This window comes from Zingiber officinale, chromosome 3B (assembly GCF_018446385.1).
Source record: "Zingiber officinale cultivar Zhangliang chromosome 3B, Zo_v1.1, whole genome shotgun sequence".
In the NCBI taxonomy this organism is placed as follows: domain Eukaryota; kingdom Viridiplantae; phylum Streptophyta; class Magnoliopsida; order Zingiberales; family Zingiberaceae; genus Zingiber; species Zingiber officinale.
The window spans coordinates 84,508,468-84,580,556 of NC_055991.1; the positions used below are offsets into that span (position 1 = coordinate 84,508,468).

The 72,089-nt window shown below is 39.2% G+C and overlaps 1 protein-coding gene and 1 long non-coding RNA gene across 2 annotated transcripts; both read right to left on the reverse strand.

Annotated features, from left to right (window-relative positions):
* Positions 1 to 16,018: 16,018 nt before the first annotated feature.
* On the reverse strand, positions 16,019 to 23,726 carry LOC121968410. The gene is made up of 3 exons (XR_006108129.1): positions 23,535 to 23,726; positions 23,333 to 23,462; positions 16,019 to 16,081 (listed from the first exon to the last, which is right to left on the reverse strand). It is a non-coding gene; the product is annotated as an uncharacterized LOC121968410 (long non-coding RNA).
* A 1,388-nt stretch (positions 23,727 to 25,114) lies between these two features.
* Positions 25,115 to 29,166, reverse strand: LOC122054983 (floral homeotic protein AGAMOUS-like). The gene is made up of 8 exons (XM_042616388.1): positions 28,940 to 29,166; positions 27,498 to 27,579; positions 26,996 to 27,057; positions 26,818 to 26,917; positions 26,681 to 26,722; positions 26,547 to 26,588; positions 25,222 to 25,353; positions 25,115 to 25,156 (listed from the first exon to the last, which is right to left on the reverse strand). Exons 1-8 carry the CDS (start codon positions 29,119 to 29,121, stop codon positions 25,115 to 25,117), a joined length of 684 nt encoding a protein of 227 aa, XP_042472322.1. The 5' UTR covers positions 29,122 to 29,166.
* Between the last annotated feature and the right edge of the window lie 42,923 nt (positions 29,167 to 72,089).

The following is a 72,089-nucleotide window of genomic DNA, read 5'->3' on the forward strand; positions in this document are numbered from 1 at the left end:
GAGAAAGTATCATGGATCGTTATATGAGTGTCATATACTTTCTCATGTGGCTATTAGTATGACTATTAGTCCTTAGACTTGAAGTCACCATGGATCCCTACATAAGGAGTTATGTACTTTGGTTTCGTCAAACGTCACCCGTAATTGGGTGGACTATAAAGGCGATTATTGGGTATGTAACGAATTATACAGAGGGATGTGAGTGATGTAGATGGGATCTATCCCTCCTATATGACGGGAGCGACATCGATATTCTTGATAGAGTGAGACCACGAAGTGCATGGTCATACCCAAATGAGTCAATATGAGATATTGAGCTCATTTGATTTAGTGAGTCTACTTGGAAATCAAGATTTAGATTGGTCAGAGGATGACACGGTCTATGCCTCATATTGATCAATCTAGATGTCTAGGATAGAATGACACTTGTCATATATTGTGAGAAGTCACAATTAGTAGTCACAAGGTGATGTTGGATCTCAACATTCTTGTAACTTGGGTAGTAATGATGTGTTGCTAGATACCGCTCATTACTTATGCTCCTAAATGGGTTTAGGGGCATTGCCAACGTTACAAGAACCTATAGGGTCACACACTAAAGGACAATTAGATGGAGATTAGGTTCATATGATGAACCAAGAGGATTAGATTCATTTGATGAATCAAATTGGATTAAGAGTAATCCTAATTGGGATAATTGAGTTGGACTCAAGTTAATTCATGTGTTCAATGAGTCTAATTTAGATTATGACTCATTGAATCAATTTAATTAAATGAATTAGATTCATTATATTAAATTGGCTTGAATTAAATGGTTGGATTAGATCAACCATGAGAGAGATTAAGTCAAGTTTGACTTGACTTGAGAGGAAGATGAAGAGTCAAGTTTGACTTGACTTTATGTCACCTCATTGGTGAGTTGACAAGATGTGGACCAATGATGATGCTCCACATCATCATGGTTACTTAAGTGTGTGCCACATCATGGAGGTTACAAGCATCCTTTCCTTTTAATGTGGCCGGCCACATTAATTGTAAAGGAGTTACAATTGTGGCCGACCACACATAATGAAGGGAATTCATTTTTCTCATTCAAGGCTATTCACTTCTTCTTCCTCCTTGAGCTCTCTCTTCTTGCTCTCCCTCTCCTATCTTGGCCGAACACCCTAGGTGCTAGCACACCTTGTTTGGTCCTTCTCCATCTAGTGTGTTCGTGTGGATACGTATAGAGGATTCTCTACGTTGACAATCTTGAGATCCGGCAAGCCGTTGGACTAGCGGGATAGCGAAGGACATCGCATCGAGGGTAATACTCTTATCTACTGTAGATCTAGAGTTTGTAAACTCATACTCGTATTTTATTTTATTTTTCTTTGCACGGATCCGGTGGCTGGGGCTTTCGGGGTTTCCGCGACACGAAAACGCGGTGTTCGCGGCCTGAAAATCCCAACAGTGGTATCAGAGCCACGTGCAAAGACTTGTGCGAGTTTATTTTTGATTTTTATGTAAAATATAGCTTCTGTGATTTTTTGTAAATTTAGGTTTTATATGGTTTTTATGAGTAATTTTCTCGTAGAAGCGAAGCACAAGTGTTTCGGCGGCTACCGGGAAGATTTTTCCAAAACGGCTTGGTTTCGTCCCAAAACTTTTTGGGACAGCGGGCTAAGGCGCTGTAGGATCGCTAAGGAACCCTCGCGATGGTTAGATCGCGGGTAGGGGCGCTCCCCCTGGCCCCGCAAGGGGATTCGTTCCGCGATTGCGCCCGAAAATCGCTAAACGGGACCGCCGGGAATTTTTACTCGTAAAAATTATAAAAATTGGTATTAAAATTACAGAAAATTATAGAAAATACATAATTTAGAATTATGTATAATTTGTGATAGTCATGGCCCAAAAGACCCAATTGGATTGGAATAAATGTGTTGTAATTCATAATACGGCCTGCGTGTCGTGATGTGATGTGCGTGTTGTATTTTTATTCGCGACCTGCGCGTCGTGCTTTTCTCTATTTTATATTCTTGTTGTAAATTAGTTTAAACTTGAATGTAACTCGAGTTTCAAAATTGTCATGTACAAAAATTGGAGCGATGGAAAGTCCACTCGAGATGGAGTTACGAGGAGGGCGCGAGCAACACAAGGTGGTCAAAGGGAGGAGCTTGAGAAGCTGTTGACCCTAGGTTGACCATCCGATCTTCTCATTGGCTTGAGAAGATCGTAGTAGGGCCATACTAATCACGAATATATGTGATGCATGATTAAGTAATTAATTAGTGTCTAACGATTAGATTAGATCTAAGTCGTGCACATGATGCACCCTTCGATTAGATTAGATCTATCGAGTATATGATATGCATCATCGTTTAGATTAGATCTAAATCACGTCAACTCTAATGCCTACCGTACCGTGATACCTATCACTACCTCGATCACATGTGTTGTTGAATCTGCCAAAGCAGAGCAACACATATTATCTTGGTAGGGTACGGAGGGACAATTTTGGTCTCGCTTATCAACGCATGAGCGAATACAAACTCAATTAGATTGAGTATTCCTAGTTAACTCGGTTGGATCGAGTATAACTATAGGCATTCTTCCAATGGTTGGAAAGATAGGACATAAATCACATTTATATTAATTCTTGGGCGTATTAGCCAAAGCTAACTCAAGTTTTAATATAACTGCGGATAATGATCCTATAAACAAGAGTTGCATAGAGATGTAATTGGTAAATCATTACCTACCGATCATATTAAGTCTTGGGCGTATTAGCCAAAGCTAACTCAAGGGTTAGTATGATGTGGATCTTGTCCCACATGAATTATAGAATTCAGTAGGAGCATCATTTAGTTAAAGGCCTAATTAAATGATTTAAAAGAATATAATATTTATTTTTTGCATTTTCTGTTGTAGATAACCATGACGTCGAATACGAACACTTTCTCCCTGCGATCTGTTCTTGAGAAGGACAAGCTCAACGGAGCAAATTTCCTGGACTGGTACAGGAACTTGAGAATAGTTCTCACCCAGGAACGTAAACTGTACGTTCTGGAGCAGCCCATTCCGGAGGCTCCTCCTGCCAATGCCCCGTGAGCTGACAAAGATGCTTACAAGAAGCATCAAGATGATGCATTATGTTGGTGCAATATCCCTTAGGTCAAGGTTGACTGGTTTGACCAAGCTTGAGTCTTGGTCATAGTTTCGATGTTTGACAATACATATAGACACATGGACAATGCAGGTGCAGTTGTTCATATGGGGAGATTCTGATCAGGGACTGATCAGTGTGAATGAAGAAGAGTCAAGTAGGTATACCTGACTGAATGGAAATCCTGGTGAGTGAAGCCAGGTGAAAGTCCTAGTGAGTGAAGCTAGGCAGTATGAAAATCCTGGTGAGTGAGGCCAGGTGAAAGACCTAGTGAGTGAAGCTAGGCAGATTGAAAACTCTAGTGAGTGAAGCTAGGTGAAAGTCTAAGTAGGTCAAGAGAGTGACCGGATACTTGGCATGAAAGAAAAGTCCAAGTGGGTCAAAGGGATTGACCGGACACTTGGTGAGGGAGTCCTAGCAGGTCAAGGGAGTGACTAGATGCTAGGCATGACGTACCAACAGGTTAAGTTTGACCGGATGTTGGTTTGGGAGGTTTGGGACTTGGTTTTGGGCAAAAACCAAGCTCTGGATCGATCAGTGGATCGATCCAGACCTTTCCCAGCGAACAGAAAGCCTCTGGATCGATCAGTGGATCGATCCAGAGGTCCCAATCGATCAGTGAATCGATTGGGACGCTGCTGCTTCGCGCGATAAGCGCTGGATCGATCCGTGGATCGATCCAGGCGTTTTTCCAGAGCACAGAAGTGCTCTGGATCGATCCGTGGATCGATCCAAAGCCTCCCCGATCGATTGGGAAAAATCGAATCGATCGGGATCCGACCGTTGAGTCGTATTTGAGCCGCAGGCGAGCGTTGTCTTCGGCACTTCTTCACCGATTCATTTCAGATCTTCACCAGCTCCTCCACAGTTCTTCTCAAGCTCGAGATCGCCAGTTCTTGAAGGTTCTTGGAGGCTCTTCCAAGTCAAGAGGCGGATCAAAGCAAGAAGAAGAAACTAGGGTTAGGGTTTGTGCACTCATTGTAAGCTTGTAAGCTTGTATTTCTTTACTACCATTTCTTCTTCTTGTATTGAGTCTTGTAGGGCTTCTCCGCCCTTGGTAGTTACCATAAAGGAGAGTTTCATAAGTGGAGGGTGCGTGCATTGTGTGGATCCTTGGATTAGTCACCTCCCTTGGAGGTGGATACCAAGTAAAACAAACCAAGTGTTAGCGTGTTTGTATTTGTTTCTTTGTATTTCCGTTGCGTATCCTTGAAGAAACAAGCAACGCCAAGCAACGAGCACGCGAAGAGCTATTCACCCCCCCTCTAGCTACTTTTCGGTCCTAACACATTAGATGTGTCCTGTCTAATGCTCGCGACCATGAACTCTGAGCTTCAGAAGCAACACGAGTTGATGGGCGCTTACGATATGATTAAACATCTTCGTCAACTGTATCAAGGACAAGCGAGACATGAGAGATTTGAGATCTCAAGGGCACTGTTTCAGTGTAAGATGTCAGATGGGGCTCCCGTAGGCCCATATGTACTCAAAATGATTGGGTACATAGAAAACCTACAGAGATTGGGATTCCCGCTTGGCCAAGAGCTGGCCACTGACCTGATCTTGCAATCCTTGCCGGATAGCTATAGTCAGTTCGTTCTAAACTACAATATGAACGAAATTGACAAGCCACTGTCCGAGTTGCTTAGCATGTTAAGAACTGCTGAGTTGAACCTTAAGAAGGCAAAGCCCCACTCTGTTCTGATGATTCAGAAACACAAGGGCAAGGGCAAGCCCAAAGGCAAAGGAAAGTCCCAAGCCAAGGGCAAAGGCAAGGCACTGAAGCCTAAAGGAGAGGTCGCCAAGGATGCTACCTGCTTCCACTACGGTCAGACCGGGCACTGGAAGAGGAACTGCAAGGTGTACCTGGAAGATCTTAAGAAGAAGCGAAGTGAGACTTCCACTTCATGTATATATGTTATAGAAGTCAATCTATCTATTTCTTCATCATGGGTATTAGATACCGGATGTGCATCTCACATTTGTACTAATGTGCAGGCGCTGAGAAATAGCAGGGCATTGGCGAAGGGCGAGGTGGACCTACGCGTAGGCAATGGAGCTGCTGTTGCTGTAGGGACTTATTTTCTATCTCTGCCCTCTGGGCTTGTATTAAAGTTGGATGATTGTTGTTATGTGCCTGCATTAACTAAGAACATAATTTCAGTTTCTTGTTTGGACAAGAAAGGCTTCTCTTTTATTATAAAGGACAAATGTTGTTCTGTTTATTTAAAAGATATGTTCTATTGTAGTGCACCTCTGATGAACGGACTCTACATTCTAGATCTTGAAAGCCCCATCTATAACATAAATACCAAGAGGTTCAAGTCAAATGACCTGAACCAAACCTATCTCTGGCACTGTCGCTTAGGTCATATAAATGACAAGCGCTTATCCCAGCTCCATAAGGATGGTTTGCTGAACTCATTTGATTTTGAATCTTATGAGACGTGCGAGTCATGCCTACTAGGCAAGATGACCAAGACTCCCTTTAGTGGGCACAGAGAAAGAGCGACTGATTTGTTAGGACTCATACATAGTGATGTATGTGTCCCTTTCAATGTCGCTGCTAGAGGCGGTTATAGGTACTTCATCACATTTACTGATGACTTCAGTAGATATGGTTATGTGTACTTGATGACACATAAGTCAGAATCATTTGAAAAGTTCAAAGAATTCAAGAATGAAGTACAGAACCAGCTTGGCAAGAATATTAAGATACTTCAATCAGATCAAGGTGGAGAATACCTTAGCCATGAGTTTCGTGACTACCTAGCTAAGTGTGGGATTCTATCCCAACTCACTCCTCCTGGAACACCACAGTGGAATGGTGTATCCGAAAGGAGGAATCGTACCCTATTAAATATGGTATGATCTATGATGAGTCACACAGATCTTCCGACATACCTTTGGGGCTATGCTCTAGACACGGCAGCTTTTATACTCAACCGAGTTCCATCCAAGGCTGTGATAAAGACACCATATAGAATATGGACTGGGAGAGATGCCCAGGTGTCTTTCATGAGGATTTGGGGTTGTGAGGCTTACGTTCGACGTCAAGTCTTAGACAAGTTAGGACTCAAATCTGACAAGTGCTACTTTATTGGATATCCCAAGGAAATTAAGGGATATTACTTCTAAATTCCCAGTCAACACAAGGTAGTTGTTGCAAAGACTGGGGTCTTTCTAGAAAGGGACTTTGTTTCTAGAAAGACTAGTGGGAGCACGTTCGATCTTGAAGAAGTTCAAGATGTGAACAATAGCACTGAAGCCTCGATGGAAGTTGAACTGGAACCACAAAGTGTTGTGGATGATGTTGTTCCACAAAGAGTTGAGGAACAACAACCAGTTCAAGTAGACATACCTCTTCGCATGTCTGATAGGGTACGTCGTCAGCCTGAGAGATACTCATTTCTCTTGTCTGACCATGATGACGTTGTGCTCATAGAGGATGAGCCTACCACCTATCAGGAAGCTGTGATGAAACCAGATTCCGAGAAATGGCTAGAGGCCATGAGATCCGAGATGAAATCCATGTACACCAACCAAATATGGACTTTGGTTGATCCACCTGAAGGGGTTAAACCCATTGGGTGTAAGTGGATCTTTAAGAGAAAGACTGACATGGATGGACTTATCTATAAGGGTCGCTTGGTAGCTAAAGGTTTCAAGCAGATTCATAGTATTGACTATGATGAAACCTTTTCTCCAGTAGCGATGTTTAAGTCCATTCGGATCATGCTTGCTATTGCAGCTTACCATGACTATGAGATATGGCAGATGGATGTCAAAACCGCGTTTCTGAATGGAAACCTACTCGAGGATGTGTACATGATACAACCTGAGGGTTTTGTAGATCCACAACATACTAGCAGAGTATGCAAGCTGCATAGGTCCATTTATGGACTAAAGCAAGCTTCTCGGAGCTGGAATCTTCGATTCAATGATGCAATCAAACAGTTTGGTTTCATCAAGAACGAAGATGAGCCTTGTGTTTACAAGAAGGTTGTAGGGGATATAGTTGTCTTTCTCATATTGTATATGGATGACATACTACTCATTGGGAAGGACATCCCTATACTTCAATCTGTCAAGACCTGGCTAGGGAGTTACTTCTCAATGAAGGACTTAGTTGAGGCATCCCGCATTCTAGGGATACAGATCTATAGAGATAGATCTAAGAAATTGCTCGGCCTAAGTCAGAGTACATATATTGACAAGGTACTCCTTCGGTTTGCCATGCAAAACTCCAAGAAGGGATTTCGCCCATGTCACATGGGGTGAGTCTTTCGAAAACTCAAGGTCCCTCTTCTAGAGAAGAGAGAGATCGCATGGATCAGATCCCTTATGCCTCAGCCATAGGATCTATCATGTACGCCATGCTATGTACTCGACCTGATGTCTCGTATGCTTTGAGCATGACGAGCAGATACCAGTCAGATCCAGGTGAAAGTCACTGGATAGCGGTCAAGAATATTCTTAAATACTTAAGGACTAAAAAATATTTCTTGATATATGGAGGCAATGATGAGCTAGCTGTAAAGGGTTACAGTGATGCTAGCTTCCAGACTGACTAGGATGATTATCGATCGCAGTCAAGGTTCGTATTTTGCATTAATGGTGGTGCTGTGAGCTGGAAGAGTTCGAAACAGGACACAGTAGCTGATTCTACGATAGAGGCCGAGTACATTGCTACATCAGAGGCAGCAAAGGAGGCAGTTTGGATCCGCAAGTTCATCACTGAACTTGGGGTGGTTCCCAGTATCGCTGACCCTATTGAGCTCTATTGTGACAATAATTGAGTTATAGCACAGGCGAAGGAACCTTGCTCACACCAGCGGACCAAACACATACTACGGCGCTTCCATCTCATTCGAGAGATTATCGAGAGAGGAGATGTGAAGATATGTAGAGTACCTACAGAGGCTAACATCGCAGATCCCTTGACCAAGGCTTTGGCACAGAGGAAGCATGATGGTTACACTAGGTCATTAGGGCTTAGAGCCTACACTGATTGGCACTAGTGCTAGTGGGAGATTGTTAGTTAGAGCCCTAGAGCCAATCATTTGATGATTGTATTATGGACTTGTTGTATCATATTCTTATATAAATAAAGGCATTTGTTTTGGTTATTATACTTACTTGTATTGATGCCAAATAAACTCAGTATAATAACATCCTTGAGTAGAAGGTTCTCACCTATATCAATCGGTTAGTTGAACCGATAGTAAGATGATATAGGGAACACTACTCTTAATCATTCCTAGTCGAGTATTAACATTCAGGGACAATGTTAATGCAATAAGACTAACATGTAGGTCAACTCGATGACTTGATCTCACAAGTCATGGATATAGAGATATCAAGTTGACACATGAGTATGCATTGGAGAATGTATACTGAATGACCCGCCATGAGAAAGTATCACGGATCGTTATATGAGTGTCATATACTTTCTCATGTGGCTATTAGTATGACTATTAGTCCTTAGACCTGAAGTCACTATGGATCCCTACATAAGGAGTTATGTACTTTGGTTTCGTCAAACGTCACCCGTAACTGGGTGGACTATAAAGGCGATTACTAGGTATGTAACGAATTATGCAGAGGGATGTGAGTGATGTAGATGGGATCTATCCCTCCTATATGACGGGAGCGACATCGATATTCTTGATAGAGTGAGACCACGAAGTGCATGATCATGCCCAAATGAGTCAATATGAGATATTGAGCTCATTTGATTTAGTGAGTCTACTTGGATATCAAGATTTAGATTGGTCAAAGGATGATATGGTCTATGCCTCATATTGATCAATCTAAATGTTTAGGATAGAAGGACACTTGTCATATATTATGAGAAGTCACAATTAGTAGTCACAAGGTGATGTTGGATCTCAACATTCTTGTAACTTGGATAGTAATGATGTGTTGCTAGACACCGCTCATTACTTATGCTCCTAAATGGGTTTAGGGGCATTGTCAACGTTACAAGAACCTATAGGGGTCACACACTAAGGACAATTAGATGGAGATTAGGTTCATATGATGAACCAAGAGGATTAGATTCATTTGATGAATCAAATTGGATTAAGAGTAATCCTAATTGGGATAATTGAGTTGGACTCAAGTTAATTCATGTGTTCAATGAGTCTAATTTAGATTATGACTCATTGAATCAATTTAATTAAATGAATTAGATTCATTATATTAAATTGGCTTGAATTAAATGGTTGGATTAGATCAACCATGAGAGAGATTAAGTCAAGTTTGACTTGACTTGAGAGGAAGATGAAGAGTCAAGTTTGACTTGACTTTATGCCACCTCATTGGTGTAGTTGGCAAGATGTGGACCAATGATGATGCTCCACATCATCATGGTTACTTAAGTGTGTGCCACATCATGGAGGTTACAAGCCTCCTTTCCTTTTAATGTGGTCGGCCACATTAATTGTAAAGGAGTTACAATTGTGGCCGACCACACATAGTGAAGGGACTTCATTTTTCTCATTCAAGGCTATTCACTTCTTCTTCCTCCTTGAGCTCTCTCTTCTTACTCTCCCTCTCCTATCTTGGCCGAACACCCTAGGTGCTAGCACACCTTGTTTGGTCCTTCTCCATCTAGTGTGTTCGTGTGGATACGTATAGAGGATTGTCTACGTTGACAATCTTGAGATCCGGCAAGCCGTTGGATTAGCGGGATAGCGAAGGGCATCGCATCGAGGGTATTACTCTTATCTACTATAGATCTAGAGTTTGTAAACTCGTACTCGTATTTTATTTTATTTTTCTTTGCACGGATCTGGTGGCTTGTGCTTTCGGGGCTTCCGCGACGCGAAAACGCGGTTTTCGCGGCCCGAAAATCCCAATAGGAGGAGGTCCAAATCCACTCCAGCTGAGCAGAGGCAACAACCTTCATCGCCGCCGACCTGGAGGAGGAGAAGAAGGCAGAGCTGGTCGTTTGCCTCAAACAAAATTATGACATATTCGTCTGGTCGACCCATGAGCTTCCCGACATCTCCCTAAGCATGTCTCAGCACAAGCTTCATGTCCGACCGGACGCTCAACCGGTGAAGCAAAGGAAAAGGGATTTCGACGCGGAGCAGAAAGTGATTATCCAGGCGGAGATAGAGAAGCTACTGGAGGTTGACCACATTAGGGAAGTCCAATTCCCGACCTAGCTAGCCAATGTTGTGCTAGTCTCCAAGCCGGACAACAAATGACCGGTCTGCATCACTTCCGCGATTTAAACAAGGCGTGCCTAAAGGACTTCTTTTCGCTACCCAGGATAGATCAAATGGTGGACTCGATGGTGGGCTACGAGCTGATCTGCATGCTCGACGCATATCAAGGGTACCACCAAGTGTCGCTCGCCCGTGAGGACCAGGAAAAGGTCAGCTTCATTACGGCCGATGGAACATATTGCTATAACGGCATATTGTTCGAACTGAAGAATGCCGGAGCCACTTACCAGAGGCTAATGAACAAGGTGTTCCAACGGCAGATCGATCGTAATATGGAGGTATACGTCAATGACATACTGATTAAATCCCTCCGAGATGCTGACCTATGCGCAGATATAAACGAGACTTGTCGGACGCTAAGGACGTACGGAATAAAGCTGAATTTGAACAAGTGTCTCTTCGGCGTGAAGAGTGGCCGCTTCCTGGGCTACATCGTCACCAAGCGGGGCATTGAAGCCAACCCAAGCAAGGTCAAACCTTTGCAAGATATGTCGTCGCCTCGGAACTTGAAGGAAGCTCAAAGGCTGACCGGTCGGATCATGGTGCTATCCAGATTCATATCCAAGTCGTCTGATCGGAGCCTACCGTTCTTCAAGGTGCTTCGCTGAGCCACGAAATTCCAATGGGACGCCGAGTGTGACCGGGCACTGGAGGAGCTAAAGGAGTATCTGAACTCACTGCCTGTATTGGCCAAGCCGGTTGTGGGTGAGCCACTGTGGATTTACTTGTCATCCAACGAACATGTTGTTGGATCGGCTTTGGTTAGGCAAAACGGCCAAGATCAGCAACATGTATATTTTCTGAGTTATATATTGAAAGATGTTGAATCTCGTTACACCGATCTCGAAAAACTCGCGTATGCTTTGATTCTGGCCACTCGAAGGCTTCGTCCATACTTCCTAGCACACATCATAATCGTGCTGACTAACAGTGCCCTGGGACGAGTCATTCTCAACCCAGAGGCATCGGGAAGGCTAATCAAATGGATGACCGAGCTGAGCGAGTTTGACATTCAGTATCAACCCCGAGCAACAATCAAGGCTCAAGCCTTGGCAGATTTCATCATAAAAGTCCAGAGTGATGAGCCGACAGCAATATGGAAGATATATGTGGAGGGTCCATCCACTCGGCAGGGCAGCGAAATCGGCGTATTGCTTATCTCACTACGGGAGGACCGGATGCAACTGTCTGTTTGGCTGGATTACCGAGCCACTAATAACGAAGAAGAGTATGAGGCGTTGATAGCTGGTCTATAAGCAGCTCGACACGTGGGAGCAATTAAAGTCCTCATCCACTCGGACTCCTAACTCGTCGCCCATAAGCTATCCGGGACATTCGAGATAAGCAACGCTCGGCTAAGGCTCTATGCAGAAGCTTTCGAGAAACTGAAGGCCAACTTCCAGGAGGGCATTGTACAGAAGATCCCCCGATCGGAGAACCAAGTGGAGAATAAGTTAGTGAAACTAGCCAGTTCCTTGACGTCGATCGTCATAGGTCAGCCGATCAAACAAGCATCGCTTATGGCACACATCGACCGAATGGAGGGAATAACCTTCCCGAGCGACTGGAGAACAACTCTGATGGAGTTTCTGCGTTCGGGAGCTACATCCGCCGATCCGGAGGAAGCCCGCTTATTGAAAAAGAGAGTCGGATAGTTCACCTAGGGATGACAATTTCACCCGAATCCGATGGAGGATTCGACATCCGACCCGAATGGAGGAGGGTATGGAGGGACTATCAATACCCGATACCCGACCTGAATACCCGATTAAATAATATATATACATATATTAAAGAAAATATTCTTTTTCTAAAATCAACTTACTATTTTTTATTGATATTAATAGGAGACTATATAGATGTTTAATTTATTTTTTTAATTATATATTGATCATGTCTGAGAAGCTGGACACGACGAAGATCCGGAAAAAAGAAACCCACCGTGCTGATGAAGAATAATGTCGTGCTGATGAAGAATAATGTTTGCCGAATACCAATCCGAGAAACTCAAAGCGGATCGGAAAAAAGTAGAATTACCGGAGGATTTCCTCGTATGAAGACCCGATGATGAAGAAGAAAACCAAATCTGAAGAGAGGAAACCCAGATCCGAAGCTTCCAAGACCTTCTGCGCACAAGAAACCAACCAACACTATCGTCAGTGACCTAAGACCGGGGTGGGAATCCCTGGCTAGGCCCTCCGACGCTCAAGTCAGTGATCTCTCTCAATATGGATGAAGGAAGAAGAAGATGAACAGTAGCTGAGAAAATTAGGGTTATGAGTGTGCACAATGATGTGAACTTCTCCACCTACCTTGCCAACGGAGAGGATTCCCCTTTTTATACCACTTCATATAACCTCCGTAGTCATGAAGTGGACCCCGGTTTGTTAGAGTTTGTTATGAGATGACGTCAGCTGTGTACTTGTGGTAGATGATTTTTAAGGAATCTTTTTCGTATCCCAGATGTACCTTCTTTGTCGTTTAGTACCTGCAACATAATATGAAAAAGCATTTTCCATCAAGACAATATATATTTTCTGTCATATAGTTACACACTGTAGGTATCTTACCCCTCTTGCTGTAATTAATTCCATACACCAACATTCCTTATATCGATTGGAGTCATTATATTCTATCAAATGTATTTCCCCATCATAAGTTAATCGACTGGTTTTGTCTCTTCTTGGAAGGCATGTCCCAGCAGATATTAGCTTGACTCTGCCTGAGCGATATGCGCAGGTCGACATAGACCTAACTTTACCCGGGAGGTATGTCCCGATCGATATTATGTCTAACTTTGCCCGGGAGGTATGTCCCGGTCGATATTAGACTAGCTTTACCCGGGAGGTATGTCCCGATCGATATTATACCTAACTTTACGCAGGAGGTATGTCTCGGGCGATATTAGTCTGACTCTGTATGTGAGGTATGTATCGGTTGATATTAGACTAGCTTTGCCTGGGTGGTATGTCCGGGTAGATATTAGACCTAATTTTACCCGGGAGGTATGTCCCGATCGATATTATGCCTGACTTTGCCCGGGAGGTATGTCCCGGTCGATATTAGACTAGCTTTATCCGGGAGGTATGTCCCGATCGATATTAAAACTAACTTTACGCAGGAGGTATGCCTCGGCCGATATTAGCCTGACTCTATATGTGAGGTATGTATCGGTTGATATTAGACTAGCTTTGCCTGGGTGGTATGTCCGGGTAGATATTAGACCTAATTTTACCCGGGAGGTATGTCCCGATCGATATTATGCCTAACTTTGCCCGGGAGGTATGTCCCGGTCGATATTAGACTAGCTTTACCCGGGAGGTATGTCCCGATCGATATTATACCTAACTTTACCCGGGAGGTATGTCCCGATCGATATTATATCTAACTTTGCTCATGAGGTATGTCTCGATCGATATTATGCCTAACTTTGCCCGGGAGGTATGTCTAGGCCGATATTATATCTAACTTTGCTCAGGAGGTATGTCTCGGCCGATATTACCCTACCTTCATCATGGAGGCACGTCCCGACCGATATTAACCTATCTTTTTACTTTTCTTTCTTCCTTTTCTTTCCTCATCGGGGGACCCATAAAACCTAACCCATATCACTAGCCTTCCCTTCAAGTCTAGTCGAAGGAGGTGTAGACGACTGACTAGACATAAGTATGGTCCTGTCTTTTCCTACCCGTGACTCTGCTCCAGATTTTGAAATGACCTCACAGATTTTGTGTACCACTGTCTTAATAAATTAAGTATAGCAATCCTGTGAGCCTTTTTCTCCTTTAAATAGGACTACAACCTTCTTTTCACCCACAACCCCTTTCAGTTCTTTCCCTTCCTTGCCACCTTTTATTGCTAAGGCCATGGTCGTGGATCCTCCTCTTTGGGGGCAACTTTTGTTGGACAATGTGAGATCTATATATGAGTTTATTGGGATTTTTTTCTTCGGCTACCTCAGGGGTTCAAGGGATCGTCTTAAGAGAGGAAGCTTCACAGTTCAGATCTTTTATCCAAAGATGCAGGTGCTCTGAAGGACCCAAGAAACTTCAGAGAAATTTTTACTACTTATAGAGGGGTAGCCAAATGACCCATGGGTGTTGTGTGAAGGGCACAGCACATGTTACCCTTGGGCTAAAATTGGTTGCTCCACTTGCTGAGCTCATACGGCTTGAGAGGGGAAGTGATTTTTACATTTATTTTTCCGTTATGGAATGAATCAATGTTTCCCTGTCTCGTCGCCCTTGAGCTTTTGTTTTTTGTTGCTTTCTTCGTCCCGGGCAAAATATTGCCTCTTATGAGCCTTGACAAGCTCGGACGAAGTGGGCTATTTCCCTCTCTGCTCCATGGTAAGTTTGAATCTAGTGGGACTGAAATTTTCTAAGTGTTGGGAGAACTTATGTTTGTGAACTTGGTTATTTGTCTGAGGCTTACTGTTCTAAGGGAAAATGTATCATTATGTATTTGATCAGATTCTAAATGTAACAATGGACTCTTGTATTGAATTAAATGATTCTATGGAACCCTTCTGTAATTTACAAGAGTAAATGTAATGCTGAAATCATGACCGAGGCTGTCTTAACTATGGGCATATTTTTATATCACGACTAATTTTAAAATCATATCGGCTAATACAATATTATTTCGATCAAATATTAGTTTGTATTTCATAAGGGCGTTAATTTGAAATCTATCATTCGCCTAAATCTTCATCCTTAAATACTTTTGTTTTTAGCCTGGGCTTAGTCAAAAGTTCAATCCCTTTTATTTTATTATACCCAGTTATGTACGTCTTCTTTCGAAGCTTCTTGGCTAGTGATTGGTTCTCCTTCGGGTGAGAGAGTGTTAGAAACGTGCTCCAAGACGCTACCAACCCCAGCGTGATCCGACCTATCACGTCCGATGTGAATGTTTTTATGATGGTATGGCACATACTTTTTCTGATCACCACGTCACGTAGGTCTTTTGCCTTTCTATTGCGATCCTCAGCGTCTGCTGAGATACCAATGTCCTGATCTGACGATAGTTGTGCGTTTTTCAAACTCTAAACCCTTCGTCTCCTTTTTAAACCTTGTCCTTTCTTTTTTCTTCTCTAGAGTTCTTTTCCTGTTGCTGCCTTCAACCAGACCTTGTGCTCACCATTTCTCGACAATCCTCTTTCTTGGCTCCAGTAAGTAATCTATTGTTTCCCTAGCCCATACCTTTGTCCATGGCTGAGGAAGTAATTGCTCCTTGGTATGTCCATATGTCTTCTATCTTTGATAAGAATGCTAGATTATCCATCCGTCGTCAATATGAAATTCCTAAGGAATATAGAATCATACTCCCAACACCGAATGATCGACCTCATCATCCCCCTGATAACTGTAACGCCCGCCCTCCCTGCTAACCCTAAGGGACGGGGCTACGATACTCTATGTACATATTACAGCGGAAGATTTGAAATAATTTTCTTAGTTTAATAAAACTTTTCTTTTGTTTTCAAATCCGAACTACACTAATATGATTTCCATAACACGATAACAAGATAAATAGAAACATAACATCAAGTTACCCATATAGTACTACAATTTACGAAACCAAAGCGGAATTCTTAAAAGTTCTTAAAGCAGGTTCTTATTTGGTTGCCTAGCCACCGCCACACACATCTCCTTGCCTCTCCTGCTGCTCCTTTAGCTCATCCAGCTTTTTCCTTTATCTGTGGTACAAGGAAAGTAAGCTATGAGCACTCATGGCTCAGTAAGTTCCTTTCCTACTCACTAAAACCGAAAATCATCACATGATCAAAGAATATCTCAACATAACATGATCTCAACTAGTCATGACATAACATATCATACTCTTTAAGCATATCATGCAACATAACAAAATCATAACTAGTCATGGCATATCATCTTTTAAAGCATAGCATGATACATAACATAATCATATCTAATCATGGCATATCATAGCATCATCATAAGGTAGCATGACATATCAAGCATAGCATGAAACACAACATAATCATATCTAATCATGGCATATCATAAATCATAGCATCATCACAACATGATCATAAGGTATATGCAATATGATTTTGAAAACATGTATCCGAAAAACATGTGTATGTCTCATGATCTTTAAAATCATTTCTTCTTACATATATACTTGAACATATTATCAACTTAAAGGGGATCCCGGCTATGTACCACTTACATATTGCGCGCAACCTATGTAGGTCCAAGGTAACAAGTCTTGAACCCTACAAGGAAAACATACTAGGCCCGAGTCTTACTCCATCGACCTAGGGGCACTTAGGAGCACATCTCTAACGAGGCCCGAGTCTTAGTCCATCGACCCCGGGGCGCTTATGGAGCTCACCCTTGGTACAAGTCATATAAAGTAAAGTACATGTCATACTTATACATATCACACATCATAAGAGCATGCATCACTTAGGCACACATCATATCATAAAAGTATGCATCACTTAGGCATACATCATATCATAAAGGTATGCGTCACTTAGGCATACATCATGTCATAAAAGTATGCATCACTTAGGCATACATCATATCATAAAGGTATGCATCACTTAGGCATACATCATGTCATAAAAGCATGCATATTTTCACCACATAGCATATCATAAAAGCATGCATATTTTCACCACATAGCATATCATAAAAGCATGCATATTTCTATCCACATAGCATATCATAAAAAGTATGAATCACAAGCATACATATTTAAGCATAAGGGTGTATCATGTGATTATACTATCATAAGGAACATGGTAACATAGTTAACTTGGATTCTAAGCTTCCTAATCCCTTGGGTTCTTATCATGGTCGAACCCCCCTTAGATCTCAATTTAGGTAAAAATAACCTCCAAGCATGTGGAACCTAAATTATCATCACATCAATTTCATAGGAAACATTATAAGCATGATTAACTTGGTTTCTAAGTTCTCCAAGTCCCTAAACTTCATGTGGCCGAACCTTATAAGGTGTGAAATAAGGTCCCAATTGTCATAAAAGCATGGAAACCTTAAACCATATTTATAGTATTTTTCTTCCAAGTAACATAGTAATCATATTTGAGCTAATTCCTAAGTTCCTCAAACCCTTAACATATGTCATGGCCAAAATTTCACAAGTATTCATTAGGGCTAAAAACAAGCATACAAGCATGTGAACTTGAACTAACATCATGTATAAATTCATAATAAGGTATCATACAAAGGGTATGGCCGAAACTTACCCTAGCCTCATTTTAGGTCATTAAGCAACATATAGCATGAGAACTTTGGCTTTCTACTTATCATATTTCATGTAGAGTGACATGAGCATATTTAAATTTTGTTCTAGGGTTTCTAGGGCATCTATCCCTTCATGGCCGAGACCTACAATGGTCCATTTAGGTCATGGAAAAATTATACAAGCATGTGACACAATCAACACATTATCATATTTCCATAAGAAGCATTTTTAACACAATTAGTTTCAATTCTAAGGTCTCTAGGTCATTTAAACCCTACTTGGCCGAGACCCATCAGTGGTTAACTTTGCTTCAAATAGCCTAAAAGCATAAGAAGTCATACAAGTTTCATAGCATGTATAAAGACAAGCATAATAAACATACATGTGCATTGTGTCTTAGGCTTCCTAGGTTTCTTTCCTTTTTCTTTTATTTTTCCTCATGGCCGAAACCTACCATTCTCTAAACTAGGTTTTAAGTGGCCTAAAGCATGGAAAACCTAAGTAAGTTTCATGGCAAAAATTACTAAGAACATCATATACAAATTTGGTTCATAAACAAGCTAGGACCCTTGTGACCTTACAAGTCATATATCATGTAACTAAATTCTCTATACCCTAATTAAGCATGAGAGCATTAAACCACTTTCATATCTTAATATCACAGAGGTCTTGAGCATGTTAAAATTTTGTTTAAGCTTTCCTAAGCTATCCATCTTAACATGGCCGAAAATCTTAATGAAGAGTTCATGAATTTCTAGCAATATTCAACATGCAATTCTTTAAGAGAACTCTATATTCTATCATATAAACATGGTTACTTAAATTTAAAGGTCTTCCTAACCCTAAGCTCTTTTCTTGGCCGAAACATATGAGGGGATTTCCTTTGGTTCCAAGTAACTTTCAAGCAAGAAAACCAATAAAAGATCTTTAGTAATTCATGGAGGGAATCTTGTACTAGTTTGGTTAAACAATGATTTCCCTAACCTCTTTAAAACATTTTTGGCCAAAATTCTAGGGTTAGGTACTCCTCTGACCAAGCATCATATAGGTATAAAAACATGAAGGAAAACCTTCCTACATAGCATAGAAAAATATCATGAAATGATGACTTGTTTAAACCTTCCTAGATTTGAAACTCTTCTTTGGCCGAATTTTCTTAAATTCTATTCTAGGTTTTCTAATCCTCATAAAATCCGAAAATCACATAAAAAGCCTTGTACCACAGGTGAGGGGAAGCTTACATCCTTTTCGCTTGTGGATCTAAGGTATGGTGATGGAAGAAGTAGCCTCTTCTTCTAGTTCCCTTCCCTTGTTCCTCTTGCTAAGTCCTCCTTGTATCTTAGGCTTTCTTAGGAGAAAACCTTGGCTTGGGGCCGAAGATGGAGGAGAGGGGCTGGGGTTCTCGGTGATGGAGAGGGGAGAATGAGAAAAATGAGAGAAAAATTAGAATTCTTCTCTTTACTTGCTCCCTTTTATGTTAAGGAGGAAGAAGTAGCAAAATTAGTTTTTACTTTCCTTCTCCCTTAGCTTTTTTTTTTTTCTATTTTCTTTTTATTTTTATTTATTTATTTATCCTCATCATTCATGGTGAAATAAGGGGGAATGAATCATCTTAATTAGCCTCTTTTATTTTCGGCAAGAGAAGAGAGAAAGAGGGAGAGAAGGAAGGAAGGCAAGTTGCCTTTCTCTTACTCTTTTCTTGTTTTCTTTTGGCTAACTTTTACTCTCACCCTTTCTCTTACTCTTTTCTTGTTTTCTTTTGGCTAACTTTTACTCTCACCCTTATCATGAGTTTCCCTCCTTTGCTATCAATATCTTCTCTCTATCCCAACTGGTTTCTACTAATTAATTCTATAAATTATAATATAAGAGGTTCAAGGTTCAATCCTTGACCTCCTCTTCTTTTTATTTCATTTTATTTCTTTTTGCTTCAACTCACTTCCTTTTATTTTTCTAAGGCAAAATCCTACATTCATATGCTTATCTTAAAAGCTTAGTGGGTGTTACAATAACTGCGTGACATTTTTCAGGGATCAGTTGATAGGGGGCTTAAGGTTCCCCATTCCTCCTTTCTTAATTGAGATAAGTCGGTATTTTGATATTCCTTTGCAACAATTTGCCCCTAATGTATTTCGTTATCTATGCGGTACTTGTTGATACAGTCTGACCTGGATGTTGTTTTGCTGTTGACACTGATTTAAGTTTGTATCAGATAATTAACTCAGATTAATTACTAATCCAGGTTGACTAGGTTGACCTGATTGAAGCAGTTGGAAAGTCCTGGTGAGTGAAGCCAGGTGAAAACCCTAGTGAGTGAAGCTAGGTGCAAGTCCTGGTGAGTGAAGCCAGGTGAAAACCCTAGTGAGTGAAGCTAGGTGCAAGTCCTGGTGAGTGAAGCCGGGCAAGGGAAAATCCAGATGGATCAAGGGTGATCGGACATCTGGTGTTGAAAAGTCCAAGAAGGAAACTTGGCATGCGGAGTCAGAGAGGGTTCGGTTGCTCGTTCTCTAGGACCAGATAAAGTCGGAAAGGGCTAGGGAGCTCATTTTTCCGGACTAGGTCAGAGAGGGCTCAACCCGGACTGAGTCGAGAAGCTGGATCGGTCGGCAAACCGATCCAGTGAAACCTTGACACCTGATCGGTCTGCCGACCGATCAGGAATTGATCAGTGGCTACTGAACGTTTACTGATCGGTCTGCAGACCGATCAGAAATCGATCAGTAGCCTACTGTGTTTTTACTGATCGGTCTGGAGACCGATCAGGAGGCTGTAAGCGTTTGGGAAGAACGCTATCTGATCGGTCTCGGGACCGATCAGATTAATGCCTGATCGGTCCGCAGACCGATCAGAAGCTGCGCGTATTTGGAAACAGCGCCATCTGATCGGTCTGGGGACCGATCAGATTAGTGCCTGATAGGTCCGCAGACCGATCAGCGATGATCCAGAAAGCGTGGATCGGTCTGCAGACCGATCCACGGTATTGTTTATTTTGCATGTACTTTTTCTGATTGCCGTATTTGTCTTCACCATCTGTTTTTAACCATCTGCTGTGAGTCTTTTGAGCTTGCAGGTTGCAGGTCACATTCTCATGGTTGAATTCAAATTGAGCTTCATTAAGAGAAGAAGACAAGTGCTCTTTACACTGTGATTTGCTGCAACAGATGCATTTGAGGCATCAACGTTCACTGGGTTTCTGATTGCGATTGGGCTGCGATCTGCTTGACTCCTGGGGATTGGTTCGAGCTCAGAAGACGCCAGTGATGACTGTGATATCATTGGTGTGAGTTCAGAGAACCAGGTAAGGAGGAAGAGGGATTGGCTGCAGCGCTGATTTGCGCAGTTTTGACCAGATCTGTGACAGCAGAGATCAGATTTGAGAAGCAGTAAAAACAGCGAGAGGGGAACAAGAACGGAACAACGAAGAAAGCTTAAAAAAAAAAATCTGTGTTGTTGTGCGAAGTTCTTGAGCTCTCGGGTGAACTGCGATCTCTGTTTTCTGCTACTGATCCTCGCGTGGTTGTAAGCACTTCTATTCTCCTTTGCCACCGAGTTTCTGTAAGTCTCGTGCTTTAATTTAGATCTTTCTTGAGACTCTGTTGAGAGGTTGCTCCACCGAGAAGGAGACATCTTTAGCCGGAAGTTATCCGGGGTGCGATCTACCGAAGATCAAGGAGTCGTCCACCTTACGGACACGCCGAGGAGTAGGGGCAAGTTATCCCCGAACCTCGTATATCTTTGTGTCTGCTGTGTATGTGTTTTTCTTCCTTCGTTTTAGTTTTCCACTTCCGCTGTGCTAACTAGTTTTTGTCAGGGACACTTTACTGACACATCTTTTCAGAGAAAACTTTGAGATGCGTGCCTGCCTTAGGAAGCATGCACGCACGTTACCGAAGCTCTATATAAAGGAGAGTCCAAGAATTGACGGAGGTATGCGATATTTACTGTTGTGCTACAGTTCTCGTTACTTCTTCCTTGCCGGATAATGACTTGAGCGTCGGAGGGCTATCGTCAGGGATCCTTTCCTGGCTCGGCACTGACGCTGCTTGTGTTGTAGGTCGGAGCGAAGTCTACAGGAAATCAGCGGGAGGGTCACATCCCTAGCATCCATCTCATCAACTTTCGAACAGGATCAGATGAGATGAGAGAGTAGAAATTGAATTAAGACAGTAGAAAATTGCGAGAAATATATTGACATATAAACATATACACAAAGATTACCATTTAGAAAAGGCATCGAGCATCAAATGTCTGTTAATTTAATCCTTCACTACAAACATCTCTTTGCATGACCAATTGCCATTATGGACGACATCTTCCATCATCAAAAGTATATCATGTGTTATCGATCTTCAAAAAAAAAGTTATGAATAACCACTATCGATCATCAATAATTGAAAAGTTAACGAACAATCTATCTAGTTGGCACATTCATGTCAGATTTCATTCTACACTTGCATAAGAAAATTCATACTCTTCTAGACGGTATCGGGTTTCCTCCTCATATTCTGTTTAGTTAAGGTATCGTTTGACATTTACCAAGCACAAAATTAATCAAAGGATGAATTATAAATCTTATATGGCATATTACACTGTGGTGGTGGATACTTCACACAAGCTGCAAAACAGGTATCTGAAATTTCATAACTGTATGTGAGCAAGATGGTATCGTGCCATGTTTGGCACGACACACCCTATCGGTTCGTGTTGAGCATGGATGTTGCGGCTCAGGCGGGTGGAAAGGGTTGCCACAAATCTAACCAACTTCAGGGACACACAATCAGAATAGTTTCTAGAAACTAACAATGATTTGCTTCAAGTTGAAGATATGTGGAGTGAGAAGAACTTGTAAATATATGCCGTGTGTTTACTTTTCTTGGTTTTAGTGAACTTTGGCACAAAATTGTTAGGAGCGTAAATGCATGCATCAATGTTTGTGAACAAATTTGATGTTTGATTTGATAAGAATTTATTTATGCTCGTTCAATACATATAAAATCAATTAAATGAACAAATTTGAATAACTTATTAAACTAAATAAATAAGATGGAATACATTTGTGTTCAGTTCCTAAACTGTCGTGAATAATATTCATGAACAATGTTCACAAACAAGATATGTGAATCATATTCATCAATAAAATTCTTATCAGCGTATTAATAAATAAACTTTCAAAATAAACAAACAAACAAACTTGTATTATCAAACTCAACCACCAATCAAACAAGTTTAAAAATATAAAAAAAATTAAATAATCAAACAAGCTTGAATCGAAAGCTCGATAACATATAAACGAACCAAGCTCAAACTAAACTTTAATCAAGCACAAATTTGTAAAAAAGAAACCAAATCAAGTTTGAAAAACTATTTCTGGGTTCATTTTAAACTCCATTTGATTTGACTCAATTAACTTATCAAACAAATTTGAACATCACAAACCTTATCTCAGTAGCTCCTCATTTTCTTTACACAATCAGTTTGTTAAGATCACACATTTGTTATCCATTTGTGTAGCTTCTGCTAAATATACTACAGTGATGAATCATTCCATAAAAAAAAAGGTTTGCAGATTGATCCTTTGCAGGTTGCTAAAACCCCCTAGAATTCTTCCCTAATTTTGCCAACACATTATCAATGTAACAGAAATCAAGCAAAATTAGGAAACGATCAAACTTAGAACTGAATGAGCAAAGAGGCAAATCTGGCTTACTTCGCAATCTCTTGCAAGCGCCCCAGCTTCCACAGGTATCTGCGCCGAGAGCCGATGCCTCAGCCAGCCCTACAAAGTCGTCGACTTTTGCTGCTTCTTGCTCCCGCCATCATTCTCAGGTGTACAACGACTGCGGAAACCGGCCCGGAAATTGATTTTGCGAAGATCGAGGAAAGACTTTTAGGTTTATAGAGACACCTACGTCCTGGAATCGACGGAAGCGGCGCTAAGCTCGGCGAGGGTGAGAAATGGGAGAAGGCCGAAGCTCGCAGAGAAAGCCTCGGAGGAAGCGATTGAAGGCTATTTCGCGCCGTGGAGTGGAAGGGCGGATGGATCGGCGAGGCGGCGGTGTCGATCGACGGCGAACTCTGCACCACGGTTGGCGACCCGGTCCGGTGACAAACTATAAAGCGAACCGGTCTCAGTCTAAATAGCAAGGTTATTCTTCTGATTGCTTGCCGGCCGAACCGAATCAAGCTTTACTAAATTTAATTAGAAAATAATAATTAAAAATAAATAAAATTCATTTTTTAAATACTATAAAATTCTAAATTATATATATATATTTAAATATAAAATAAAATAAATAATATATAAATGAAACATTAAACCTATGAAAAGTGCTCTTGTCAATTAGATTAAAAAAACAGTAGTTATGAGTTAACTTTTTTTTATTATAATTTGATAATAGATTAAAAATTTCTTTAAAAGGTTATCTATTATCTTTCCTTATAGGTCACTACATTAATGACTAATAGTATTTATTTTCTCTATATCCATCTAAAGATGGATTGAGAGCTTGGAGAGTAAATCTATTTTTTTTTTTTACAATACTATGATAACTCCTATCTAGTTTTTAAAAAAAATTTATTAAAATTTACATCAGATATTCAACTTACACCGATTAATTTTATGGGTGACTGATTCAATTTCATAGAATTTTTCACTCACCACCAGTGTATAAATTAAGAAACGCTTACTACAAGTGCGATCAATCCACTTCAATTATACAAAAATATACAATTATAATATATGTAATATACATCTACGATTTTATCAATCTCCTTGACTTCTATGATTATTCAAAATCTCCTTTAGGATGTTTTTTTATGAATATATATATTGGACTTAGAATTGGCATACAAAACTTACTTTAGGGCATTCCTCGTCCAAAATATCAAAGCACCCTCAATATTTTCTATCAACCTGCGAGTCTATAATTACCCTAGGACACATTAGGGAACTCCAAGAACACTAATCTCAATCTTTCCTTTGAACTCAAAAACTAACACAAAATACCTCAATGGAGTCCCAAAAGCACTAATGGTAACAAACTATAACAAAGAAGAGATCATTATCTCTTTTAAACTTAGTAATTAACATTTAAAAGAACAATCAATCCAATGCATGAAAGTCTTATCAATGTGGAATTTTATAAAAAATTCTATTGTATATAGTCTTATCAATACTTTACAAAATACTTGTTTAGAGACTCAAACTTATGGCACTAAGATTACATAGTAACAATTTTATCAATAATTAATAATTAGCACTTAACAAAACAATAATTAAGAGATAAGCATGCATGAAGTAGGTGCAAAGTTGCAAGATAATAAGACAGTAATTAACCATTAGTTAAGTACTTAAGCGCATGCAATTGCCCACCTTAATTAGGGTTAACTGCATATACATATATATATAAATGAGTTTTGAGATTAATAAAAGTCTCACATATATAATTGATAATTATACTTCTCTACTTAGTCAAGCTCATGTTCTTCATTAGTCTTCGATGAACAAGCTCTTCCATGGATCGCCATTTACCTACACGAGACCATAATTAATACACACTTAATCGTGAACAAATGCAGAATGATTAAGTCAGGTACAAACCCTAGATGGAGGGTAGAGCTCCTGTGGCGAAGAGTGTAGTCTTGAGAGTGGTGGAAGTTCCTCGAATCATCGTATGGCGGCATAGTCTCAAACTCACTAGTCGATGGTGGTTGCTCATTGTCGTTTATCTGGACATTTAGATCGATTAATCATCTCCTTTTTGACTTATTAGAACTCCGATGTATAGATATATACATAGATCGATTGTTAAATAAATATTCATATTGGCCCTCCATTTTTCAACTTTTGCAATTTTTACCTTCGTATTTGAGTGTGCCATATTATATCTCAAGGCAAAGATTAATAGTTATCCTAAAAAATAACACTGCACCATATTTTTCATCTTTAAATACTTTTATTTTTAACATCGTTATAGTAAATATGGAAAAACTTCTGCAACATATAACAGTTACAATTATGTAATTATTATACCGCGTTAAAGTAAATTATTTTTTTAGTTCAACTTAATTTGTAAATAAATAAAAACTAATTGTTACAAAGCATTAAAGTAAATTATTTTTTTAGTTCAACTTTGTAAAAAATAAATAAATAAATAAATAAAAACTAACTGTTACAAAGCATTAAAGTAAATTATTTTTTTAGTTCAACTTTGTAATAAATAAATAAAAAAATAAAAACTAACTGTTACAAAGCATTAAAGTAAATTATTTTTTTAGTTCAACTTTGTAATAAATAAATAAATAAAAACTAACTGTTACAAAGCATTAAAGTAAATTATTTTTTTAGTTTAACTTTGTAATAAATAAATAAATAAATAAAAACTAACTGTTACAAAGCATTAAAGTAAATTATTTTTTTAGTTCAACTTTGTAAAAAAAATATATAATATGCATAACGCATTTTTTATAAAAAATATTATCAAAACTTGGTTAAAAATTATTTAAACTTAATGAAAATCACTTTAAAATAGTCAAAAATATGTTAAAACTACTGTACTAGCTATTAAATAGTTGTTATAGTTTTGACCATTTTAAAGTCATTTTAATCAAAATTAATTTAAGCGATCAAGTTGATAAAGAATTTTTTTTATACAAAATATTTTATGCATACTTATTTTGACCAGTTGAATCGATTTAGTTTAGTATGTCCTAACAACTAGGATATAGTTGCTACATTGAAATAAGAGTATTTTAGTGAAAAAATATGTTAGGGCACTGTTTTGAGTTTTTTTAAAAAAAAAAAAAAACAAGATCGAGTACCCTTTTGTTTTTTTCCCTTATATCTAACAAGGTATAGGTAGGCATAAACTTGAAATTCTTAGTTACCATATGAATACTTGCCGAGAGAGATAGAGAGAGACCTTGTTCCTCAAATACATGTTGTCACTCTGCAGCTCCATTTCCTATATAAAGAGGAACAAACCATGAAAAATATATCAACATAGAGATTATTAAGATAATTAAAGGAGTACATTTAGTTAGATCTTACAATTACCTTTCTCTGTGTGTACTCAATGTCAGCAAACAACAACTCATTCTGAAGTAAGATCATGTAAGTGTGAGAACACTTCGATTATATAAATATATCATTTGATCGGCACATAATGAGATTTAATGAAAGAAATAAACTACCTTTTTGGATCGTATTTTGTTTAATCCTTTCTCTAATTTAGTTTCGAGTTGCTTCAGGTCCCTTAGGTTCATAGATCCATGAGTTTCACCCATCAGACTCCTAATAAATAATAAAAAAATGTCGGAGAAAAGTTTAGAGCTTCGATTATATTGTATGCGGTAGATTAAGTGATCTAACCTGTTTGTTCTTTGCAAATTGTTGATCTGTTGATGGAGTTTCCACACTTCTTGTTGAAAGTACTAAAGATACATAAGCACAACGAAGATGAACGAGATTAGTTTTTGAAAAACAAAGAGCTTCAAAACCTTTTCTAAAAGATGTTCGTAATAAGCTACCGACTGATGGATCGATACATGTTAAACATGAAATGACCCTAGCTCTTAATCAATAAATTCAATAGTTTTTTCTCAATACATAAAGTCTACAAAAACCTAGAAAAATTTCTTAATACCTTTGCTCGGTGACATCTGACTTTACTATGATCTTTTATTATCCAAAATTATTTTTTTTTCTAAATTCTTAATTATATACATTATAATTTGACTAGATTTTAGTTTTCTATCATTTATAGATCACATGAAATAAAAGGAATAATATGATTTATTTTCTTAATTACTGATTCTTTTAGGCATAAGGGTTTAGGGTTTAAGATTTAGTACTTTAGGATTTAGGATATTACCTGAGCATTTGCTTCTGAAATAAATCCAATGCTACCGGTGTCATTGCATGCCTTCTTGTACCTATCAATGGTTGCTCTCACACTGCCATTGAAAGTTCAGTTAGTGTTAAAATCATGAAAAAACATACTGATTAACTTGCTTTGAAATTGATAGGAAAAAACTAGAACCACACTATTTGTTTTAAAAATCATAAAATGGGTGCTCCTAGTTTGAGCATTATCGTTCGTAGGCGACCATATGATCTCTAACACGAACATTGTGTTCCTCTTCAATATAGTTTATCGAAATATGAAACTTTTGGTAACAATTATTCAAATGAATGAGTATTCACTTATTGCCTCACTTATTCTCTTATAATAGGTCCAGAGATGCAATAGTATTTTTTTTATAATCATTATATCACTATTCTTTAAATTAAACAGAAAGAATATAAGAAGCTGTAAGCATATTAGAGGTGGTTATTAAAATGTTCAATAAAAAAGAGATGATTTTAAAAGGGATGCCTCTTGTAATAATATTCTTTAAATGTATTTAGCGACTGAATGATCATTTTCTTATAGTGAAAAAGTCTTGTGGTGATATATAACCTAGTCTTCCTAATTGCCTTAGTAATTTTTCACTTCAAAATCTTGTGTTCTCAATGAAGTCCTAAATCAAAAGTAGCATGCATGGGAGACATTAAATCGATCGACTCACTCGAGGTCTCCTCCATTTTAATTTTCTTCAAAGTTGGGACAAACACTTCAACACCCACCATGCAACAAACAAAACCCTAAGCTCTTTTCCACCCCCCAAGCCCTAAACTAGATTTTAAGGGATACCCTAACCCTACCACATTCCACATCTTCTCATGCGAACTCACATGCAGTTCAATCAACTCAAGACTCGCACCACACTCAATCACCCACAAATTGTACATCACAGTACTCCAATGCAAGAGGGAGGGTCGAATAAGTAACATCATGGCAAACCCTAATAAGTAACATGCACGTCTTTTCACCCCAAGCCCAAAACTAGGTTTTAAGGGATACCCTAAAACTACCACATTCCCCATTTTCTCATGCAAACTCACAGTTCAATCAACTCAAGACTCACACCACACGCCACCACCCACAAATTGCTCACCACAGCGAAGGTGGCACAAGTAACATCTTCCCAAACCCTAATAACCCCATAGCTCCTTTTTCCAAGGCCCTGCCCCAATCTGCCACGACGGCACGAGATCCCACGCATGATTGGTGGAGCTCGAGTTCTTAGATACGGCTGGATCGATCGACTTGTCCACCGTGTAATAGCTTAGATTACTCTTTTACACGGTACAGAAAGAACATGAAACCCTACATGGAAGTTCTCGGTGCAAGATCATCGAACGTGTTATATAGATCTACTTGTGAATAGATAGATCAGCTCGGATCTTGCGTTTGAGGGGTGAAGCTGTGACCTGTTGGTGGCGTACTCGTAGAGGCGGCCGCGGCCGGAGAAGACGATGAGGGCGACGTCGGCGTCGCAGAGGACGGAGAGCTCGTAGGCCTTCTTGAGAAGGCCGTTGCGGCGCTTGCAGAAGGTCACCTGCCGGCTCGTGGTGTTCTCGATCCGCTTGATCTGGATCTTACCCCGCCCCATCCTGGATGGGGTCGCCGCTGGCGCCGCTGCAGGCTCCAGCTTGGCCGATCGAGCTCAAAGCAAGGAGAAAAACAAGTACTTAAGTGAATGAGTAGCGAGAAGAGCAACCAGAGGTCAGTGAGGGAGAAGAGATAGTGCGGAAGGAGAAGGGCATTGGCATTATCAGTTACAAGTGCGGTGGAGACTGTGCAATCAACGAGAGAGAGAGAGATGTCAGAGTGTGACATCTATGACATGATGTCTAATGACCTGGTTCATGTGTTACAAATGCCATAATCCATTGGTTACGAGCACGTTTTTGGATTTATTTTGATGGTGCATAAAAAAATTTATGTAGGTTAGGATCGATAATCTATGTAACTAAAAACATAAGATAAAATGTGATATGATCACAGTAATGAGGATCGTTGTGTCTTGTATCGTAGTATTGGGATAGGACATCTAGATTATTATTCTAGTATTCATTATTTAAATCTTAGTTACAGTATATTTATAGAAATTTTTTCTTTAAATGAGAGGTGTAATCAAAGGATACTAAGCTTTTGGATTAGCTAGCGCGTGCGCTTCCCGATTTATCCTGGTGACCGATGGAAAAATTTCGTGGGGTCAGACCGATCACCCACAAATATAGTCAATGAGACTAACTGGGATTATCATTGTAGTAAAAGACTAGCCGAGGTAAATGTCTTTCTTATGTGCTAGTCACTATTCCAAATGCTAGTAGTCGCTCTTGATTTATCTCCTCCGTATTGGCCCTGGGTAGGTTGGCAGGGACGTTGGGGGTGAGCGTATTCGTCTTTTTGCCACTATTGTGGTAAAAGACTGGGATGGAGCGGTGCGATAGTATGGGATATTATTATATAAGATCTTGAAATTGAAACTCAATGGATTTGAGTATATCTTCCTTAAATCTTGCCCATCTGTACTAATAGCTAATAGTCACCTATGATTTACCTCCTCCGTGTTGATATAGGGACAGATTGGCAATAACATTGGGGGTGAACGAATCACTTTTTGCCACGTGTGGTAAAAGATGTTGTTTTGGACACTACACTAATGACCAGTAGTCATTCGTGTTTTACCTCCTATATGTTGACCTAGGGACAGATTAGCGGGGGCACCGGGACAAGCGAATCGCCTTTTGCCGCATGTGTGGTAAAATATGTGTCCCCTCAGGATGGTGTGATGGTTAAAGTATGAGATATTGTCATATTAGGTTATGAGGTTAAAGCTTTGCTTGTCCGAGTATGCCTTTCTCCATGCTTTGACCATTGCACTAATGACTAGTAGTCGTCCGTGATTTACCTCATTCGTGTTAGTATAGAGACGGATTGATGTGGATGCTGGGGTAAGCGAATCGACTTTTGACACCTGTGTGGTAAAAGATGCCCCTAGACAGAGTTCAGTTGGTCAGTGTGGGGGCAGAGTTGTTATCATAGGATAAGAGTTCGAATCTTGGTAAAATTGAAGAAAAAAACTCTCCCCATATTGGTTAACTATAATTTTTTGATTTACCTTCTCACAGATAGTCGTGGGACCGACCATGTGAGGTCACTGGGATGATAGATTTCACCTTATGCTACCATGTGTGGTAAAAAATGATAACATTCATCTCAGACGTCCCTCCACGGTCCTCTTTAAAGCCTATGAAAGGGTAGTCAATCACAATATTGAGTGGTCGGGAGGAATTTATTTATCAAGAGAATGAATTCTAGAGAATTTGAACCTTACCCTTGTCTGATAATTTTATTATTTGAGTACCAATTCAGCTAACAACTAAGATGATGGGTTAGTACAAATTCAAGTGTTTGGGTTATTAGAGACGACTTGATGATTTAATTAAATGGATTAAAAAATGTTCAGTGAAATTTAAAAAAATATATTTTATTAATTATCAAATTAACATCTAACCTCATTTTTATTACCCGAGTTCCTTCTCCCTACCCTACTTTCGTAACTGCTACAATATATACATATAAGTTAGATTTTATTTAACTTAAAACAAATATGAATGATAGTTATTATAATATGTAACAGCTAAGATTCAGAACTTATATAGTCTATATATGTGCTAAAGTGAAATTTTATTAACTCAAGTCAATAATGATAGTTAGAATGCTGTTTAGTTAAAAATTGTTAAAAAGATTCTCTTTCTTAAAAAAATCTTTACTGATAACTGCAAACGTGTTAAAAGAAAATTTAACATGGTAAAAAAAAAACTATATAGAGAGCATTAAATGACGGATACAACATGTTTATATTGATTTAAATCATGTTAAAGTGATTTTGATGAAGTAATTTTGATAAAAAAATATTTTATATAAAAGTACTTTATTTATAATACTATTTTTATAAGTTGAATTAAAAAAGAAAAGTAATTTACTTTAACACATTACGTTGTTATATATTATAGTAGTTATATCGTAACTAGTACAGTAATATTAGACTAAGAATGTTTTTTTTATATGAGAAAATGATAAGGCGTTTTCAAATTTTTCTTTAAAAAAAAACATTTTAACTATTCAGATAGTTAAAGGCGTCTTTTTTATTCTTGTCTATATACAGGAGATACTAAAGAAGAACTAAGAAAAAGACCATTTTTTTTCCTTTCGGTTGGGGGCCATTTATTATACACAAAATGTGTGTGTAGGGCTATCTAACCCTAAACAATTGCCAAATTTGATAGTGACTTAGCATATGAAACAAGGACCATTCTCAAATTCAATAATTTGGATCGATTTCAGATCCATTGCTCATTTTGACCCAACTAATTTCCATGCAGCCCAAGATGAACTCGAGAAGAGTATCGCCTTCAAAAGATTACCCAAACAATTTAAAAAACCTTTCCATTTCACTCAGTTAATGTTAGGACTCGTGTGAGATTGATGGGATAAATAATTTCAATCGCTTTTCGTTGTTACTTTGTGCTCGTCGTTGAATACACAGTGGATCTTCAATTCAAACTTTGACTCCGCTTGCATAACTCTGAGATTTATTTGATATCTATCTTGTTAAGGAAACTAATCCAAGGATCAATACCAGTGATCACAACTCCACTATGAACACTCTATTGGTGCAGTCAACACTGATAACTAAACGTATGTTTTGATATATAACAAAGGGATTAAAGTGAGACATCATGTGTTTAATGGGTAAACTAAGTGTGCAGGTCCCTAAACATGAAAATCTCTAATGGGTCAGGAAGACCAAACATTAGACATTAGGAAGACCAAGTGGGTTAGGACAATCAGACACTAGGCAAGGAGTCTTAGTGGATCAGAAAGACCAGACACCAGACAACAGGCTAAATGAGTTGATCTGGTAGTACACTTGATGAGTCAGCTAGACCAGACATCAAGTAAGGAAAGTCCTAGTGGGTCGATCAGACATTGAGCAAAATATTAAATACAAACAGATTTGGAAAACCAGATGTTTAGCGGATAAGTCAAGATAAGCTTTTGGAGTGGACTATAATAAGGTTGTGTTGATGCAATTTGTACTAATAATCTAACTCATATTTTGATGAATGATAAAGAGTTTAAAGTTAGAGTGTTTTGTGGTCTCATTGCTTTATCAAGTGTACAAGAGTTAACAGGTCTGGAGGACCTACCACTAGGTTGAAATCCAGTTAGAACCGCGGGACATGATAGTTGGTGCGAAGTCTAGATAGATTCGAGGGGTCCGATATCTGGCAGAAAGTTCGGTTGGGTCTGTGGGACCTGACAATCGGCTGAAATCTAATTGGGTATGCGGACCTGATAACTGGCGGGAAGACCTGGTGGATTAAAGACAAGTCAAGCAACTATAGTTGGTGAGTAAGAGGTAAGCAACTGGAGAAGAGATCCAGTGAGGACGTGTTTCCGGTTGAGAGAATTGTAGGCGTCGATCCAGCTTAGATCTATTTGAAAAATCTAAGCTGAGATCTTGACTAGATCCTACTCTCGAGAAGACAGAATCTAATTACTACTCCTATCTTATTAATGTTGTGCTAACTCTATTTTTTAGAATAAATATATTGTTATTTACCTGGACTAATTCCTTTTGCTAGGAATTCAAAGGCTAAAAAGAGGGAGTCCGGGCATCCGGACCAGCCTCGCTCGGGCGGGCTACAGGCACTAGGGCGGTCCGAGCGCTTGGAGCTAGTCTAGGCATCCGAACCAGAAAAATTATTCCGAAGCTAACTTGGAGTGCGTTGACTAGTCGAGTCCACATCAACGGTCTAGGCACCCGAAGGGGGTCCAAGCGCCCGAAAGTGGATAAACTTTGCTGATAAAGTTTTGACGAGAGATCACCACGTCAACAACGGTCCAGGCGCCCGGAGGGGTTCCAGGTGCCCGAAATAGGCCTATATAAGTGCCTTCGACCAGCAGCTTCAGAACATCAACTACTATAAATTTCATTCTTACGCGTTGCGTCGAAAAGACTTCGACGGCACCGAAAGCCTGCTTCGAAGTTCGAAGAACGAGAGATTCCAATTTCCTTTCTATTTATCGATAACAACTAATTTCAGTTCTTGTACTCAATATTTGTAACTAATTATTTGAACTGATAGTGATTGCCAAACGAAAGTGATCGACGATCATGAGACTTGGAGTAGGAGTCGTCACAGGCTCCGAACCAAGTAAAGTCATCTATATTAGCGTTGTTTTTTGTTTTCTTTATTATGCTACGTAACTAATTTTAATTCACAATTTTTGAAAAATTCTATTCACTCCCCTCTAACATATTTATAGTCCTACAAGTTGTGTCCCTTTTGGATAAACCATAGGTATTGATCCGACTGAAGCAATCAACATAGGTTTCTAAGTCGAGATCAGACAGTCCTAACTGTCATATTAATGAATGCATATTTATTTGATTCTAACTCTGTTTTATAAAATTATTATTATACTATACTAACTTTGTTTTACATAAAAACAAAGTTTGGAGTAATTAAAAGGTTTGGTCAACTGAACCAAATAGTTCAGTCGACCAATTCCTAGTGATGAGATCATATCAGATTCAAATTGAGTCGAAAAAAGAAATCTTGTTTCAATCGACCGATAGCATGATCAGTCGACCAATCCTATTTTGGTAATCAATGTTCAGATATTTTCAGATCAAACAACAAAGGAAATAACAGAGTTCAGTGTACCAAACATAGGATCGGTCGACTGAACACATTTGGTAAGAGTAGATTAGATAAGATCAGATAAGATCATGAAGTAAAATGAAATTTAGATGTTTAGCCGATGAAACAGGGAGTCAGTCGAGAGATAAAGGTAGATTTCATGGAAGATACGATTTGAGTAGATTGTCAACCTGGACATGAAGCTGGGTAGATTTTAGAGTTCGGTCGACCAAAAAGAGGCTCGATCGGCCGGATGAAAAACTTATAAAAAGAGCCTCGAGATTAGAGGCTCAACAATCAACTCTCTCAATGCTCCATCTTGCTCATGTTGCCCAGAACATGCAAGTCTTGCTACTACAACACCGAGAGGCTCTAAGACAACCAAAGCTTATTTTTCTACTACTTGTTCTCGGTAAAAGATTTTCTTACTTTCATTTATTTAAGGGGATAGTAGTTTGTTTCTATTTTCTTCATATTTATATGAGATTAATTTAGTGATTACCTATCAAAATGACTAAAGATCACATGCCTTGGAGTAATAGTCGGTTGGGCTACGAGCCAAGTAAAATTGAACACATCTTCTCTTTTTATTCTACTGCTTATCTCTGTTTCATTTTATGATATGAAAAGAAAGGTTTTTCGATGAATGGTATTCATCCCTGTTAGGACCTTCGGATGCGGCTAGAGAGGGGGGGGTGTGAATAGCCGACCCCAAATTCACGTTTCTTCCTACAATTTTAGTTAGCGCAGCGGAAATACAATGTAGATATGAAACAAAGAATAGCAAACCTTAAACTCGACGATGTAACGAGGTTCGGAGATGAAACTCCTACTCCTCGGCGTGTCCGTAAGGTGGACGAAGCCTATCAATCCGTCGGTGGATGAGACCCCGGAAAACCGGCTAATAGAAACTCCTTCTGGGTGGAGAAACCTCGCCACAAACTTCTTGCAACAGCAAGATAGGAGTACAAAGATACAGCACAATACAAAGGCAGTAAGAATGTAAAAACACAGCTTGCCTTCTCGTTGACTGGATGAAGCAGCAACTTCACGAAACACCTACAACAGCAGGAACCAGCCGAAGGAGGCTTCCACGAAGCTTCAGGAAAATGAGAGCTCAACAAAGCTCTGATTGCAGTAAGATCAGAAAGAAAAGAGAGGCAGCCCCCCCCAATACTGTAGAGGCACTCGACCCCTTTATATCCTTGAACCTGCGAACCTGCTAAGAGGGCAGAAGACACAGCAGAAATCTAGCCGTTGTGACTCAACGGCTAGAGCTGGACCGATCAGGCTCCACCCTGATCGGTCTAGACCTTCTCTGATCGGTCTTGGGGACCGATCAGGACCTATGCTGATCGGTCCCCAGACCGATCAGCACGCTTCACAGAGAGTTGCCCAACTCTCTGATCGGTCTGTGGACCGATCAGGACTCAGGTGGATCGGTCCACAGACCGATCCCCCTCTTTCTTCTCCCGATCTTCTTCACTTCTGTATGATTACTGATCGGTCACCAGACCGATCAGGTAATTCACAGAAACACACTGTTTGGTTACTGATCGGTCACCAGACCGATCAGTCAACCAGCGTATCACTGGATCGGTCACCAGACCGATCCAGGTTTAGAGCTCCCAGCCCTAAACCCTACCTGGTCCTGAGAACGAGCTACCGAGCCCTCTCTGACCTAGTCCGGAGAACGAGCTACCGAGCCCTCTCCGACTTCGTCCGGTCCAGAGAACGAGCTACCGAGCCCTCTCTGACCTAGTCTGGAGAACGAGCTACCAAGCCCTCTCCGACTCCATCCGGTCCAGAGAACGAGCTACCGAGCCCTCTCTGACCACAGTTCGGAGAACGAGCTCCCAAGCCCTCTCCGACTTCCCATGCCAAGTTTCCATACTTGGACTTTTCCGTGCCAAGTCTCCATACTTGGACTTTTCCCGTGCCAAGCTCCCTGCTTGGACTTTTCCGTGCCAAGTCTCCATACTTGGACTTTTCTCGTGCCAAGCTCCCTGCTTGGACTTTTCACCAGATGTCTGGTCAACCTTGACCTATCTGGATTTCCCTTGCCTGGCTTCACTCACCAGGACTTTCCAACTGCCTGACTTCACTCACCAGGACTTTCCCTTGCCTGGCTTCACTCACCAGGACTTTCACCTGGCTTCACTCACCAGGATTTCCCGAATCAGGTCGACTCACCTCGGGTCAACCAGGTCAACCTTGACCAAAGATTGCACTCATAATCTCCCAAGTTTGTATTCTGTCAAACATCAGAATACAACTTTTCTACTCTCGTCAAACATCAGAATAGAACTTTTCTATTCTCGTCAAACATCAAAATACAACTCGAGTAAGGTCAACTTGAGTCAGGTCAACCAGGTCAACCTTGACCTAAGGTTGCACCAACAATCCCCTCTATTAGACTTCTTTGATTATATAATTGGTATCATAACTCAGATGCTCTGAATATGTTTTACCACCTTTCAAGTTCTTTAGAAAATTTCTTTTTTTTAATCTATATTACTTTTTTTTTGTTTGTATTAGCCCTAAGAGCCAATTATGAGATGATTATATTTATTGGGTTAATGGTTAATCCAATATAATAATTCAACCAATTAAGAGGAAGATAAAGAGACAAAAAATTCTTGGTATTCATTTGATGAATATAAATAGGTTTTTTTGATTGAATTTTATCTGAGATGAAAAATGTGACTCTTAAGCTTCTCCTTCTTCTTCATGCATGGCCGAACCACTCTTGCTTGCTAACATAAGAAGGTGGTTCTTCTTCGAAGCCATGTTCGTGTGATGGATGGAATGCGGTCATGTGGATACCGTAGAGGCATGCCCACTTGATTGTGCTAAGATCCATCAAGGACAAAGTTGCTGTCGGGAGTTCGTGTTTACATAATAAAGGTATAACTCCCTTTAACAAACTTAGTATATGGTTTTCTCTTTCGCATGGATCTTATGAAAGGATCTAGCTAGTTTTTTCGCTACACTTTTATGCGTGTTTATAACTCTAGATCCTTACAGTGGTATCAGAGCCACTTGTGAAAGTGTATACCACGTCGTAGTTAGATTTTATATGTGATATAGAAATTACATGAGATGTTTACTGTAATTTGCATAATTATGAGTCTTTGTTTTGTTGGGAACGAAATAGTTGTGAATAGCAAGATCTTGGCCAAACTGTTGTGAATATTAAAGTCTCAATTTTATGGGCAGCAGAAACTGTTTATGTTGTGAACAAAGCAAGATCTCGATCAAACTTTTGTGAACAACAAGGTCTCGAGTTTTGTGGGCAGCAGGACCGTTGTAGCATTGCATCTCATAATTTTTTCTTGAAATCATAGTAGATTTTATGCCATAAAGATATTGTAAATGTTATATAATATGGTGCATGGTTATGACCTTTAACCCTGATGTGATTGGATGTGTGTGTATGTTGTAATTCATAATACGACTCGCGTGTCGTGCCTCTCTTCTTTTTCATTCTTGTTGTAAATGTAGACTACCTTCGAATGTAACTTGAAGTTTCTTTAGATTTTGTAATGTACAAATTAGAAAAAAAATCAGTCTACTGGATGATGGTGAAAAGGGAGAAGGACAACAACACACGACGACCAAGGAAACACTTGAAGAAGATGCTTTTGTGTAGGCTGACTTTCGATATTCTCATTGGCTTCAGAAGATCGTAGTTGATGGGGCCATAACCATGTCACGTTCTATTTTAGTGTATATGTTGATGTATGTCATAATATGTCATAATTGTATGTGATGCATGTGTAGCTATCGAAATTAGGTCCTTTTTATATACTTACCAAAGTTTGGTACTCACTACTACCTCAATCAAATGTAGTCAGGTTTTGTCAAAGTAAAGTGACTCAATTTATCTTTGATGCGGTGATAAGGGGGGGAGGGAGGCCCCACTCTGCTGCCATGGTGGAGGTTAGAGTCAAGGTGGTCAAACACACCTATATTACTGGTCGACGGGGAGCACACTCGCCCGATCGGGATAATGAAGACCCGATCCGACATCATAACAGCTCGGCAAGGTTCCGAGCTTCCAACGCTCAAGAAAGACTCTGCAAGGGCACGCCGAGCGGCTTCTCCGCTCGACCTTATATAGAGCTATGAGAATGGAGCAGATGTACGACCGAGCTATACAGAAACAGACGGGTGGCCGAGCGACTTTCCCGCTCATCTAGATAATGGCTCATGGATCATGACAACGGGAGCACCGATCAAGCGACTTTCTCGCTCGGTCAGATAATATACTCATCTGAGTAGAAAGTAAGAACCTGAGCCGAGTAGTTAGCCTTCGAGCGGCTATCCTGCTCAGCCCAGTAAAGGACACCGCTAACTGGATATTATCTATTTGGGAGCATGCGCCGCTGACAGGCGGCATGGTCGGCGGCTAGTTCAGACAGAAGATCGTACGACATAAACTTTCACTGTTACTTTAGAGATATGCTCGGCTCGTTAAGGTATTGTGTCAAGGGCACTTTATTGATACATCTTTTCAGGAAAAGCTTCGACAAGCGTGTACACCTTGGGAAGCGTGCATGTGCACTACAGGAGCCCTATATAAAGGGTGTCCAAGCTTCAACGGAGGTATGCGAATCTACTATTGCTGCTATTGTTCCCTACTTTGCTTTGCTTCCACACATTGCCGGTAACTGACTTGAGCATCGGAGGGCCATCGCCAGGGGCCCCTTCCTTAGTTCGGTACTGACGCAGTTGTGGTTGCAGGGTCGAGAGGAGTCAACACACGATCAACCGGAGTGTCATAGCCCCAGCTTCCGTCACCTCGACTATCGGACATGATCAATCTTGATAGAGTGTGATAGGATAATTGTGATGTCTGACTATTGAACTTTGGGTGTGACTTAAGTAATTATACTAGTCTTGTGTGATTAGCCAAAGGTAACTTAAGATGAGTTATAATATGGATTTCATAAGATGGGCAAAAGAAAAATAGTCTTGTTCACCTAATGATACAAGAGTTAGATATGATGTAATTGGTAAACGTTGTCTACCTAAATTATACTTGATAGGACCCTTGGCGGCTGGCTAGAGGGGGGGGTGAATAGCCCCTGCACAAAATAAACAAAACGACCTTTCTCAGATAAATAACTTGATTAAAAGAACACTTTCATATAAAAATAATTAAGAAACTAAAAGATAGAGACTCAGCAGATTTATTTGGTTACAACCGGGGAGGTTATTAATCCAAGACGAAAAAGCGCACTAACAATTCTCCTTCAGGTAGAGAAGCCTCTTTACAACAGTGAACGCTCAGAAATAGAAAGCTAAACAGAAAATGAAGTATGTACAAGTGTTGTATTGATCTTTCTTGTTGTTATTTAATTTTGGGAGCAAGATTGCTTATATAGCTTGGCTCGAGGCGCCTGGAAGGGTTCTAGGTGCCTGGAGGGGGATAAAATTTTATCCCCTTCGCAACGGATCGTGGTCAAACATGATGAGGATAGAATTCAATTCCGGGCTCCCGAAAGGGTTCCGGGTGCCCGACCTAGAAAGTCAACCATGTTGACTTTTTTAGCCCGGGCCCTCTGCTCCGATTTCACTTGCCTCGGTTCAGGTCTTCCACTCCGATTCCTCTTGCTTGAGTGATCTTGGCCATCCAGAATAGGGCTCACTCGAACCCAACTTCCGGTCTTCTCAAGAAAGCTTCCGCTCCTATCTTCTCGTTTGCCCGCATACTCTTCCACAGCTCCTCATCCCTCGGATGCACCGAGTCGTCAGCTCTCTCCCATACCATCCTTCTCGCTAGCTTTATCTTTTGCTCAACGTCCTGTGCTCCTAAGTTCCTGTACACTTAGACACAAGGCTAAACACAACAGTGTAGGATCGAAAGAGTGCGATAGAGGGGGGGTGAATATCGCGCTTTTAAAAACTTTTCTTTTTGTATTTTAAAGACAATCATAATATGTAGTGGAAAGTAAAATACTTAGTTATTGGTTACTTGGTTCGAAATCTAGGTTGACTCCTACTCCAAGGCCTGCGATCCTTAACCACACCGATGGACAATCCACTAAAACCCTTCTTTCTGAAATCCTCGGAAAGAAGCATATCGTACAAATGTAGATAGAAGATAGTAACAGACTACTATCTTCTTTTAAATTAAATGCAAACTTTAAATAATTATACCGACAATAGTAGAAGATGAAGCTCGGTCGGTCGGATGGAGTAGCTTGCTTGAAGATGTGTAGAAGACTTGTAGCACGAGTAGCTTGTGCAGAGATGAACTTCGAATCGATTAAAATCCGTATATCAGCCTCGGACCTCTAGCTCTCTTTTATAAGAGTCGTCGACGTTCGGTCGACCGATCCCTAGGTTCGGTCGACCGAACCAACTCCCTTCCATCTTCATTAAGATCTGATGCTGATTCGATCTTCGGCATTTACTGTCATTTAAGTGTTCGGTCGACCAATCACCTTTTTTGGTCTATTGAACAGAGAGTTTCCCTATTCGCCGAGATTCACACTTAATGCTGCATTGATGAGGCATTGTTCCGTCGATCGATCTGTTGGTTCGGTCGACCGATCAGCTTAGCTTCCTTCTCTTCTTCTGATCGAACTGATTTGTGCCACATCGTTAGGGTTCGGTCGACTGATCCTTTGGTTCGGTCGACTGATCAAGCTCTGATTGGATTTCGCTCTAGTTTGGTTTGAACTTGTGTCTATTCTAAGTTAGTCTGGTTCGATCGACCGATCCTCCTGTTCGATCGACCGATCAAGCCGAACATGCAAAATAGAGTTAAACAGTATATTCCTATAAAACAGAGATTAACATAGTAGTATATAAAATGCATGAGTAAATATAATAGACAGTTAAATTGTCTTGATCTTAACTTGGAAACCTTTCCAGTTTCTTCAGTTGGATCAGCGACCTTAGGTTGTTCCCTTCAGGAACACGACCTCACCGTCGCTCATCCAGTTGTTTACCTTTACCCACCTGCCAAACTTTGATCCTCCAGATCTCTTTGGACTTTTCACTTAGCCTTGATCAGCTCGCTAGGACTTTCTCTCGATCTTCGGTCCTCCAGACCTCTCGATCTCACTGCCAAGTGTTGGGTCCTCTTGACCCACTTGGTCTTTTCATCAGGGTTCCACGATCTGCTATGACTTTTCCTATCTAGCCTCCAACTAGGTCTTTCTTGGTTGAGTAAACAGTCTGCACACTTAGTCAACTTGTTAGATCACAATAAGACTTAACTTGAACTTTTGACAACATCAAAACTTAGGTTTGATTTTGGTGCAACTTGCACTAATAATCTCCCTCTTTTTGATGTTTCGCAACTAAGGTTCAAAGTTAAGTTAAAATATGAAAAAGTAAATAAACAATCATTTTAACTCTCCTCCTGAGTTAAACATTTCCCCCTGAATACACTATCTCTCCCCCTTTGACACACATCAAAAATAGGGGAAACAATCACACATAAGTAAAGCTTGATTTTGAAATTTTATAAAGGCAAAAAGTAAGAATTTTTTTTTAAAATACATTTGATTTTTTAGCAATGTAAAGTTTTCAAAATAAGGAAGAATTGTGAGTATTTGAAAAGATTAAGTAAAGGCAAGCTTTTAAAAAGTTTCGTAAAGTAAACCTCTAAAGAAGTGGTTATACAAGGTTTAGGAATGTGTAAATTTTGAAAAATTTTAGCCAGGAAATTTTGAAAAAGATTATTGTATAGGTAAAATTTTGAAATTTTAGAAAGGGTAAAATTTTAAGTAAAGGTAAGACTTGTGAATTTAATAATATTGAAAAGTTTAGAAAATATAAAAAAACTAATAGGAAGAAAGTTTGAAAAATGATAGTATAGGTAAAATTATATTGAAAAATTATTAAGGAATAATTTTGAAAAACTATAAAAAATAATTTGAAAACTATTGATAAAATTTTGTAAACTTTTTAGAAGTAAATAATTTTCAAATATTTTGTTAAAAGAAAAAGGAAGGTGTTTTGAAAGTTTAGTGTGAAACTCCCCCTAAAATCGATAATTTTCTAATAGTCCAAGCATGGTTTAAAAAATTTTAAAAAATGTCCTTATGATGAAATGTCTAACCTTTGTACAAAGATAACTACCACAAGATAGTAGCTATTGACTCGGGTTAGTCAATTTGAGCACTTGGAACTAACTAGGTTGTTACTAGCTAGAAAACTCAAATTGATCAATGTATGTTGTTTAAAGCCCAGATTTATAGCGATGCACTGACATAAACATCTGAAATCTTAGGCTAAGTCCTAAGCATCTCACCCAATCTAAGTTGTACAAGCAAGGGATCCTACTGTTCTTGTGAGATGCTGGCTGCTAAAATTATAAGATCATGCAATTCTATGGGAAAGATCTAAACTACTCCAGAAAATATTTTGAAAACAAAATTTTGAAAGAGGAAATTTTACAAAAATAATTTTAAAAAACTACTAAGTAATATTTTCAAAAACATGTTAAGAAATCTAATCTATAAACTGTTAGGACCGAAATGGAGCTAAAGGGGGGGGGGGGGGGGGGAATAGCTCATCACGATCTCGTGCTTGTCGTTGCTTGCTTCTTGTGATGATGTGCAGCGGAAAATACAAGAAACAACACACTACAACGCTAATACGTAGATTTACTTGGTATTCACCTCAAGAAGGGGTGACTAGTCCAAGGATCCACACACTCACACACCCTTCACTATGAAAACCCTCCTTTACGGTAACTACCAAAGGCAGAGAAGCCTTATAAGCTCACAATACAACAATAAGAAAGAAAGAAATAAAATACAAGTGAATCTTACAAGATTACAATAAAACCCTAGCTTCTTCTTCTTCTTGTTGTAACTCACCTCTTGACTTGGACGTGCCTTCAAGAACCTTCAAGATCCGGCGGTGAGAGTGGAGAAAATCACCCTAAGCTGTAGCTGCAGTCGTGTGTCAAAGAGGATCGAAGAACTGCTGAGAAAAATGCTTGCCAACGTCTTTATCTATACCAACGGTCGAATCCCAATCGATTGGATTGCTCCCAATCGATTGGGGAGGCTTTGGATCGATAGGCCGATCGATCCAGAGCGCCTCTATGCTCTCTGAAATCGCCCTAAATCGATTGCCCGATCGATTCAGGACTTCTCAAACGATTTCCATCACTCCAATCGATTGGCTAATCGATTGGAGGTTTCAATCGATCAAATGATCGATTTAGAAGCTTACTGTTCGCTCAGAAACTCTCCCAATCGATTGGGGAAGTTTTGATCGATTACCCAATCGATCTAGAGCTTTTCTGCACAAACTCACATCAACCAATCGATTGACCAATTGATTGAAACCCAAAAAACTATGTAGATCTTGAAATTAGCTTCGTTTCACATCCAAGATCACCTTATTCCGATATCCGAGTCAAAAGTTATGACCTTCGGAAGTTTACTACGTCCGAACTTTCTAGTTCCATGCCAACTCCCTATTGGACTTATGACCGCTAAGAGTTCGATCAACTTTTGATCCATCTGGACTTTCTCTTTGCCAACTTCTTGTTGGACTTCTAATCACCAAGTATGGTCCTCTGTGACCCACTTAGATTTACCGTCTCATGCCAAGTGTCCGGTCCTCCATGACCCACTTGGACTTTCACAAGATGCCCTGTCATCCTTGAACCATCTGGATTTTCCATGCCTGGCTTCACTCACCAAGACTTTAACTTCTGCCTAACTTCACTCACTAGGGCTTTCCCGACTGCCTGGCTTCACTCACCGACTTTCACCTAGCTTCACTCACTAGGATTTCCCATCTGCCTGACTTCACTCACCAGCGCTTACCATCTGCCTGACTTCACTCACCAGGACTTTCACCTAGCTTCACTCACTAGGATTTTCCATCTGTCTAACTTTAATTACCAGGACTTTCCATCTACCTGGCTTCACTCACCAGGACTTTCACCTAGCTTCACTCACTAGGATTTTCACTTGGCTTCACTTACCAGGATTTTTCATCTGCCTAACATCCAGTTAGGACTTCCACTACTGCCTAAACTCCAGTTAGGACTTCCACAATCAAGTCTCCTGTCATCCCTGACCTATTTGACTTGTATTCTCATCAACCTGGTCAACCCTTTGACCATCTCCACAACCGGATGATTGCTTTAACAATCTCCTTATATTGTCAAATATCAAAACTCAACTCCTGACTCAAGCTTAGTCAAACTGGTCAAACTTGACCAAGGGAAATTGCCCCAACAATCTCCCCCTTTTTGATGTTTGACAATACCTCTAAGTTAGGCTAAATCCCATTGCCTTAACCTTTTCTTTATACCAAGGCTAAATCCCATAGTCTTAACCTCTTCTTTATCATAAGCTAAATTCCATAGCCTTAACCTCTTCTTTATCACAAGGCTAAATCCCATAGCCTTAACCTCTTCTTTATCACAAGGCTAACTCCCATAGCCTTAACCTCTTCTTGACAAGGCATGAATGAATGTTTCCTTCATTCTCTCCCTTTCCTAGAGGGCAAACTCCCCCTACTTGGGATGAAGGCCTAACTTAACCTTCCATTCTCCCCCTTTGTCACACATCAAAAACTAAAAACAAACTCTTCTCCATAAGAGTTAACTTCACAACAATGACTTGGGGTTCCTAAATAATCAGGAAAACCAAACTCGAAGTTTTGAGGTTCAAAATTCAATAATGAAACTAAACCTCAACCTAAACTTCACCTAAGTCTACATTAACCAAACCATGCTTGCTTTCATCATGAAAACTCCCCCTAAGTGTATACAAATATACTCCAAAGGGTTAGAAATGGTTAATGACCCTTGAAAACCAAAACTTGAAGTTTTAAAGTTTCAAAATTCAGAATTGAAACTAAACCTTATCCTAAACTTCACTTTGGTTTCTCTTAACCAATCTATACTTGTTTTCAACAAGAAAACACCCCCTAATATCTACAAATGTATTCCAAGGGGGTTAGAATGGTTATTGGGACTTGAAGTGACTTAAAGTGCTGAAATCAGGCTTTTCAAGCCAAAATCAGACTTCCCAATCGATTGAAGTTGGGACTCAATCGATTGACATCACTTCAATCGATCCATTGATCAATTCCGCAAGCTACTGCTCGCAGAAATACCCTTTGAATCGATCGACTGATCGATCCAGCCTGGATCAATCGATTGGATGATCGATTCACTACCCTTCTGTTTACGGGAAATAGCTTCCCAATCGATCAACTGATTGATCGAACCCATCCCAATCGATCTTCTGATCGATTGAGTTGCTGATTTCCTGAAATTCAATTTCAGGAAAATTCAAAAACTCCCCAAAAATTCTAGAAAATTCTAAAAATCATGAAAATTCATGTAGACATTATTCAGGATATACTTTATCAAGGAAAAATAGTTTTCTATGAAAATACTTCTTATTTTCAAAGATTGACACAAATTTGAAAACTTGTAAAAATTTTAGTGTTTTCTTCAAGTTTGTGTCTAACTATTCAATGATGATCACTATCAAAAGATAGTCTTCAACAAGATTTTCCAAAGCATTTTAAAATCATTTTCAAAACCAATATCCAACCATGTTCTTTGGGCTCAATGCACATGACTTGCACATTAGCTTTTCCAATGATTGGAAGTCACATGACTATGCGCTTTGATGAACCTAAAACTCAACAAGATGCACTAAATCAACATCTTGAGTTTTGTTCACCATTCTAACATCTCACTTGTATCTAATGTGTACTAAAGCACATATAAGTCACCTTATGATTCTTTGTGAGATGTATATTTGGTTTTTGCCCTAACTAAGGGATCATGCATATCTATCTAGGCATTATGAGACTTATGATCATCCACCTAGGATGCCATTTGGTATAATCCCACTTGTTGGGATATTTACCATTCTTAATAAATGCCTTTTATCCTTAATTACATGAAATTAACATAATGCATGATATGTTATGACATACATTAAAAAGAAAGAATTTTCAAAAGAAAATTTCCTATGGCTACATGATGTATGTATGATATGACATGGTATTTTTATATTTTTCATAATAATCATGAATGTAAAAATAAATATGATGTCATGATATATGATGGGCAAACAATCATGATATTTTAGCATAAATAAAATATATCTAGATAATCTATCTAAGTATCCTTAATTCTTAGCTAAACCTTAAAATTAAGTCCTAGATTGCCCAATTTCATCAAGAAAGTGTCAAACCCAATTTTGACCTTTCTTTCTCCCTTTCTAAATTTGTGCCATTTTAAATTTAAACAAATTCCTCAAAGTATGGCACGTTTTACTCTTTCAATGAGTAAATGAAATCAAATTAAGACTTAGATTCGTCTTTAACGTTCTAAGAAAATGCCAAAACCCCAACTTGACATTTCTTTTCCTTTTCTAAATGTGTCAATTTAAATTAAGTTCAAATCCTCAAAGCTTGATACATATTACTCCTCTTAAGGATCAAACATTTAGATTGAGCATTAATTTTGCTCTTAATCCCTTAAGAACATACTAATATCTCAACTAGATATTTCTTATCCTTTTTCCAAGTGTACCAACTTACATTAAATGTGATTCCTTAAAGTTTGGCACAACTTACTCTTCCAAGGAGTAGTTAATTTTACTAAGGTTTAAATTGTCCCATAGTCCATTTAGAGAACACAAAAATCTCAACTTAGTATCTCTTATGATTTTCCTTTAAGTGTGCCAATGTTAACCTAATTTCAAATCCTCAAAACTTGGCACCTTTTTGCTCTTCAAGGCTTAATCGCATTTGATTAAAGCATGGATTTTCTTTTAATTCCTTAAGAAAGTATCAAAATTCTAACTTGATTTTTCTTATACTTTTCTTAAGTGTGCCAATTTAGATTAAGTTCAACTCTTCAAATTTTGGCACATATATTACTCTTTCAAAGAGTAACCCCCATAATCCATTTCATTTTCAAGATTAACAATAACCTTGAAAATGCTCTCAAGTGTCAACTTTAACAAGGTTGGGTTAACTACCCTTCCAATTTGAGTTGACACTCTCTAAACTCATCTAGGGTGTAGAGAATATGCTCTTAGGACCCAAAATCTATTGGTACTCCTTGGATTCTCTAGGTACTCACTATGGATGACTTCCCTAGATACCTTCCTAAGGGCTTTTCTAGGCTTCTTAGAAGCCTTGGTCACTTCTACTAGGTCACTCCTAGGGAGAACTTCCCTTATAACCTTTTTTGTGACTTTATTTGGCCTTTTTGGGGACTTAGTCACCTTTACTAGGTCAACTCTAGGAATGACCTCCCTTGTGACCTTCTTTGTGACTTTGTTAAACTTCTTAGAAGTCTTAGTCACATTGATCTTGTTAAAAGAGACTTTAGGGATTCTTTCCCTAGTATCTTTGACTTGACCTCTAAACCTAGGGTTAGTCTCATAGCTATATGAACTTTATGAAAGGAAGTAACATCCTTCTTGGCTTTATGTTTGTATCCCAAACCTCTATAGCTATTGGATGGCTCTTGTCTAGTTCTCCCTAGATTTTGCTCATTTTGACCCTTAAGCATGTTTTCCATTCTTGCTAGGGCCCTTTCTAAATTATCAAGTCTTGTCCTCAAGACTTGGTTTTCCGTCATTAAATCCATAGACTTGGATTTTTCTTGACCCCTATGAGCATTTCTATATCTAGGCATATATCTATAATCCTTAGAGTTATTGCCTAAATTGTTATCTACCTTCCTAGCCTTAGGTGTGGTAGTTCTAGCATGAGGAGGAATGTATTTTCCCTTAACACTATCATGCTTCCTACTTCATGATAATTTGCATTAAAATGATAAGGATTATTTCTAACATGCATTTTATCATGACTAGGAGGAATTGCACTATTAAAGGTTACCTTGGGTTTGCTCTTAAAAGCTCCCCCTTGATTTGTGCTTCCTCCTTTGACCTTGACCGACCTCTTCCCCTTTGGACATTGACTTCGATAATGTCCATTTTGATTACACAAGAAATACACAATGTGTTCCTTGCTCTTCTTTGTTGTGGGGATTGTCTCCTTGGGCTTCTCCTTGCCCTTAGGTACTACTTGACTCTTCTTTTTGGCCAACTTGGGACACTTGCTATTGTAGTGCCCATGCTCCCTATACTCAAAGTAAATGATATGATTTTTATTATTTACAATTAAATTTTCTATACCTTTGCTTGTAGGGATGATGCTTGATTCTCCATTTGATTTTTCTTGCAATGTAGAGACGACATCATCTTCTATTTATTCCTCTTCACTTGAGGATGTGGACTCTTCCACTTCTTCATCTCTTGAGGATGTGGAAGATCTCTCCTCTTCCACCTCTTCCTTCTCTTTCTCTTCCTCCTCTTCCTTTTCCTCCTCGAATGTTAACCTCTTGTCAACATCGGATTGGTCCTTCTCTTCTTGGATCAATGAGCCATTCTCCTTGGGCTCTTCCACTTCTTGGATTTGTGTAGGGTCTTCATGATAGGCAATGATCTTTTTCTAAAGATCACTTGCATTTGTGGTTTCACCTACACTCAACAAAATATTAGAAGGTAGTAAATTATGCAAAATTCTCGTTACCTCCTTGTCCGCCTCCGATTGCTCTCGTTGCTCTTCGGTCCAATGCCGAGGTCGGAGGCATTTACCCTTCTTATTCGTAGGAGCTTCAAATGGGTCACTCAAGACAACCCATTGGTTCCAATCCTTTGGAACCATGTCTCCAACCGCTTCCTCCAATAATTGAAGTCTTCTGTGTCGTAAAGAGGTGGAATTCGGATATCTCATCCGAGTGGTCTTCGGACTCCATCTTCTTCTTCCTCTAGCTTCTTGCTCTCTTGGCGATTAGTCCGTAGAAGAGCGACTTTGCTCTAATACTAATTATTAAGACCGAAATGGAACTAGAGGGGGGGGGGTGAATACCTCATCGCGATCTTGTGCTTGTCGTTGCTTGCTTCTTGTGATGATGTGCAACGGAAAATACATGAAACAACACACTACAATGCTAACACGTAGATTTACTTGGTATCCACCTCAAGAAGATGTGACTAGTCCAAGGATCCACACACTCACACACCTTTCACTATGAAAACCCTCCTTTACGGTAACAACCAAAGGCGGAGAAGCCTTACAAGCTCACAATACAACAATAAGAAAGAAAGAAGCAAAATACAAGTGAATCTTACAAGATTACAATAAAACCCTAGCTTCTTCTTCTTGTTGTTGTAACTCACCTCTTGACTTGGACGTGCCTCCAAGAACCTTCAAGATTTGGCGGTGAGAGTGGAGAAAATCGCCCTAAGCTGTAGCTGCAGTCGTGTGTCGAAGAGGATCGAAGAACTGCTGAGAAAAACACTCGCCAACGTCTTTATCTGCGCAAACGGTCGAATCCCAATCGATTGGATTGCTCCCAATCGATTGGGGAGGCTTTGGATCGATCAGCCCATTGATCCAGAGCACCTCTGTGCTCTCTAGAATCGCCCTAAATTGATTGCCCGATCGATTCAGGGCTTCTCGAGCGATTTTCAGTGCTCCAATCGATCAACCGATCGATTGAAGGTTTCAATCAATCAAATGATCAATTCAGAAGCTTACTGTTCACTTAGAAACTCTCCCAATCGATTGACCAATCGATTGGGGAATTTTTGATCGATTACCCAATCGATCCAGAGCTTTTCTGCATAAACTCATGTCAACCAATCGATTGACCAATCAATTGAAACCTAGAAAACTGTGTAGAGTTTGAAATTAGCTTCGTGTTACGCTCCGCAAGTGTTCGGAAATGTCGCAAGTAATATAAAAGATTATCGTATCCACAGGGACTGGAATAAGCACTAGAAATGTCTCAATGCGAATTAGCTAAACAACTATCCAATTGTTTCAAATGCAAAGTGAAGGTAAACAAATCTAATATTAAAGATCAACAAACAAGAGTTTAGTGTTTTGGGTTATGATAAGGGGAGATTCTAGGAGTTTCGGTTTCTTTGTAAGATTTCTTGAATGTAAATGGTTCACCAATTCTTATCCCTCAATTGCCAAACACTTGTAGAAAGTTGCCGGTTCTCTCTTGCAATAGATAACCGGCTAAGGACTGAGAAATGTATCTAAATATGATCAATTAGACGGGAACCTACGTTGTCTTTACACAGAAGCGCACCTATTACTATGCCTTCCTCGGATATCAACATATAAGCCCACAACTTATTAATCTATCAAGATACAAGAAACTAATCACAAGATCCATCCTACTCTCTTGAATATTCCTATTTCCTCTTCAAGATTATCTCTCAAACGTCCTTACACGGGCTTGCACCAGTCATGTGGATCCCTCGGATGATCGAGTGAGAGTTTATCTTTACAAAGTCCACAAGAAATCCAAACAATCAATCAAGAATGAGAATTAAGCACAAACCACCATTAATCATTCAAGATCTAATTGATACAAGCAAGACAATGTCATTGAAACAAGAAAATGGCAAATCCATAAGAGATTACATCAATCCATCATACAAATACTCCCTTAATCCTAGAATACAAGATCTACTCCATGAATCGAGGAAGAATACCCGAAGAAATAAAGATTACAAGCATTTCTTAAATCCCCAATCCAAGAAACCAAGAAAAGGGGGAAAGAGAAAACTTATCTACGAAGAAGCCTCGTCTTCGGATCCAATCCTCGCTCCGGAGTCGAAATCGTCAAGAACTCACCTCGAATCGCCCAGAAATCCTCCCAAGAATGGGAGGATACCACCAAATCTTGCCTTCTCCCAAAGGGGGAGAGATCCCCTTTCAATTCATGAAGGAGGGTTTAAATAGAGAAGGAAATCGGGCGCCACACGACCCCATGACACGGCCGTGTGAGATTCACACGGCCAGGACCCTTCTGTTCTCTGGAAATGCTACACGGCTGTGTGGTGCACACGGCCACCACCTGCTTGGCCTCTGGAAAACTCACACGGCCGTGTAGATCTACACGGCCATGTAAGGCATCTGCTCTAATTTCTTCAAATCAAGACACGGCCGTGTGAGATTCACACGGCCATGTCCTCTTCCCTTCCTGTTAAAACTACACGGCCGTGTGTGGTACACAGCTTGATGCTCTCTCCCTTCAATTCCTTCCAAGCTTGCCCGAGGACGCATAATCTTCACCAATTTCGACTCCTGTGTACAGAAAATGCACAAAAAGCAGATCTCCGAACCAAAAGAGTAAATATGCTAAAAGGAAAGCTGGAAGTATAAAAATGCATAGATCAAGCATGCTCAAAGTATGTAAATGTGCGTAAAAACATGCATAAAAGAGTATATAATCTACGCACATCACACCCCCAGACTTAAACCTTTGCTTGTCCTCAAGCAAAATGCTGCAGTCTAAATTCATATGTTCTACAACACATTCATAAAACCTAGTGCACTTTCCTAACTCTATCAAAAAGTTTCATTAACAAGCGTGATCATGGAAACAAGTAAAGTATGGTTCAAGCATAAGAATCTTGTGCACAGTGTAAAAGTAACTCAACACCCTTCAAGTTTCAATCCATGTCCTAGTCAAGTCGTCATCAAATTTGAATTCCTAGTGTTTCCAGTGAAAGACAAGTAACCAGTGATAGGCACTTACTCACCATTCACTTGGTTCATATTTCTCAACTAACCCAAGGTCTCAAAGGTGTGCTCAATCTCAAGGGAAGCTAGGCAGTCATTTCCCCAGTAACCTAACTAGGTCTCAAAGGGGTGACTTGCTAGATTCCACTCATGACAACTGTTTTTTATATCCCTTATTTTTTTTTCCTTTTTTTTTTTTTATAAGTGTTTGCATTGTGCAAAACTTATTCATAAATGTACTTTTAGCACACATGTTGAGATATTTTGATTTTTCCAAATGAGCTTTAATGATTTGAGCCTCATCCAGTAACCAAAATGAAAGTTGAGAAATCACCATGGAAACCAAGTACTAAGCAAACAAGATGAATCATGACTATTTCAATGACATCAACTATTCAAGCATCAAGCACAAGTGTAGTGAAGATAAAATCCTTAAGGTTGAACCAAAACTAAAACTCATTACCATAAGATTCTTAGCTTATTAATGCTTCCCAAGATAGAAAAAAGAACTACACAAAGTTTACTACTAGCATCATTCGAACATCATGAATCAAGACAATAATCGTGCTAACATTTCACTTGAATCCAAGAAAGCATATAAGTGAAGATTTGATGTTCTCAATTTTTTTTTTTTGCCATGATTATTTCAAAAACAAGCAAAATAAAGCAACAAGCAATGAAAATAAGAACCAACATGAAAAACTAACAAAAACTAAAAACTAAAAACCAAACTAAACAGTACATGACACCCCCCCAGACTTAAACTTTTCATCGTCCCGATGATATCAATATGGTGGAGGAGGTGGAAAATCAGGAAAATCAGGGAAGAAAAATGCAAAATGCAAATTTGAATATGCAAAAATGCAAAATCAGGAAAATCGTCCCTTTTCTTGTGGCCGAAATCTCCTCAATCACGTTTTCCATGGAAGAAAATGAAATCTCCTTAAGAAGAATGAGAAAGAAAAATTAGAAGAAGTAGTTTAAACCTTTAGAAATGGGAAAATAGGAAAGAGGAACGAGCGGCGGTACACGACCGTGTGCCGCCCACACCCCGTGCCCTAATTCCCTAAAAAGATGTGGATCAGGCCGTGTGATATCACACGGCCATATTCATTTCTCATCGCACGACCGTGTCTGTGACACGGCCCCCTTCTCTTTCTTCTCTGGATTCTAGACACGGGCCGTGTCTGAGACACGGCCTAGACCTTTTTCTCCTCGGGATTCTTTACACGGCCGTGTTTGAGACACGGCCTAGACCTTTTTCTCCTCGGGAGATCCTACACGGCCGTGTCTGGATGACACGACCCAAGCACTTCCCTTGAATGTCATGGCTTAACCTGAAAACAAAATTAAAAACAAGTAAAAACCAACAAAATGAATTTATATTCAATCTGGAGGCGAGGTTCAGAAAAATACAACCTTTGTACCTCTTCTATTTTCGTACCATGAATATATTTTTTCAAACGTTGACCATTTACCTTAATTATCCCAAAATCTTTGTTCCAAATATCTACAGCTCCAAAAGGATAAACCTTCTTTACCTCATATGGACCCGTCCACCTTGACTTAAGCTTCCCAGGAAAAAGTTTTAATTTTGAATTGAACAACAAAACCAAATCTCCTACATTAAAGTCTTTACGAAGAATGTGCTGATCGTGCCATTTCTTCGTCCTTTCTTTGTAAGATTTAGCATGCTCATATGCATCCATCCTTAATTCATCAAGTTCGTTCAACTGAAGCTTCCTTTTCTCCCCTGCTTCCTTTAAATCCATATTCAAATTTGCAATTGCCCAATAAGCCTTATGTTCTAGTTCAATTGGAAGATGGCAAGGCTTACCATAAACTAATCGAAATGGGGTCATCCCAATAGGAGTTTTATAAGCAGTTCGATATGCCCATAAAGCATCATCTAATTTCAATGCCCAATCCTTTCTTGAAGTGGATACAGTCTTTTCCAATATGGACTTAATTTCCCGGTTAGATATCTCAGCTTGCCCATTAGTTTGAGGATGACAAGGTGTTGCTACTTTATGCTTCACTCCATATCTTCTAAGTAAGTTTTCAAACTGTTTCTCTATAAAATGTGATCCTCCATCACTAATGACTGCCTTTGGCACCCCAAATCTTGGAAAGATAATACTCCTAAATAATTTGATAACTGTTTTCCCATCGCACGTAGGAGACGCCACAGCTTCTACCCATTTGGACACATAATCTACCGCCACAAGAATATACCTATTCCCATATGAAAGAGGGAAAGGTCCCATGAAATTAATTCCCCAAACATCAAATAACTCAACCTCAAGAATGTAATTTAACATCGTTTCATTTCTTTTAGTTATATTCCCAGTTCTCTGACATTGATCACAAGACTGAACAAACAACTTAGCATCCCTGAATAAGGTTGGCCAATAAAATCCTGCTTGAAGAATTTTCGTAATCGTTTTTGAACTACCCAAATGTCCTCCATAGGACGAAGAATGGCAATGAAACAAGATATCTCTAACTTCTTCTTCAGGTATACATCTTCGATAAATCACATCATTGCACTTCTTATACAGGAGAGGTTCATCCCAAACATAATTCTTAACTTCTGAAAAAAACTTTTTCCTTTGTTGATGAGAAAAATCCGGAGGTAACACTCCACTAGCAAGGAAATTCACAAAATTTGCGTACCAAGGAGTTTTCACACTTGATAAAGCTAATAAGTGTTCATCCGGGAATATGTCATCAATAGGTAAATCAAAATCCACCTCATTTTCTGACTTTTGAGATATTCTAGACAAATGATCCGCTACTACATTTTCAGCTCCTTTCTTATCCCTAATCTCAAGGTTGAACTCTTGCAAAAGTAAAATCCACCTGATTAACCTAGGTTTAACATCTTTCTTTCCAAGTAGATACCGAATAGCTGCATGATCAGTAGTCTTCGGATTTTTCTTTTGATCCTACTAGATAGGATCTAAATTTATCAATAGCAAATACCACTCCGGAGTCGAAATCGTCAAGAACTCCCCTCGAATCGCCCAGAAATCCTCCCAAGAATGGGAGGATACCACCAAATCTTGCCTTCTCCCAAAGGGGAAGAGATCCCCTTTCAATTCATGAAGGAGGGTTTAAATAGAGAAGGAAATCGGGCGCCACACGGCCCCATGACACGGCCGTGTGAGATTCACACGGCCAGGACCCTTCTGTTCTCTGGAAATGCTACACGGCCGTGTGGTGCACACGGCCACCACCTGCTTGGCCTCTGGAAAACTCACACGGCCGTGTAGATCTACACGGCCATGTAAGGCATCTGCTCTAATTTCTTCAAATCAAGACACGGCCGTGTGAGATTCACACGGCCATGTCCTCTTCCCTTCCTGTTAAAACTACACGGCCGTGTGTGGTACACGACCTGATGCTCTCTCCCTTCAATTCCTTCCAAGCTTGCCCGAGGACGCATAATCTTCACCAATTTCGACTCCTGTGTACAGAAAATGCACAAAAAGCAGATCTCCGAACCAAAAGAGTAAATATGCTAAAAGGAAAGCTAGAAGTATAAAAATGCATAGATCAAGCATGCTCAAAGTATGTAAATGTGCGTAAAAACATGCATAAAAGAGTATATAATCTACGCACATCACTTCGTTTCTCATCCAAGATCACCTCATTCCAATATCCGAGTCAAAAGTTATGGCTTTCGAAAGTTTACTACGTCCGAACTTCCTAGTTCCATGCCAACTCCCTATTGGACTTACGACCGCTAAGAGTTCAGTCAACTTTTGACCCATTTGGACTTTGTTTTTGCCAACTTCTCGTTGGACTTCTAATCACCAAGTATGGTCCTCCATGACCCACTTAGATTTACCGTCTCATGCCCAGTGTCCGGTCCTCCATGACCCACTTGGACTTTCACCAGATGTCCTGTCATCCTTGAACCATCTGAATTTTTCGTGCCTGACTTTACTCACCAAGACTTTAAGTTCTGCCTAGCTTCACTCACTAGGGCTTTCCCGACTGCCTGACTTCACTCACCAGGACTTTCACCTAGTTTACTCACTAGGATTTTCCATCTGCCTGGCTTCACTCACCAGGACTTTCCATCTGCCTAGCTTCACTCACCAGGACTTTCACTGTCACGCTCCACAAGTGTACGAAAATGTCGCAAGTAATATAAAAGATTATCGTATCCACAGGGACTGGAATAAGCACTAGAAATGTCTCACTGCGAATTAGCTAAACAACTATCCAATCGTTTCAAATGCAAAGTGAAGGTAAACAAATCTAATATTATAGATCAACAAACAAGAGTTTAGTGTTTTGGGTTATGATAAGGGAGATTCTAGGAGTTTCGGTTTCTTTGTAAGATTTCTTGAATGTAAATGGTTCACCAATTCTTATCCCTCAATTGCCAAACTCTTGTAGAAAGTTGTCGGTTCTCTCTTGCAATAGATAACCGGCTAAGGACTGAGAAATGTATCTAAACATGATCAATTAGACGTGAACCTACGTTGTCCTTACACAGAAGCGCACCTATTACTATGCCTTCCTCGGATATCAACATAGAAGCCCACAACTTATTAATCTATCAAGATATAAGAAACTAATCACAAGATCCATCCTACTCTCTTGAATATTCCTATTTCCTCTTCAAGATTATCTCTCAAACGTCCTTACACGGGCTTGCACCTGTCACGTGGATCCCTCGGATGATCGAGTGAGAGTTTATCTTTACAAAGTCCACAAGAAATCCAAACAATCAATCAAGAATGAGAATTAAGCACAAATCATCATTACTCACTCAAGATCTAATTGATACAAGCAAGACAATGTCATTGAAACAAGAAAATGGCAAATCCACAAGAGATTATATCAATCCATCATACAAATACTCCCTTAATCCTAGAATACAAGATCTACTCCATGAATCGAGGAAGAATATCCGAAGAAATGAAGATTACAAGCATTTCTTAAATCCCCAATCCAAGAAACCAAGAAAAGGGGGAAAGAGAAAACTTATCTACGGAGAAGCCTCGTCTTCGGATCCAATCCTCGCTCCGGAGTCGAAATCGTCAAGAACTCCCTTAGAATCGCCTAGAAATCCTCCCAAGAGTGGGAGGAAACCACCAAATCTTGCCTTCTCCCAAAGGGGGAGAGATTCCCTTTCAATTCATGAAGGAGGGTTTAAATAGAGGAGGGAATCGGGCGCCACACGGCCCCGTGACACGGCCGTGTGAGATTCACACGGCCATGTCCAGTTCCTTCTCTGCTCTACATGGCCGTGTGGTGCACACGGTCACAGCCTGCTTGCTTTCTGGAAACCTCACACGGCCGTGTAGATCCACACGACCATGTAAGGCTTCTGCTCTGGTTGGCTTCAAATCTTGACACGGCCGTGTGAGGTTCACACAGCCATGTCATCTTCCTCTTCTGTTGGTGCCAAACTCCACACGACCCGAGCTCCATACCAGTGCAGGGCCGTGTGAGGTACACGACCTGGTGACTTCTCCCTTTGTTTCCTCCAAGGCTTGCCCAAAGATGTAGATTCTTCACCAAATCGACTCCTGTGTACAAAAAAATGCACAAAAAGCAGATCTCCGAACCAAAAGAGTAAATATGCTAAAAGGAAAGCTGGAAGTATAAAAATGCATAGATCAAGCATGCTCAAAGTATGTAAATGTGCGTAAAAATATGCATAAAAGAGTATATAATCTACGCACATCATTCACCTAACTTCACTCACTAGGATTTTTACCTGGCTTCACTTACCAGGATTTTCCATCTGCCTAACATCCAGTTAGGACTTCCACCACTACCTAAACTCCAGTTAGGACTTTCACAGTCAAGTCTCCTATCATCCTTGACCTACTTGACTTGTATTCTCATCAACCTGATCAAGCCTTTGACCATCACCATAACCGGACGATTGCTTCAGCAATCTCCTTATATTGTTAAACATCAAAACTCAACTCCTGACTCAAGCTTGACTCAACTCAAGTTTAGTCAAACTGATCAAACTTGACCAAGGGGAATTGCCCCAACATAAAAAACATGTAAAGAATAACCAACAAATACTGAAAGGAAGGTCATAATTGAAAAGTATCCAAAAGCATACATAGTCATAATGCAAAGTATCCCATAAGTACAATAAGTTAAAAGTAATAGTTCCTAGAGATCACTCATCCTCATCCACATCATTAGCTCGAAGATAATCAAACATCCTCCACTGCTCCCTCTCTAATGCATCAGTATGGTCTATCATCTCCTGACGTAAGTCCGTAATTTGTCCTCGAAGAGAATTGTACTGATCATGCATCTTAGTCTCTAATTAGTCAAACCGACTAAAAATGTCATCTCAAAGTCGGCTAAAGAAATCACTAGGAGGAAGCACATAGGAATTGCTCTGAGCATTATCAAAATAAGGCATTAAGGTATATCTTGGATCAATAATCGATGGAAGAGGTACTTCAACTGAAATCAGATCATCCTCAACAATGTCTTCCTCGTCTGCCGGTGGAACGTACTGTGGATGGGTCCGTTTATACACAAGTTCCTCGGCGCTAGTCCTAATCCCAACAAAAGATAACTGCCTAATCCTGACAAGATCAAAAGTAGACAACTCAATCAACTCACCATGGTGAACTCCTACACCTAAAGAAGCAATGTATGCAGTGAGAATATGACACTGAATCATATGAATTTTATTTGAGGTATTTGACTCCAAATAGTAGATGATAGATCTGAACACCCAGTACCCTAAGTCAAAGTCTAGTCTTTATCTCAGTGCATACATAAAAAAAAGATGGACTGGATGCAAAACACCCTGATCTCTAGATGGCAAGGGATGAATGTAAGACACAATCATCTTATAAAAGGCGTTGTCATTTGGACTGAGTGGTACAGTGGACATTTTTTTGGGACGTGGTCCCTCAAAGAAATTAGCATACATAAGGTCAAGGGTCAGGTAAGTGAAAGGAGCAGGCAGGATGTCAGGAATTGAGGCAATGAAAAAGATGCGATTAACAGAAGGTCGGATTCATAAAAACCTGAGAAACTTATCAAGATCAAACAACATATCCTGGGTTGCAACTCTAGTCTTATAGTGATGGGGGTCAAGTTCACACAAGTTGTGATAAAATTCAAAACATAGAATTGGATTGTATGCATGCCAGCAAAAGACAATGCTATCAAGTTAAAAATGTTGTGTGATGTCTATGACCTCTGGACAGTATGTTTGATAGAATTGAAGATCAAGACAACGAGTCCTTATCATCTTAAACTTTTTATTAGGAAAAGATTGATGTAGTTCTTCGGAGGAAAACCTAGCATCTTGGCTAGGATTTAAGGAGCTAGTCTCCCTTTGTGCAGATGTACGACTCTTTTCACTAATATTAAGGAAATAAAATAAATAAAATGTAGAAGAGAAGAGGCGGAAGGTGATTACCGAGGTATTCTTGTTTCGAGGAAGGTTGTAGGAGGTGAAACTGACGAAGAAGATGGAGAAGAAGAAGAAGAGGATGAAGTGGGATGTGATTTGGCTTCTGCCCGAGGGTAGCTTTATAGTCTTCAATCGGTTGATCGATAAGGGGTTCGGTCAACTGATCCCTTAAAATCATTGGATTTTCGACTAATCAACAGGAAGGCGTTGGTTTTCGATCGACTGAACCGGGTTTTTGATCGGCCGATACATTGATCATGGAGGGATCATATGGGTACGAATTCAAGATTTCGGTCGATTGAACCATTGTTCGGTCGATAAGGGGTTGATCGATAAGGGGTTCGGTCAACTGATCCCTTAAAATCGTTGGATTTTTGACCAATCAACAGGAAGGTGTTGGTTTTCGATCGACTGAACCGGGTTTTCGATCGGCCGATACGTTGATCATGGAGGGATCATATGGGTACGAATTCAAGATTTCGGTCGATTGAACCATTGTTCGGTCGACCGAACAATTGAAGAGTATTACTTTTTTAGTCGTGGTTAATTGTTGAATCGGTCTATCGAACATATCGTTCGGTCGATGGAACGTTTTTTTAAAAAAATAATTTAATTAAGTTTTAAAATAAGTTTAATTAGTTTTTAAAAATAATTTTAAGTAAGTTTTAAAATAATTTTAATTAAGTTTTTTAATTAAGTATTAAAATAATTAAGTTTTTAAAATAAGTTTTAAAATATTTTTAATTAAGTTTTTAAAATAATTTAATTAAGTTTTAAAATAATTAAGTTTTTTAATTATTTTTTTAAAAAATAATTTTAATTAAGTTTTGCAATTAAGTTTTAAAATAATTAAGTTTTAAAAATAATTTTAATTAAGTTAAGTTTTAAAAATAATTTTAATTAAGTTTTTAAAATAATTTAATTAAGTTTTTAAAATAACTTACTTTCCTTGTACCACAGATAAAGGCAAGGAATGGATGAACTAAGGGAGCAGCAGGAGGGGCAAGAAGGATGTGTGTGGTAGTGGCTTGGCTAAAAGAGAAAGACCTGCTTTTGTTTAATAAGAATTATGCCTAGCTTATGTTATTGTTTCATGACTCCATGACATTTAATTATGCTTATTGGTATTATGACTTAAAATCATGTTAAGTATGCTATGTGACCCTACATGCCTAGGTAGTTAGTCATGGTGATTAAAAAGAAAAGTTTTAAAAGAAAATTTTATAAACAAGACTTCCGCTGTTTTAAGTAGAAAAGAATATTAATATGCAAGTAAGTAAGTAAAGTAACCCCCGTCCCTTGAGCAGGAGGGGCGGGGCGTTACAGGTTGGTATCAGAGCCAGGTTTCAGCCTTTTCACTACACACATGTCAAGCCTCCATCCTGCCGCTCCAAGTAAGAATCTATATGCTTAATTTAAATTCTTTTATGATGCTTTAATATTATGCATGTTTACTCATTCTTTTGATTATGATAAGTCACAGTCCTAGTTTAAGTATGCATGATGGTAGGATAGGAATGATAATAATCTTATGTCAGCCTGGATCGGAATAACGATAATTTATTGTCATCAATGAAGATAAGCATGGCTAGGAGACGCACTACCCGAGCAGACGAGACAGCGACTCCACCAAATCTGACCCAGGTAGTCACCGACCTCCTGCGTCAGATCACAAAGTAACAACAGCTGATCACGACTTTAATAGGTCAGCAAGGAAATCCTGCCACCCCGCCAGTAAATCAGAATGCAATGCCCGTCATACCAATAGTTGCACAGTACCACCGGTAGCCCCTGCCCCAGTGGTCCGACAGGAGACCTACTTGATACAGTGGTTAAGGCTGAAGCCGGAGAACTTCTCGGGTACTTGCGAGCCATGGGACTCCCAGACCTGGTTCAAGATAGTGGAAAGCATAGTGGAATTACTGGACTGGCCCATATCAAAAAAGATCAAATGCGTGTCTTTCTGCTTTTCCGGCGACGCAAGAATGTGGTGGGAAAGAGTTAAGGCTAAGAGACAAATTAATCTGATGAACTGGACGGACTTTGAGACCAGAGTTCTTCGAAGAGTTCTTCCATATGCAAGTGACGAACCGGCATTACGACGAGTTCACCGAGTTCCGGCAAGGTGACTTATCAGTGAACGAAGCAGTAAAGCGCTTCAACCGTCTGGCACGCCTTTGTCTAGAGTTGGTCCGCACGGAAAGAGAAAGGGTCAGACTGATGCTGAAGATGCTTCGACCCGAGATAGCACTGAACGTGGTCGACGGAATTAATAGACCGCGGACTACAGAGGAACTGGTCAGCAGTGCCCTGATCACAGAACACTATCAGAAAGCGATGAACGAGAATAAGAATCAGGCACGAATAGAAGGACAGAGACCTCCAGGTACCAGAACAGGCGGGAAAGGGACCCCTACTGGAAAAAGGAAACAATGGGGCAATGCTAAAGGTGGTCCAGTGAATAAGCAACCGAAATACCCTCAGTGTACCATTTGTGGGAAGCTGTATTCCGGAGTATGCCACAAGGGTACAAGAAAGTGCTACAATTGCGGAGGGGAAGGACATCTGGCCAGAGACTGCACTACCCGGTTTCAGGCACCACTCCAGCAGAATAACCAGAACAGGAGTGTCCCCTCACAGCTACACCAGATGCAAGCTGTTATTGAAGGAACACCGATTAGCCAAGGGAGATTGGAAGCCCCGCCAGCGACAACGAACGCCAGGGTTTTCTCGCTTACCAAAGAAGATGTGGCGAGTGCCTCTACTGTAGTCACAGGTCAGTTACCTACTTTTAGTCAATATGCTAAAATTTTATCTGATACTGAAGGCGAACCGGTGTTCGAAATTATCGAGAAGCTGAGAGACATTCCGCGTCATTGGATTGAAAATATATCCGGACAACTCTCTACCCTGACCATAGCACCCACATTATTCGGCAATATATTGGAGAAACAAAACAGTGACCAAAGCCTCCAAAGGATTAAACAAGAGACCTTAGAAGGAAGGAATGACAGATTCCGGATCACGGACAGTGGAATATTATACCTCAGGGATCGATTATGTATCCCCGGGGATCCAGAGTTGCGAAGGAAGATACTAGAAGAAGCTCATTCAACGCCCTATGCAATGCATCCGGGATCCACCAAAATGTACCAGGATTTGAAAAAGAAATTCTGGTGGTCCGGTATGAAAAGAGATGTGGCTCAGTATGTCAGTGCCTGCCTGACCTGTCAGAGGGTTAAAGCAGAACACCAGAGGCCTGGAGGATTACTGCAGCCTGTCCAAATTCCAGAATGGAAATGGGAAGATATCTCTATGGACTTTATTTCAGGATTACCTAAGACAACAAACGGCTATGCCGCTATATGGGTAATCGTGGATAGATTAACCAAATCCACCCATTTTCTAGCAATCAAGATGACTTATTCAATTGAGCAACTGGCTCAATTATATGTCAAGGAAATTGTTAGACTACATGGAATTCCTAAGACCATCATTTTAGACAGAGATGGTCGTGTTGTTTCACATTTTTGGGAATGTGTCCAGAAGGCTCTTGGTACGAAGCTATTATTCAGTACTGCCTTCCGCCCTCAGACCGACGGACAAACGGAAAGGGTTAACCAAGTATTAGAAGACATGTTACGGGCTTATGCATTAGACTTCATAGGGAGCTGGTGCCGCTATTTATGCCTAGCAGAATTCGCCTACAACAATAGTTACCAGGCTATTATTGGGATGACACCCTACGAGGCTCTGTATGGAAGGAAATGTAGATCCCCTATATGTTGGTACGAAGGCGGTGAAAAGAAAGAGATGGGATTTCAGACCGAGTTCATTGATAACACCACCCGTGCTATACAGAACATCCGCCAACGAATAGAAACTGCTCAGAGTCGACAGAAGAATTATGCGGATAAGCGACGAAGGCCATTGGAATTCAGTGTCGGAGACTCAGTATTCCTCAAAGTAGCTCCTATGAAAGGAGTAATGAGGTTCGGTAAGAGGGGAAAGCTAAGCCCGCGCTAGGTGGGACCATATCAAGTTCGGAAAAGAATCAGCAAAGTAGCTTACGAAATAGAGCTGCCTCAAGAGATGTCAGCCATTCACAACGTGTTCCACGTTTCGATGCTAAAGAAATGTATTCTGAGCACGGACCAAGTGATCGAACCACGGGCATTACAAGTGCAAGAGGACCTAACCTACGAGAGTCGACCAATTCAGATATTGGATCGAGACGTCAAAAGACTAAGGAACAAAGAAGTACCCTTAGTAAAGGTCCTGTAGCAAAATCAACGGTACGAAGAAGCCACGTGGGAACGGGAAGATGATATGAAACGGAAGTATCCATCGCTATTCTAAGTTCGAGGATGAACTTTCTATGAGGTATGGGGTACTGTAACACCCACGAAATTATAAGATATGGGTATTATTTTTCGTTAGAACATAAAAGTAAGAGGAATCAAAAGAAATAATAGAAATAAAAAGAAAGAGAGGTGAGGGTTTGAACCTTGAACCTCCCACAAATAATAGAGTTAAATTGGTGTATGATAACCACTAGAATAATGAATAATAGATGGATAGAAAGGAATGGAAATTGTAGTTAAAGGTGAGAAGAAAGAACTAAGTAAAAGAGCAAGAGAAAACCAAGTTGCTTACCTTCTCTTCCTCTTGGTTAAGAGAGGGAGCAAGAAAAAGGCAAATTGCCTTCTTTCCCTCTTTTCCTTCTAATTTTTTGTGAGAATCAAAGAGGGAAGAGATAGAGGAGTTAAGGGAGGGATAAATGAAGACATAATTCATTCCCATGATGAATAAATAGGATTTAGAGGAGAAAAGAGAAAGAGAATTTCTAATTCTTCTTCTTCCTCCTTCTTCCTCCTCCTTTTTCCTTCTCTACCGAAACTTAGAGCTTTTCTCCCTCATTCTCAAAAGTCAAGTTAAGGTTTCCTCTCTAAGAAAACCTTGTTTCCAAGAAGGAGTCTCAAGGTTTACCTCTTATAAGAAGAAGAAAACAAAAAGGGAAAACTAAGAAGAGAAGTTCTTCTTCCTCCTCACAAGGGTATCATTTTCTTAAGGAACAACAAGCGGAAATTATGTAAATTTCCCCTCACCTGTGGTACAATAGTTCATGTGTTTTTCTAGGAGGTTAGGTTGCTTAAAAACCTAGGATTTCTTCATGGACTTTCGGCCAAGACAAAAAGAAGACCTAGGAAATTTTAAGACCCAATTAGATATGCTCAATATGTTTCTTGTAATATGTATCTTATGGTAGGGGATTAATCTAATGTTTCTATGCTGAAATGTTTGGTTAGAACTTAGATTCATGATCCTAGACTCTCGGCCAAGCATGAATAAAAGAACTAGGTAAGCTTAAGACTCAAACTAAACATGCTTCCTTTGTTTTTATGATATGTACCTTATGATAAGAGAGTTGTTAACATTTCTCATACTTGTATGTTGCTTGGAATTAAGATGTCTCCCTTTCAACTTTTGGCCATGATAAGATTAAGGGCCTAGGAGAACCTTAAACCTAATCTAAGCATGCCATGATTCTTCTTAAGATAAGATAGGAAGTTAATATGATATGCTTATGCTTGTATATTGATTGAACTTTATTTAATGCTCATGAACATTCGGCCATGGTAGGATTAAGGGCCTGGGAGATCTTTAAACCTAAACTAAGAATGCCATGATTTTCCTTAAGACAAGATATGAAGTTAACATGACATGCTCATGCTTGTAGGTTGGTTAGAACTTTATTTCATGCTCCATGAACTTTCGGCCACAACAAGTTTATAAGCCTAGGAAATCTAGAACTTGAACTAAACATGCTCATGATGTTCTTGGTAATAAATACATTGAAATTTGTTTAGGGTTTCCATGCTTTTATGCCACATGAAACCTAGTTACATGATTTACAAGTTTCGGCCATAGTAAGTTTATAAGCCTAGGAAACCTAGAACCTAAACTAAACTTTCTTATGATGTTCCTTATGATATATGATATGATATTGGTTTAGAGTTCACATGCTTGTATGTTAATTTTTAACCAAATGTGATGCTTGATGGTATTCGGCCATGACAAGTTTATAAGCTTAGGAAACCTAGAACCTAAACTAAACATGCTTATGATGTTCCTTATGATATATGATATGATATTGGTTTAGAGTTCACATGCTTGTATGTTGATTTTTAACCGAATGTGATGCTTGATGGTATTCGGCCATGACAAGTTTATAAGCTTAGGAAACCTAGAACCTAAACTAAACATGCTTATGATGTTCCTCATGATATATGATATGATATTGGTTTAGAGTTCACATGCTTGTATGTTGCTTTTAACCCAATGTAATGCTTGATAAGATTCGGCCATGACAAGTTTCTAAGCTTAGGAAACCTAGAACCTAAACTAAACATGCTCATGATGTTCCTTATGATATATGATATGATATTGGTTTAGGGTTCACATGCTTGTATGTTGATTGTTAACCTAATTTACAATCATATGTTTTGGCCACTATATGAAAAATTAGGGTTAGAGACCTAATTATGATCTCCATGTGTCTCACATGCAATGCTTCATGATATGATAAAGAACTTGCTATGCTTCTATGTTTATTTACGTATGCTCATGATCTATGCATGTTGATAACCCTTATGATATGCTGTGTGCCTGAATTATGCATGCTATTATGATGTGCTGTGTGCCCAAATTATGCATGCTATTATGATGTGCTGTGTGCCCAAATTATGCATGCTATTATGATGTGCTGTGTGCCCAAATTTATGCATGCTATTATGATGAGCTGTGTGCCCAAATTATGCATGTTTTATGATATGTTAAGAAATATGATATGCATGAAATGATAAGAACCATGATATGTATGACATGCTACTTTACTTTATATGGCTTGTACTAAGGGTGGGCTCCATAAGCGCCCCGGGGTCGATGGACTAAGAAACGGGGCTCGTTAGGGATGGGCTCCTAAGTGCCCCTAGGTTGATGGACTAAGAAACGGGCCTAGTATGTATGCCTTGTAGGGTTCAAGACTTGCTACTTTGGACCTACATAGGACGCGCGCATTTATGTATGTGGTACAAGCCGGGGCCCCCCTTATGTTGAGATTATGTTTAATTATGTATATAATAAGTTTTCAAAAGACATGTTGCATATCTTTTCATGATACATGTTTTGAAAGTCATCTTGCATATACTTTATGATTATGCCATGATACGCCATGATACTTATGATTATGTTATGATATGCCAGGATGCACTTTATGATTATGTCATGATATGCCATGATGCCTTACGATTATGTTACGATATGCCATGATGTACTTTATGACATGATATAGTTTGGTGATCTTTATGAATATGACATGATATGACATGATGTTCTATATTTTATGTTTATGAAAGTTATGATATGATGCTTTTATACATGATATGATGAGTTTGTCTCCATGCTTTATGCCTTGGTGACTATGCTATGCTATACGATTTTTGTGAGTAGGAAAGGATCTTACTGAGCCTTGTGTGCTCATAGCTTACTTTCCTTGTACCACAGATAAAGGCAAGGAATGGATGAACTAAGGGAGTAGCAGGAGGGGCAAGAAGGATGTGTGTGGTAGTGGCTTGGCTAAAAGAGAAAGACCTGCTTTTGTTTAATAAGAATTATGCCTAGCTTATGTTATTGTTTCATGACTCCATGACATTTAATTATGCTTATTGGTATTTTGACTTAAAATCATGTTAAGTATGCTATGTGACCCTACATGCCTAGGTAGTTAGTCATGGTGATTAAAAAGAAAAGAAAAGTTTTAAAAGAAAATTTTATAAACAAGACTTCCGCTGTTTTAAGTAGAAAAGAATATTAATATGCAAGTAAGTAAGTAAGTAAGTAAAGTAACCCCCGTCCCATGAGCAGGAGGGGCGGGGCGCTACAAAAACACCAAGGACAAATTAAGAAATCCCTAGAAATTATATACCTCCAAAATTTTTAGTAAATTCAGTAGGTAGGAATCTATATTGGGTTCCTAAATCTTTTATAGATTAAAAATTTCTAAAGTTTTGAATTAATAGGATAGAAATTATTTTAATTAGAAATTTCTTTTGTAATTTTTTTGTGTTCAAATTTCTTACTCAAAAATTTTTTACACTTATAGAAAAGAAGTATTTCTATTAAGCAATTTTTTTCAGATTTTTTTTATCAAGTTATTTTCTATAAAATTATCAATAAAATCATATTTTAAAATTTAAAATTATTCCGCATACTTATTTTTTTTAAAAAAATTATTTTTCTATGATAAAATATAATATTCTCGATCAAACTAAATAATTTTGAAATTTTTTGACTGTTAAGTTATTTTCTATGAATTTATTAATAAAAATGGTATTTTAAAAATTAAAAATAATATTCAGACTTATCTTTGAATTTTTAGAAGTAAAAAAAATATTTATAAGATTTATTGTTGAAAATTAGTTGTTTTACTAAAATAAATTATTTCGGTTAGACTAAATAATATTTTTTCTATGATAATTTTTTTTTCTATTGGTTTAACTTACTTTGTTCAAGTTTGACAAAAAGTGATAGACTTTTTTGAAACTTAAAACTAATTTTTTTAATTATTTTTGTATAATTGAAGATTAATTAATAAAAATAGAATATGTTTGAAATTCACTTCTGAAAAATATTAGTCTACTAGTAATGTTTGTAATGTACCCCTAGAATTTTTTTTAGATTTGTTTAACTTGTTATTATATGTTTTTTTTTATTTTTTTATATGATCAAAGGGGAAGAAATATGTGCAAGTTAAGGGGGAGTTAATTTTTTTTTATTTAAAATTTTTATTTATTTTGTAAGCACTTTTTAGTCTACTTTAGTTATGCTATTGTATTTTTAACCCTAACTTGAACTTGGGTTGATGCACATCAAAAAAGGGGAGATTGCTTTACCCCATGATTATTTTAATGTAGTCAACTAAGTTCAGTTAGATCCTATTATATTTGATCCTTGTGTCTAAGTGTGCAGGATCTTAGGAACATAAGAAGTCGAGTGGAAGACATAGCTAGTAAGAAGGATGACACAGGAAAGGAGCCAACGAGCTTAGTGCATCCGAGGGACGAAATGCTGTGGAAGAGTATACCGGTAGATGAGAAGGACGTACGCGGCGCTTAAGGGATGAGAAGCCGAGAAGGAAGTCTGCTCGAGGAGAAGGTCGGAGTTAGGTTTGGGTGAGCTCAACTCCGGTTAGCTGGAGAATCAGAGATCAACTTTGAGCTGAGTTACCCTATGGAGGGCGCCTTCCATGGCTGGAAGGTGCCTTCGATGAACAGTATGAAGGCGCCTTCCAGCCTTTGAAGGCGTCTTCGCTAGCTGTTATTCAAAGATAAAGTTTTTTCCTTACGGATAAACTCTATCTAATGGAAGGCGCCTTGGACCTCTTTGGAGGTGCCTTTAAGCTGTGGATAACTTTTTCCATGGGCTATGAAAATACCCCTATACCTAGAAAATATTCAACAACTTCTGTATTAACTTTCCTAGTCATTTCTGAGCTGCCAGCGTGTGTAAAAGACTTCTCTGCCTTTAACGAAGGAGATCTACTAGTGCTTTTCAAATACCTTGGATTAACAACCACCTAGGTTGTAACCAAGTAAAACTCTGGCATTTTACCTACTCTCTTTAAGTTGTTATTTCTTTTATTATTATTATTTTTTGTGCTACTAATCAAAATAAAAGAATGAGAAGGGGTTATTTTTTATTGTAGGCAATTCATCCTCTCTCGTCGGCTCCACTATGCGAACATTAACTTGGTAAAATTTTGATGATCTTCAGTTATATGTCTGGAGCATCTACTATCCAGCATCCACTGATTTAGATGTTTAAGTTCCTACACATAATACTTAGAAACCCAACCATCCCAACCTAGAAACCCTAAAATCGCCGCAACCTTTAATGGACCAGTTGACCAATACCCTAGTTTGGTCAATCAATAAAGTTATATAAAAATGGTGATGGAGAGAATGCAACCTTCAAGCATTCAAGTTTTTCTATTATCTTCCTTTTGTCTCTATCACCAAAAATAAATTTTCGAAGTTGTCCAAAATTTTCCAAAGTCGTTGAAGCATCAAAATGCCTCAATAACGACTCTTGACTTCTCATTCAATTAGTTTTGTCTTTATTTACTTATTTCATTTATTTTTAGCCAAAGAAATATCAAACTATTCAAGATCAGGTTGGCACATCTAATTCCAGCTAAGACCCTAGGTTCCCACCGAAGAATTAAGACAATCATTTCAACCAAGATATTTCATCATTTAGGAAACTAGTACATTGACATGCCATTTTTTTAACCACATATTGCCCTTATGTGATAGAAACCTTCAACCACTATGTTTTATCGGACCTACTAACATGCATGAATTTCATCAATTTTAACTTACGTGCTGAATTTTACAATAATTTCCAACAAATTGATGAATTTAATTATAAAACTAGAATTGTATATCTTGACTTTCTGTTTACTGTTGACTTGGCCTAAACTTTTTGTTAGTGTAAGCCCTAAGAGCTAATCAAGAGTTGATTGACTTAGAACACATTGTATCATATTTCATTAATAAAAGGCAAAATTTATAGTTATTATATTTACTTCAGATCTGTGGCAGATGAATAAGTAAAAAATGTCCTAGGGTAGTAGGTTATAGTCTACAACATATTAATTGGTTGAATTGATAGTGGAAGACTGTAGATATATATAGACACTACTCTTAACTATTTCTAGTCAAACATTAGTATACAAGGATAATATTAATGCATTGAGACTAGCGTGTATGTCAACTGATAACTTAATCTTATAAGTCATGGATATGAGATATCAAGTTGACACATGAGTATATATTAGAGAATATGTACTGAATTAACTTTCTATGAGAATGTTTTATAGATCATTATATGAGTATCATAAATATTCTCACAGTGACTACTAGTATGAATAGTCCTTACACCTAAAGTCATTATGAGTTTCTACATAAGGAGTTGTGTACTTTGGTATCGACAAACATCACCTGTAATAAGGTGGACTGTAAAGTCAATCACTGGGTATGAAATAGGTTATGTAGAGGGATATGAATAATGTAGATGAGATATATCCCTTCCATATGATGGAAGAGATATCTATGAGCCCCTTGATTAAGTAGAACACAAGAATACATGACCATACTTAAATTAGTCAATATGAGATATTGAGCTTATTTGATTAAGTGTGTCTACTTAGGAATTAAGAAATGCAAAGATTGGTAAGAGAATGACATAGTTTATGCCTTATTGATCAATCTAGATATCGAGGATAGAAGGACTGAGTTATACAAGATAATAGACACATAAAGCTTACGTTGGATCTCAACATTTTCATCACTGTAGGATCGAAAGCACTAGAGGAGAGGGGGGGGGGGGTTGGAATAGTGCTCCTGGCTTTTTCACTTTTTCAGAAAATATAGAATAATATAGCGGAAAGAAATAAAGAAAAACAATTTCTAATACTATTTGTTTTTACATAGTTTAAAGTCTGTGATGACTTCTACTCCAAGGCCTACACTTGTTGAGCGTTTACTTTGGAAAATTCACTAATAATTCCAAGAATTAGAAGTATAATAATTTAATTACAATAATTAAAATTATACTGACGACTTAGAATTCGGAGAGTAGTGCTTTCGGTCGTTGGAGTTGCATTGCAGAGTCGCAGGATCGTCTTTGAAGCAGCGTGCAAGAGAGGGATCATAAAATTGAGTTGTTATTAAGCATCTACTCAAAAACTTCTTTTATAGACGGCTGAAGGCGCCTTCAACACCCTCTATCACAACCGCCTAACTAAGACCCTCCTTAGAGCACGAGCGTTACTTTACTCTTTTATTTTTTTTTATACCTTCTAAGGACGTTGTTATTTGCACTTCGCTCGATTCAGAAATCTAGTCGGAACTTGTTGAGGGGTCTAGGCCGTGTGGCCCTGACAGGTGTTGTACTCTCAATTGACACAGGGCACGACCATGTGAAGGTTGCATGGCCGTGACCCTTGGTAGAGGATGGAAGGGGCACGACCGTATCATCCTCACACGACCGTGTCACTTCAGTAGAGAGAAGGAAAGACACGACCGTGTAGCAATGACCGAGAGGAGGAGGTGTCCAACCGTGTGATCCCACACGGTCGTGTCACCTCGGCCGAGAGGAAGAAGGGCACGACCGTGTGGAATCACACGGCCGTGTCACCTTTGGCCGAGAGGAGGAAGGGCACGACCGCGTGCTTCCACACGGTCGTGTAGCCTTGGCCGAGAGGAGACAGCCCGAGGCCGTCCGAATCCGCACGACCGTGCCACGGGCCGTGTGGAGGCTCCCCCTTTGCTACCGGAAGAGCTTGTTCTCTGCTTTTTCGCTTTCACTTGCCATCCAAACATTCTGCCAAGCCATCAATTCCTTCATAACAAACTTATGTCAGTATTTTATATAATATGGAGAGAAGAAACAAACTAAAGTTCTACATGTTCCCCAAATTAACAATTCTCGGATCTCTTTCCATTGTTCCTCCACACACACACCCCCAAGCACTGCTCCTGCTGCCTCCTCCTACTCGAGCTTTCCTTTACCTTTATCTGCAGTATAAGGAAATGCAATCTATAAGAAAACGCTTAGTAAGTACCATCTACTCACAAAACAATATATTAAAAAGGTAAAGCATGCTTTGTAAAACTGCTTGAAGGAACACAAAACATGCACTCAATAATTACTCATGCAAAAACCCATAATTTGAAAATATGTACATGACATGTATTTTTAAATAGACTCATCATGCAAACATCATCATTTTTA

Excerpts from the sequence above, each read along its gene's own strand:
- LOC122054983 (XM_042616388.1), bottom strand. The coding sequence starts at position 29,121 with ATGGGGCGGGGTAAGATCCAGATCAAGCGGATCGAGAACACCACGAGC. Across the intron at positions 27,058-27,497 it reads TTTCAGAAGCAAATGCTCAG|TACTTTCAACAAGAAGTGTG; the intron begins GTAATATCCTAA and ends ATGTATCTTTAG. Across the intron at positions 25,157-25,221 it reads CTACCCTCCATCTAGGGTTT|GTAAATGGCGATCCATGGAA; the intron begins GTACCTGACTTA and ends GGTCTCGTGTAG.